The sequence below is a fragment of the Aptenodytes forsteri genome, unplaced genomic scaffold, assembly GCF_000699145.1.
Source record: "Aptenodytes forsteri isolate BGI_AS27 unplaced genomic scaffold, ASM69914v1 Scaffold349, whole genome shotgun sequence".
Classification (NCBI taxonomy): domain Eukaryota; kingdom Metazoa; phylum Chordata; class Aves; order Sphenisciformes; family Spheniscidae; genus Aptenodytes; species Aptenodytes forsteri.
Genome location: NW_008794452.1, coordinates 1476704 through 1548792, shown reverse-complemented (window position 1 = coordinate 1548792; position 72089 = coordinate 1476704). Strand labels below are relative to the sequence as shown.

Here is a 72089-nt window from a genome sequence, read left to right as displayed (position 1 = left end):
ATTGTGATTTTATTTTTTTCTATGGTAATTATATTAATAGATATTTTACAGCGGTTGGTATGTGTTTGGAAATACTGTCCTAGTATTCAGAGTTGATTTCTAATTAATGTAGATTGCCTTAATAAAAAAATGCAGATTTGGACACTACTGTATTGTGAAATGTTAGAACAGAATCTTCTTTTTTTGCTGCTAACTTGTTGTATTTCTGTTAAAATATGCAAGTGAAATTAAAAATGTTTCTAGGGTTTTGGTGTAATTTTCTTCAATCTAGAACTACATTAAGCTTTACTCCAGTTTATAAACCATGGGTGATGGCTGCTGTAAAATCAGAGAACTTACGGGTAGCTACGTTTCCGCTGGGCCTGCTGAATGTGTCCCTGTAGGCTTGTACTGACAATTGCAAACGGTATTGGCCTCAGTTTTCTAAACTGGAGGAAAAGAGAAAAAAACATTTGGCAGCTAGCATGATTGCTCAACTAATTGTCCAATGCATCCAATAGATCTCTGTGTGAATATGTAAAGTTAGAAATGTTATCTGAGATGCACCTTGTCTCCACAAATGTGCTTAAACGTTTTGTTTTAGCTGCTATCTTACTTCTCTCATAGTCTTGCAAGAAAACATGTCCTGAAGCAGATTTACGTCATTCCGTCTGCTTTGTAAGGTGACTTCATAAATGAGCTACTGACACTGCTAATGCCATCCATTAATTTTTTTTTCTTTTGGAGGCAGTCTTGTGCTGAAGGGGAACTCCTGTTCGCCGCACCGGCTAGAGCTCGGTGTGGCCCTGCTAATTTAAAGCTACCTGTGCCACTCAAGTAAAGTGTTCTTTTGGCCCAATTATCGTAAAAGAACTGTAATAAATGTAGAGGCAATTGTTAGACATTTTAATTTTAGAATATTTGACTGATTTAAGAGTCCATGAAAAAAACAAAGTGTGATTGATAATTGCAAGGCAAGCTGATGCAGCTGAGGGATTTACTGAAAATCATGCTGCAGCTAAAGTTGCTGCAGTTTGCTTTAAGGGATCATAGCAAAGTAAGATACGATGATCTCTTCATATAACCATTAGCAAATGGTTATACTGTAATCTTTCCATATATGTATTATATATTCACAGAAAAATCTGTTGGCGAGACATCAAAATAAATTGCTTTTCATGGGGAAAAACAATCTTTCAAGATTTTTATATCAAGATAGCTTTCTAGATGTTCTTTATGTACCTCCCCAAAGGGAGAAAAATTATAGTAACTAGTGAAGTGTCTTTTATTCTGTTAAGGCTTTTCTTCACATTTCTATAAACTTCTTCCAAAATAGTTACAAAAGAACAGAATTTATAATATACATTGTCTCACCTGAGGAGGTTTTTCAGATAGTGTCCAGTGTCACCTGTGTCAGAAGGTGACACAGGAGTACCTGCAGAAGGAAGTTGTGGAGTGGTGTCTCATACACAGACAGCTTCTTCCTAGCCCTTAGGAATTACAGGCTCTTTTATATGCAGACGTGGGAAACCTTTTATGCTGTCAAAGTTTCACTGCGTGTCTGTATCTGCACATGAATTCATAGTGGCAGTTAAAAGTAAAAAAATTGTATTTTTTAATTTACTTAAATTTTGGCATCATCTACTGCCTCGTAAAACTTGCAGTTTGATGATATGCCACAAGAGTTTTCTTTCCAAACTTTAAAATTTGTATATTTTCTTTTGCTAAGAGGGAAAGAGTCAGTAATCGTCCATCACCTTCCTTTTCTTGTCACTGGCTATAAAGGTGGTACCAAAATACAAATATCTTTGCTCAAGTTTTTTTACCCTGAAGACAAGCGGTCTCAGTCTTTTCCATCTTTCTTTGCATTATAGTTTCCATTTTCTAATTAGTGTCTATTTCAATATGCCACATGTATTTTGACGATATCTTTCTTGAGCTGGGTGCCCAGAGCTGAACGCACGCTTCTAGCTCAGGGGTACTCTTGATTTACAAGAACATAATATGTTCATTAGTATTGTCTCCATTTTAGCTGCTCATTCTGCATTAGCGAAAAACAAACAAAAATGTTTCCATCGCTCTATGGTCAGAATGGCCTGTACTTAAATAAAGATGCATCTTAGGAAAGAACAGAAGATCCTAGCGCCGTTACGGTGAGCTTAACATCTGACTTACAAATTTCTCAGTAGCAGGAAAAAAGTTACGGACGCGTAGCTGGCAGAAGTAAGCTGCTTTGTCCACCACACAACATCTGTTTTTCAGATGGCAGCAGCTGCTTTACTTCCTCTGGTTTTGAGCGGTCATTACTCTTCAGTCCCTCATGTCTGTACGCAAGGGTTGAGAGCTTTTAAAAGAAAATGAGAGCAATTTAACTGGCCTTCTCATGATGTGGATGTGTTGGCCGGAGTCACAACTGTCGAAGTACTGAGCTGCCAGATTCTTAGCCTGTGTATTTGGTTTGTGGGAAAATCAAGGGCCCGTGGCAACTGTGCCTTTCATTCTCCTGAATCCAGACTTCCTGACTGAACGCAGAGGAAAAGGCTGCTCTTCTCACCAACGTAGCTTTATCTCACGGCACGGGCCATTTGAAATGACGTGGGGCAGACTAGCTCTTCAGACATGGAAGAAACTTTGCTCAAAGTTAGGAGAGTCTCACTTAAATTTTATTAAGTAAATGAAAAGCTTTTTATTAAGGACAAATCCTAATAATGGTATTCCACACGCAGCTCCAGGTCAAATTGGATTTTACTGTACCATGCCTTTAATATATCAGAATTTTTTCATTATTTTAATAAGAGTTCATTTGTGTGTCTAATAATACATCACATTTTACTTCATGACCTCATTAGAAAGTTTCTTAAATATTTGCTTGATCATTATCCTTCAGTAAAGAATGGTCTGCTGTCTTGGGACTAACTCGGGTTTATCCCAGCTACCTCAATAGCCAGTTAAGCCTACAGACCGATGCACGCTTTTCCATTTATCCATTTAAAGTAATTGTATAATTCCTTGGCAAGTAAAGTTAGTGATTTCCAAGCATTAATGCGTAACCCGCTATTTACATTTTTCGTAAGGATAAACCAGAACATATCAGTCTTCTGCTACTCTACAGCTTGCTAGAGTGATTAATACAAACTTCAGCAACAATTTGTTTACTTGCCTTTTTCTACATGTTTCCTTCGGCAGGGCAAATTCTGTCAACCATACCTGCAAAAAAAAAGGAGAAGATAGAGCCAATTATTTAGTTAGGCTCCATCTGTCTCTTATTGAAGCACTGAAGAGAGCCAAGGGGTTACTGCAGAAACAATGATTTGAATCAGAGTACATAGTTACAAGTGTATAAATTCAGTTCGGGCTCCCGCCTGTATTAAACGAGAGCCAACGCAAGGGCCACGGCTTCTCAGCTCCTCGCCTATGAATAGGGGCAGTAGCGGCAGTAGTTTCCATCACACTTTTTGAGGCATTAGTCCTTAGCGGTGCTGGATTTGGCAAAACAGTGCAACGTTTCATGACTGTGACCTAAATACCGCCATCCTCACAGACTCTTCTGAACTGGGGGCATGCAGGAAAGGGAAAAGCATTCAAGTTCTCCCCCTTTATAGAGAGATGATGCTAACAAAGATAGTTTTAATGTAAGAACCGGGCAGTTTTGAAAAGCTGACTGTGCTAGGAGTTTCATGTGACCCGAAGAAGCTCAATTAGAATGTTTTCTGCAAAGCCACCTGACGTTATCACTACCCTTCAGCTTACTGGCCAACTTTTTCAGCTTTTCATAGTGACATAATATTCAGAGATGATATTGTTTAGTCCTCGTATTTCACTTTTGAAGCCCCTTACAACAGAGGGTTTTGAACCTTTAAGCTTTCCTTCCCTTTCAGTGTCACTGTAGGAACTAGTCTTATCTGGCAGGAACGTATTTCATCTCAGCTGGCTTGCAAAGCATGCGAGGTACAACAGCTGAAGGAAGGAAGCATGGCCTTGTGTTTGGCCAGTGCGTTGCAGGCTGTGACTTGTCCATGGAGCAGAGTTTGGGACTGTCTCATGTGAGACACTGATCCTCCTCGTGCTGTTGAAGGAGCAGCAGTCACGCCAGTGAATGCCCCGCGGAGCTGAAGAGAGATGAGAAACTCCTTTCCAACTGACGTCTTCCGTACCTGCATCAAGCTTCAGCAGTGATCCCACTATTTTCCACAACGCTTTAGTCCCAACGAAGCACCAATATGCACTCGAGATGCAAACTTTCCTGACGCCACCCTGGACACGGGGCAGAGAGTGAACAGTGCCGGCATGGCTGCCTTTCCCCAGCGCCCGGCTCTGAGCACCGCTGCGCACTGAGACACTTTTGCCCAGCCAGGTCCAGAGCCGAGATGCCCACATGCCTTGCTCTGCTTTTTATCCCACCTGAGTGCAATCGCAGCAGCTCCCATCGGGAGAAAGTCTTAAATTGCTTTATAATCATTAAGCCTCACAATACCCTCTGGGTTAATTATTTGTATGGCAGGAGAAGTCAGCCACAGAGGTTACATGTATGAAATATCCATGTGTCAGCCTTTATAGACCTGATCGTGCTCGGGTTTGTTTGCCCTTTTAGCAGCATCCTGATCCTATGATCAAATTATATGTATAAGTTCTGTTTTTGATAAACTAAAGCTTAAAAGAACAAACAAGCAAATGAGCTTTTCCACGGCCGCCTCCGCTGTTGCAGTCCGGCGTTTCAAGGTGCGATCCTCATCGAGTGCTCCCTGGAAGCAGGGCTGCAGCTTACCGAGCTGGAGTCCCTTCTGGCGCTCATTCATGCATTCTGTCAAACAACATTTTCTTTGATTTTTATCAAGATCTTCTTGACTGAGATCTTCAAAGCAATTAATTCAGTGTTCCATGATTGCAGCTGCTGAATAATTGTTTGTTAGAGTATTTTCTTTCCCAGGCAAGAGATGTAAAATAGTTGCTCCCCTCAATAAACAAGTTGTCAAATGTGATTAGTTAATGGACCTGTAATCATGCAATAGCATAAAGGTAAGGATTTGGTAAGTGCGATGTGAAAATGCATATTTAAATTAAAGCTATAGGGGGAGATTTTCCCATAGGAAATCTTGCTATCAATGCTGAAATAGACTATTTACCATTCATAATGATTAACTGTAGATCATTAATTAAAGAAAACAAGAGATTAGTCATCAAGCATTTCAAATTAAAGATGCATTGATTGTTTGAGTTACTTTTAGGTCTGGCTGGGAGATCAGGTTTGTGCCGGGGTCCCCGTGCCTGAGCCAGTCTTCCCATGTAAACTGATATGCAGAAGTAAAAGCCTGTTAAACTTAAGGTAAAAAATTTACTGGCCAACATTAAGCTCCAAGAGCCTGAAATGTGATCCTGTGTGCCTAGTCACCAGCCCTGTAATTCTCCGTACTGTTCTTGGTCAGACGCATGTTAACAAGCAGAAACAGAGCACTCGGGTTCGTCGTTTGTGGCGGGAAGGGAACGTCTCATTTTTGGCAAGTGAATGCTGAATTCCAAGCTAAGTGCAGTTACAGCGAATGTGTATTATAGCTCAAAAAGCTAATTAGCTTGTTCTCATCTCTAAATAATAATTCTACCTTTCTGCCAGCTCTTTAGAAGAAACCTCAAGACAATCCTGCAGTGGAGTCTGTGGAAAGCTGAAGCCCTGTGCAAAGGAATCTTGCAAGGTTGGGGTTCCCCCCCCCACTTGGGAAACGTACATTCGACGGTATAATTTCCTAAAAGAGTTTTCCTTGCTAGAAAAAGAAAATGCCTTTTTTTTTTTTTTTCATTAAAATTGTATCTATTATAGAAATTTAATTCTCCATTTGGGAATTACAAGCAGTAATACAATAATAATAGTTGTTGGTTACCACACGCTAATTTCAAACTATTCCAGGCAGCTGCCTTCTGCTTTCTGTGCGATCTCTTAGCATTAGGCTCCAATATAAAATGAAATTACTCTAAACTGTCTGTCAAATTTGACTATTCTTTTAAAATCATGTAGCTGTTACTTACATTACGTAATAGCAAATGGGGTAATTTAATTACTAAGTCACGTATGAAAAATAAGACTTCAGCTTTCAACCTTCAGATAATTAACCACCTAACTACTATTAAAAAGGAAATAATCAGAGCATGTAATGCTGGGGCAACGGACATGTCAAAGCCACTTCACCGGTGACACACTGCGTGGTCAGGGGCTGCAGGGTCATTGCTGCTTATAGCCCAAAACCGGCTTTTGGTTTTTGTTTGCTTTTTGGAGAGCGGGGGGAGGCAAAGCTTTCATGAGCTCAGCGGTGACCATCTCCCCTGATGCTTCCAGGATGTGACCCCTTCACGCTCCCAGTCCTCACGTCCCTGATGCACACTTGGCCTGAAGGCAGTCATTTAGGAGTAGGCTGACATGCTCCTGGCCCCGAGAGCTGCGGTGGGCAGGGGGTACCAGGGTCCTTGCCCCAGTGGCCGGGAGCCAAGGCTGGCCATGGTCGGTGGGCTCCTTTGCAGCCTTGCTCCCACCCTTGGGGGATGCCCCACTGGCATGAGGGACGATGGCGCTGGGTTTCTGCAGGACTCAAGTTTGATGTGCCTTCCTTGATGTTTTTCACAAAAGACAGGTGTTTGACTGGGCCTACAGGCTACCAGGTATGTGCTAGTAAAGCAGGTTTATAAGTTCAACTCTTTGCTGAGAATATTCCTCTTCGCTAACCGCGGATCCTAACGTTGAGGCAGTTGGCTTTAAAAAAGTCATGGAATATTATTTGTATTGACATTTTGGCTGTTCAGTCCGGTAGGTCACACTGCAGGGGCTTTTCTTTTCTCCTCCAAGGCTATTTTATAATGAAACTTGAGATTCATTAATATGGTGTTTTTAGACACAACCCCACAAATTACCTGTTTAAAGCAAAAGCACCGTGCTTCGCTGTTGGCACACTTACAACTTTACCCCACGGTTTTGCTCCAGCATCCCTCCAGCCCCATCTCCTCTGTAGCTTACTTTGGGGCCTGTCCCACTCGCCATCTCCCTCCTGGCTGGCTCCCAGTGTCCCAACGGGACACTCTGATTCCCCCTTCCTCCCACCCCCACCTCTGCTTTTCCTGGTGTGGTACCTAAGAACAGTGGTTACCTAAGAGAGTGTTTCAAGGTACTGGACCAAAGGGTAGATCATGCACATAAAAATACGGTTAACTGCAGGACTCCAGCAGCCGGAGCATGACATAGATGCCCAAATGTCATGATGCTCACAATGGTATCCCCCAAGCCGGTGAGACCGAGGTTAGCACAGGTTACTCCTTCGGATAGCCGCACTGCTCACAAGGAGCATCCAGGTTTTCCTTGAAGGCTACGTGCTGGATCGAGTGGCTGCATCCCTTCTTTGCCCACTCGTTGCTCGAGAGCCGTCCTCGTCCTCGTTAGTATGCAGCTGGTGCGGTTCACCGACTCTGCCAAGCAGAGCTTTTTAATTCTCCCTCCCTGGAGAGAGGAAACTTCTGAACAAGAGAATGATTAATGGGTGGGGGGGAGGGGGGAAGCAAACAAAATTAAAAAAGGAATAATAAAAACCCTCAATGAAAGTGAAATGATCACGATTTATGAGGAGCCTATGAATTCCTCACGCTCGTTCAAAGCAGGATTGCATAAGTTGCAGCACACCGCACTCGGCACATTTATTAATGAGAATAGCCGTGTTTATGCTTTCATTTACACCATGCCCGGAGGCTCCAAGCGCGAGGCCTGTTCACACACGTAAAGAAAAAAACAGAAAGCCAGGCCTGAGTAACTCAGGACCAGCTGGAAGGTTTTTGGCTGCAAAGGGTGGGTGCCGCCTGCAGCGCAGCTTGGAGGGGCCGTGCAGGACAGCAGCTCCTGGCGCAGGGACAGCCGGGGAGGGGGACACACGTAGCAGGCCACTACAGTGAAATCTGTTTTTTCACAACTCCATGAAGCATAGTATTTGGATAAATCCAAATTTCCCTGGGAAGGCTAACCAGCTCCATTCAGCAGTGTTCACCGTAGCCCTGGAGAGATTTGTCAGGCGCTTGCTTTTCCTTCCATCCTCTTCACAGCTTTGATGGAAGTCAATGAAACGTTGCCGGTCAGGTTTCTCACCATGTCTGTGGACACGCAGTCTTCCCATGCTCCTACAGCAGTAAGCACAAGCCAAACTGCATTAAGGGTGCCTCCAAGCTGCTTGAAATTAGAAATCATTGGAGCACATATACTTTAGCAGGTCTTTTTTTCTGGTGAGAGTCCAGCAGAGGAGAAGTGCCTGGCTCAGCTGTGAGACATTTGCCTTCATACAAAATGCTGAACTTGAATAATATCCCTCCGCTCCCCATGACAGTAGTTGTAGGTCTTTGAGCATTTTTCTTCTAGTAGCTTGGCTTTGCTCTGCACCCCTCATGCTTCCTTTCACCACCAAATTTCCTCTGTCACTGTGGGTGGATAGGGGCGTTAACAGCGGGCTAACCTGGATAGTACAAGCCAGCAGAAGTCAGGCCGTACCAAGCACAACTCTCACATGATTATCTTTGTAGGCAGCACAAGCTCATGTTTGTTCAGGGTGGATCACAGAAGCTCTCCCATGTGACGTGTTGCAGGACAACTGATAGAAGCGTCGGTATAATGGAGATGGGCAGATATGCTACCCGAGCACAGAGATGTCTCAGCCCTTGCAGACAGAGGTCACACCTGAACTCCTCTGAAGACCTGAGGTTTGCAGCATCGTCACTCCTCAGTGCAGTGATCCAAAGCCCAGCCTGCAAACCTTTCTGGACAGATTTGAAAGCCAGATCAAAATGTTGCAGATTAGTACAACCTACACCAGAGTGTTTAAGAAGTGACCGCTCCAGTATACAGAATGTAATTCAGGGGCTGTGAAAAGGAGGGACGGAGGAACAGAGACTGCATCCCTATGTATTCCAGGTAAAAAACCCACACCATTAACTTGAGGTTGAAATTTTAAAGTCTTTGTGCTATCTACTGTGTGCACATACATGTGCATACACACACAGATGCAAACACACACACACGTATGTGTAAGTTTTAGCACTGGCAGCAGCCTATTAAAACGCGCGCACTGGGAGCCTGGACAGCCAGGGCTCGTGGGGCACAGGCTGCCCTGCAGCACAGTCCAGCACTTTCAAAGTGTGACACCCAACTTCTGCATCTGCCTGTTGTTTCTCAGCTAGATTGATCGAAGAAGTGACACATTAATTCTTTCCCCTCTTCTTGTTTTCTCAATTGGAGAAGGAAAATGAAATAAAATAAAATAAAATGGCATGAGAAGAATTTTTCCAATTCTTATGACCATCTACCTAGATTACACCAATGTCAAAACTCAGGGCTGCTCACCTGAAGACAGCCATGTGGATGAAGCAATTGTCACTTGGCTGTGGGCCACTGTTGCTAATTTGCCAGCTGCATTTTCTGTGCTGGTCAAGGTGAGGCTACATCCACACGCTGCAGCAGGGTGCTGTGTGGCGGTGCCCGGTTCAGCTCCGGATGATCTGGCACACGGTGATGGGTACAGCCCTGCAGAGCAACCAGCCTGGGCAGGAGAAGCAACGTAGCCATCACAGCATTGCATATTGCGTTGTTCCAGCAAATACAGCTTGCTTTCAGGATGCCTAATTAGCCAAGCATTAACCAGCACTGCCTAGTTAATGCAGTTGATTCAGAGTTATGCTGCACAGCTCAGTTACCCAAGGGGATCTTACAGAGAGGGCTCAGTGCTGGACCCCAGGCCAGGGGACCGGGTGTGGGTGCGCCCCTGCCCCGCAGGGCAAACGGCACGCAGCCCTCGGCCATGGCTGCTCCCACTGGGCAAAGCTGCTCCGGGCACTCTCAGAGCAACAGGTACCGGTCTGCCTGCTCTGAGGAGAGATGTTCGTCTGCAAAAACTGACAGACTTTCCTTTGACAGGAAATAAGAAGTGAGATTAAAACAGAAAGTGATGTGGCACACAAGAAAAAAAAAATAGAAAAAGGAAGCCCTCAGAAAGGGGAAGATTGGCGAGTACATATTTTTTGGTGGACAGAAAGATCAGCCTCTGATCCCTCAAAAAAAAGACTGGGGGAAGAGTGGCTCCGGCTACAAAACCACTAGGCAGTGCCCATTTCTACTGGGCATTAGACCTGGGGGGGGTAGGGGGGGTGGGGTGCGTATCTGCCTGGGGAAGATGCGGAGGGTACAAGGAATCCATCGCTGCCAATGGCACCTGGCCAAGCTATTTTCCATTGCTGAAGTATTTCACCACAATTTATTACTTTGACTTTTCTGCCTGTACTCTTGGTTTTCCCCCTCTTTCTCATTGTCCGGAGGTTACTGGTGGTTCATTATGCCTGCTGAGGACACGGGTATCTCTGGGGAAGCGTTCGGTCATCCTACCTGCCTCTAGAGCTCACGCATGGCTGTACCGCCCTGCCTAACACAGAGTCACTGTGTAGTGAGACAGCAAAGCAACTGCACATTCAGCAATGCAGTGGAATTTAAAAAAAAGTTGGTTTTGGAAAGAATAATAATAGTGAAAATTAATAACATCCAAACCCTGCTTCGCCAGAGGGAGGAGCAGCGTCGAAGAGCGGGGATGGCACCAAGACGAGGGGTGGCACCAGGAGGGCGCAGCAGGAGCGCAGAGCCCCCAGCCAGCCCACCGGAGGTGGAGGGGCTGCAGGATTTCTAGTCCAAGTAACCTTGTTGCTTTGTTTGAAGTATCCAACGTGCAACTGTAATTCCTTTGCGTCTGATCCATATGGAGATGTAGCCTAATTCTAATAGCGTACAGCTCCTTTGCCCTTTCTGGAATTTTCATTACATAACCTTATAAGGGCCAGTCCAAAAAGCTGAAGCCGGACGGAATTGGGAACCACAGTCCCCTACCATGCTGATTTCAATTCCTCGATCCACGTATTTCCTCTGAATGGAGGAGGACCAATAATCGATAGGTGCTACAGGCAAGCTATTTAGTGGGACTCCCTCTGAACTTGGATAAATCATTTGACCTCCTTCTGCCTCCATCAATCCTGTTGCAAAAGTAGCTTAACGCTGGCTCTAAATGAAGAACAGATGCTCCTCCTGAGCAGAGCTATCATGCACGAGAGGAGGGGGGGGGGGGATAAACAAACACACACACATTCTCCAACTGCAGCCAGTGGAAAATACAACCGGTGGCTCCACTCTGGGAGTTGTTCCTCCATCTCCATTAGCAGCTGAAAGCAGAAGATGCAGGGGAAGACAGAGGGACTGTTGGGGTAACGGCTGCTTTCTCAGAGCTCCCCTGTGACCCTGGAGATCCTGTGGCTCAGGGCATGGCGGATAGAGAGTAAGGGGTTCAGGGTCTGCCTCTGCAAGTGTTGGCGGTACTCTGAGGGGTGAAACCTGAAGGCATTCCATGCCACATTTTAAGTTACTGGAAGAAAAATCCCCTTCCCATTGACATACGTAATGCCTTAATGAATTAACACCCCTGCCTTCCCATTCCTGCTTCAGGGGCCAGTCCCTTCACCGCCACAGTTCAGACCCTTCTCTTCTGCCTTTTATAGATGTTTTGTACAAGTTTGGAAAAGAGTCACAGCAGCAGCAGCCTTATAGGTGATCTGGTTCAGGTCGGAAACCTGTCCACACCAAAATGGATTTGGCTGATCTCACTGAGGTAAACTCATAATGTGGTGGGTTGTTGTCAGGCTTTATTTATTTCAAGTTTATTTTAAATCAGTTATTGGGTAGTGTTTGGTTGGGTCGCAATATAGCTCCAGGTGGGAAAATGTAATCCACTCTCCTCCATCCCTTGATGGAGTAGTGCCGGCTTCTTGCTTTCATATCAGACAAAAAATTGCAGCTGAATGATCTGCTTTGCCTAATTCAAAAGCTACTATAAATGAAAAGAGAACTGTACAGCAGTTTTTACCGTACATGCCGCTCCCCCCATCCTGCTCTTTAGCAGGGAACAGGATTTTATTGTGCAATTATCACGTCCTGAGACAAGACGTCCGTGATGGCAAAGCAGATGGATGCTCAGCCGCAACACGCCTCGGCAGCCTTTTCTAGTTTTGCTGATGGGGGAAACTTTTTGTAAGTAAGTATTAAAAGATGAAGTGTTTGACAAAACACTTCACAAAGTCTTTCTCCAAAGGGCCTCTTGCGCTTGCTGAAGGCAGGCTGCCGGATGGTCTACAAGGCCACCCTGTGCCCACCTGCCTCCCAGGTCACCCGCCGGCCAGGGCCAGTGCTCCAGGCGCTCCCACAGCAGTGTCCGTGCAGCCTTCCAGGGAACCTGCTTGCTTTGGCAGCTGCCTGGAGGCCACTGCCCGCTCTTCGTGGTCCCTGGGGACTGGCGGGTTTCACCCGCTGCTCTGTGCACACATTGCCTCGGCCCGCTGCTGCTTCAGGCACACATTGCACCTGAGTGTTATTTGCCCCTTCGCAGGCACCTTACTCAGCTCAAAAGCCCACGTAGGTTTTTTGCTTTATTTAAGCTTCGTTCCGAGTACTAAATGCTGTAAGATAAAAGAGCACTACATGAGCACAGGAGGTGATCTAAACCAAACTGGGCTCCTAGGAATGGAGATACCCAACATTTACTTATGAAATTAACATCTCCAGTCTAGCTGAGGCAGAAGCTCAGGAACTATCTATCTAGCAAGCTTTGGCAAGGCTCGGGGACACACTGGAAAGCTTCAGCCAGGACGGCTGGCTGCAGCAGGGCGCCTGTCTGCTTACTGCCCTTAGACCAAGGCCTTCACAGACAACGCTAAAACAACTTTTTAGAACAACTGTGGAAAGAGGAGCATACTTTTAACGCGAGGCAATTGAGCCCCGCCTTTTAGGAGCCTATCCAGGCATTAGAAATATCTGGGAGATTCTGATGAAAATCTGGTAATGATGGGATTTAGGAAATTCTGATGAAAACAAACACTAATGGTACGTGAAATGCTCTGCTCACCACAAAGAGGATACTAATGGTACAGACAAACAGGCTACAGTTGGAAATCTGGAGTCATTCTATATTAATAACCTAAAGTCAGGTTATGCAAATGCATTGCATAGAGAAGCTGGTATAAAAACACCTGGCCCCCACATTCCTGCAGGCCCCCCCTAATCCCGGCTACAGATGGGTTACACAGGCAGGACTGGTGCTGCCAAAGACCAAGCACCAGAGCGAGATCCCAGCATGTCCCTGATGGGACAAAGGTGTTCGGTTTGCAGTGACAGAGCAGGACTGACACTGCTCACAGACGGGTGTGTGACTCCCAAGTGTCGGTGTTTGATCCCACGGCCCTGCAAGAGCAGGAGCTGGGCTCTGCTGACAGCTGCCTCACATGGGAACCTGCCTCTCCCCAGCCCTCCTCCCCACTTGCTTTTTCCCAGTCCTAGCCCCGCTAAAATTGTACTGAAAGACCAGGGAAAATAGAGCTGAATTCTTCATTTCTGGATAATATCGCCACAACAAACCATCACCAGCTCCTTGTGGAAAGCCACCCCGGTGCAAAAATACCAGTGGTCCTCTTAACCTCATTGCCCTCGTGGCAAATGCTGAGTCCTTGGTGTTTTGGAGGTTAACAGAAATCTTCTTTTCAGCATTATTTTGTATTGGTCTCACTTCTTTGCTTATGAGACATTTAGAAAATGATTTGTCCCTCACAACCAGCTGGCGTGAGCCAAGGACGGCAGCCCTCGCCACCCTGGCAGGGACTCAGTCTTGGAGATGTACAGCAACTGCACTGAGTGCACACGCACACTCTCTCTCTATGTCGGTGTTTGGAAATCAGTATTTTCCACTCCTTATTGACTGTTTTCTCCATCAGAAATTCAGATTCCCATCTAGCCACAGTTCCTCGAATGCTGCGGGTGGCTGCGGGGGAAGCTGGACAGGACGGTGGCAGCGCCCCGCCAGCCAAGCCCAGCGGCTGCAGGAAAAAGCAAATACATTGCAGCGCTTGGGCATCCTCATTTTGTAAGCTTGATCACCTACGGACACGCTGCTTATGCAGTCGTGGAGTGTTTCTGTGTGTGCCCGTGTATTTCGCTTTGTCCGTCGGTTTCTTCCAAATAAATTTTGAAACCAACCGCAACCAAATAACCTGTTAAACAGTCCCAACCACCAGGGAGGGAGGAGCAGCATTTCATTATATAATGAAAGTATATACATTTTTATCTATATAAATATATATTTAATATATTTCATTATCTATTTTTATAATTATATATTTCACAATGCCCACAGGCATTATGAAACCCTGCAGGTGGCTGGAGGGGCGAGACAGCTGGTACCCCCAGGCCAGGGAGAGCTGAAGCACAGGACCCACCCTCACAGGCACTGGGGAACACCCCAGGGGAAGAGCCACCGTAGGGTAGACGCAGAATAAGCGCTCCACGAGGAGCCACCCATCAGAAGGTAGCCTCCCCAGTCCTCCTGCAACCTGCTCTGCCCATTGCCGCCTTTGCTCACGTGGTTAAACCTCTGGTACCCAGTGAAGTGGAGAGAAAAAAAAAAAAATCTCTCTCCGCTAAAAATTCACCATCTCACTGTTTCAGGTGAGCACTGAGGAAACCATCCATTTTATGCCCTCCAAGGAATTTACCCAGCTAAAACAGAGAACATCAGCCTGGATATTTGCTGTCCCAGCAGAAAGCAATCCTCTTTTCTCCTTCATTAATTTTTGGGGGAGAGGATGCGGAGGGGAAGCAGACAGGGATGATGACAGCAGGACTCGGTGGCAGTTGGGCTGGAGACATTTCACATTCACTTTCTCCTGCATCACAAGAAATCAGAAGAGTGGCACAGGTTATTTTTGTTCCTCTTTTGTAGGGCACCTTTAATAGAAATGTTAATAATGCTTGCTATCTGTATATCTGAAATCTTATATGGTAGCTCTGTAATTCACTATCTTTATCAGCTTTCTTTAATGTATAATTTAATGCTTGTATAACTATTTTGTCTGGGTATGACTCTCAGAACTACTACAAAAAAAAAAGAATCTGTATGCTAGTTAACTACTTTTTATGGAAAGTATTTCTTTCATGTTATTTTAAAACCATGGAGCCGGGGGAAGTATTTTATGGACCACAGACCCTCGCAGGGTAGTTAATTTCTGTTTGAGCTGGTTTCTCTGCTATTTTAAAGGGTGCCATCAAGATCACTGATATTTCTCTTGGTTGGGAGCCAGCTGACTCTTTTGCAGTTGCGACACATCCTTGCGCTGTTATTAAAGCTGGGGAAAATAGTAAACATGGGAGCAGGATGCCGCGTCACCCCGTGCCGATGGGTGGAAGGAAGGAAGGAGGGTCTGCCTCGCTGTCGCAGGCACCCCAAGGCACCCCAGAGAAGCCACTGCTTGAAATTAGGCACCGAGGATGCTGCATCCTTCTTCTCATGGGCAGAGACTATCTCAGCCTGGGAAAATGGGGAAAAAAAAAAAAAGATGACGACAACTCACGTACTCCCTGACACCGGGCCCCGTCCCAGCCGTCCTGCCGGCTGGTGCTGGGGCCAGGTGAGCCAGTGTGGTCCCATGAAAGACGCTTTCTTCCCACAGGCAGCAAATGGGTCTCGGTCATGTGCGCGCCACAGGCTCAACGGAGCATGTGGGCCTTCACTGTGCGCGTGTTAGCTCGGAGTAAGCGCTCTCTGCTTTAAGAGCAGTAATTGGGTGGTTAGCTGAGCCCTAGGCAAGCTTGAGTTATGCACTAAATATTCTGCCTTTTGTTTCATAATGAATTATTTTGTGTATCTAAGCAAAGGGGATTTTTTTGGTCTTTTCTCTGTAGTTTGTTCCTAGCCTACTTGTGTGTGTGTTGAAATCTTTGCCTTTTGCTTATGAGGTCAAGTGCTTTAATCAGGAGCAAAAAATTTGCGTGCTTTAGTCCTAAATTCTCTGAGCGGCTGCCAAATATAATTAGAAACAAATGGCTTTATTCCTCATTTGAGAGCTCCACAGACATTAGGGGGGCAGTGGGGAGGAAAGCTTTGCTTTGCCCAGCTGGTTTTTGGGGAGCTTTCAAACAAAAACACCGCCAGAAAAACCCGAGAAACCCTGCAAGAGGAGGAGAGCGCCTTGTGCTCTCTGCAGAGGACAGAGGGTTTGCACAGCGGTGCGGGAAGCTGTGCATGGGGGGGATGAGGCACCCCCTGTGCCTGATTTGAGAGCGGCTCAATATTTTCCCCCATTGCTACTGGAGAGCAGGGGGGACCAGAGCAAGGCACCGGCCCAGGAAAGCTGCATGGCCATCGCCTGCCCATGCAACCACACACGCTGCTCATGCCAAGGTCCCAGATGCCTCAGTGGGAGTCAGGGTGGGCTTTAGATACCCATGTGCAGGACAGCTGAGGGGTTTAGCGCTCCCTGGGCTCCCCTCCCCAGATCACCAGTAGGTAAACCCCAACTAGATGCACACATAATGTATAAATTACAAGAGCTGAAGTCTGCTCCAAGCAACACCAGTGAGCACCACTCATTGCAGATACCCACTTCAACTCTGCTTAAACGCATCTGGACTGCCTGTAAATTCAGTTAAATTGTATTTAGGTGTATCCACAAACCATCCACAGTCTGAGAGAGGTGCAATAGTTTCGTCCTCCTGGCATGGGATCCCACCGTGTCCATTATGCAGACCTTAGTACTTGGGGTATGTGCTGAGAGCGCAGCAAGGCTGCCCTCCGCCTTTGCCCCCGCTCCCCCCCAGGCGAACCGCTCCCCTCCCCGTGGTACTTACACAGCTCAGCCCAACCACAGTGCCTGGCTCATGGCTTCCTCATGTGAGGGACACAACGTCTGGCCCTGGGGACATGGCATTGCCTGCTGGCACTGCAGCTCCTGAGAGCTGGTATGGTGGGCCCTAAATAAACAGGGGCCATTTTGCCTTCCCCTGGTGCCTCCCAGCGTGAGGGGGCATTTGCTGGGTGCACAAGCGCTTGGAGGTCAAAAAAAACCGCGTGTTTCAACAAACAAACAGTTTTGGTGCCAAAATGGCTAAAGAGCATCTCTTACTGGCTTGTACAAGATGTGAAGTTTTGCAGCATTGCATCACAGCCTGGCATCGCCTCATGGCATGGCATTGCCTCACAGCATCACCTCATGGCTTGGCATCTCCTAACAGCGTGGCACCGCCCCACAGCATTGCCTCATGGCATGGCATCATCTCATGGCATCAAGTCACCTCACGGCACGGCGTTGCCTTGTGGCACAGCCTGCAGCAGAGGAGGGGTGCTGGGGGGAGACGGGGAGCCCACCACCACCCCCCTGCGGCCACGCACGCGCTCCGGGGGACTGGACTGCCTCAGACATTGGCGGGGGATTTTTTTTTCTTTCCTGAGTAAATTTCAGAGCAAACTGAATAAAATTTGCAAGTTCTGTGTTTTTTGCCTCCCTTCCCTCCTTTCTTAAAGAAGCCCCCCATGCACTGGGCACCCTCAGCCGCCTCCTTTCCTGGGAGAGCAGTGCTCCCCCGGTGGGCTTTGTGGGGGGCACCCGGGACACGGGCAGGTGAGGTTTGTACCCTGGCTGTGCGGCAGTGTGGCTGGGTGCTGGTGCCCCCAGCACCCCATGGGACCAGGCTCGGGGCTGGGAGTCGCAGTGATTGCCATGAGATGACTAATTGGCTAATCAGCAATTTGTTAAACACTTTTATGCTCATCACCAAAAAAAAAAGCAACTGTCAAGCAGCTCTGTCTCCAGGAGGAGGAGGAGGAGGAGGAGGGAGCTACCAGGATCTTCGTGTCCCTGTGTTATGGTGGGGGAGATGAGGCACAGGGTGCAGTGCCCAAGGACAAGGCATATATGCCGGCCCCACGGCCACCCCTCCCAGCACCTCCTGCCCACTGGTGAGAATGGGGAGGTCTTTGCAGCTGGACTCTGGGTCTCCTGAATGTGGCATTTGTACCTGAGCTGTTGGTTTTCAGCAGCCGCAAAAATCTTTGTGAATTTGTCTAATCCAGTTTTGAACACATTTGTCCCCAGTGCCCCAGCCTGCCGGCCCTCGCGGTACTGGCGCTGCGGGGAAGGAGGGTCCAGTCCCCGATGCACTGACCCAAGGACAGGGGACAACCCATCCCAGGTTTCTCCCGTGACACTGGGGGCTCATTCCCCAGGTGAGACACTAGATGGAGCATCTAACATCACAAATACTTTTTTTTTTTTTTTTAAATCCCATAAAGGATAAATTGAAAAGCTAAATGAAAACAAAGATTAAGTTGTATCCAGCAGCCCTTGCGTCCCTGTCTGCTTGCTGGACATGCACCACCTCAAAAGCAGGTGCCCGTGCAGGATGGTGGCATTGCCTGGGCCCCAGCCACGGCCACAGCCACAGCTTTCTCCTGAAGAAATGCAAACCTTGAGTGGTCAGAGGTCCGGGTGCACACGAGGGAGACAGGGGATGCTTTGGTGGCCACTCTTTTTGCTTTCCTCGAGGCCATCCAGACTTCCCAGCTTTCTCTTCAGCTGGAGAGGCAATATGCTCTGATAGAACCTCAGTTGTGAGCCTGCCCAAACTGCGGAAGGCAAAGATACAGGCTCTGGTTTTCTTGCTCTGGGAAGAGCCGAAGGTGTCTGATATTCCTGAAAAGCCTGTGGGCGAGCGCTGCGTTTCCCAGAGCAATTACAGTGCCAGTGAGGATTACCGGTGATGTCTGTGTGTGAGCTGCTCCTCCCAGGAACAGAAACTTTCCTAAAAATGTTCCTGAAAACTTCAAGGAGCAGAGACACCCCTGGTGCAGCAGAGGGGGAGAGGAAGGGCCCCATTCCCAACAGGTCGGTGTCACCACGGGGTTAGGTGGTTAGCCCTGCGAGGCTGTCGGGAGATGCAGCTGCTGGCAGAGCATCTGCAACCAGCCACACACCCCGGGATCCACCCAGGGCAGGGGGATCCTGCCCCAGGACCTCCGTCCACTTCCAGCCTCCCATGCCCTGGCTGCTGGTGAAAGGCTTGCGAAGGTACTCAGGAGGCGTGCGCATCAGGCGCACGGGCTGCCGTGACCCAGAAACCAGAGAAAACCAGAAGCACTGCCCCCGGTCCTTCTCACGCGTTGGTCGTGACTGCAAGGAGCGCAGCACAGGGCATTGCTGTGTAATCACAGAAAGGCAAGACAGCAAGACAGAACCAAGAGCCCTCAGCCAGGAGAACTAAACTGCAGTCAGCACCACCACCTTTTGCATCTCTGCTTTGCTTCAGACCCCCAAAACTGTTCATTTCCCGCTGCTGGCAGCTGAACTAAGAAAAATCATGTGACAAGGTGACAAACCCCTCGGTTGCCGCAAGCCAGCGGCACAGTATCCCTCATCCTTGCTCAGACCACAGGAAATTTCACTTTCAAAACCAGAAGTGGTTGCGAGTCACTAATACGGTAACAAACTTTTCCCAGGTGTAGCTCTGACCTCCTGCAGACCTCACCAGCCAGCCCACGGCGGGGTCCACTGAGCCCTGAGGAGGTCCCTGTGTTCCTCTGCAAGCCCTTTGGGTGATGTTAGCAGAGACTCTGCTCCATCGCTTGCAGGTGCGTGGGGGTGCACCAACACCCAAGTGACCCCCAACAAACTCCCTGGGGTGTGCCCAGCCCAGCCAAGGGAGGACGGTGCGACCCCTCAGTGCCACTCACAGGCCAGGCTCATCTGGGCGTGAAAAGCTCCAGCGTGCTGCTTCTGGGGCTCTTCCTCCTGGCCGCGCTCTGTGGCATGGGCAGGGCAGCCTGACACACACACACCAGCACAGCAGGAACACACAGCGTTGGTTTACGTTAATCCACAGACTAGGAAGGGCTAAAAAAAGCAAGGAAGCAAGCATGGTGCTGGAAACCAAGTTGCGTTGGCCACCTCTGTAGCTACTGCAAAGGCCAGCATCCATACGTGTCTACATTTCCCCCCGCCTCCTTCAGGTGTTCACCGGTAGGCAGTATTTTCAATATGAGAAGAATGAAATGCTTCAGCTTGGCAAAGACAGAAGCGGATGAGGGAAGAGGTTTGCTAGAGGGTCCCATCTTCTCCCATAGCTTCACAGCTGGTGTGAGGATGGTGTGATTATTTACTGTTTCTCACAATACAAGAATAAACAAGCACCAAAGGAAATTATCAGACAGCAGGTTAAACCAGAGAAAGGTTTATTCTGTCTGCTCATACACAGTGCATACTGAAACCATGGAAGTCCTTGCACAGCCCACTCTGAAGAGCAAGTGATTGAATCTCAGACATCAAAAGAGAAGAGAGCTTGTCGAGGGCAATTAAGTGCAGTGGTGACCTTCTCGGTGGGTCAGGAAGCGCCTTGCTGGGAGCCACGCCGGTGGGTCCCACCACGGGTGCCCGTCCTGCCCTCACGCCCGCTCCCGGACCGTCCCCACTGGAGAGGCGGCACAGGGCTGCACGGAGCTGCTCTGCACAGCTCTTCGTGGGGCCTGGGCAGGTGTCACCCCGGCTTCCCCCGGGCACACCCAATCTGTGCATCAACACAGCCCCACGGCGCTCAACAGCACTGCGCTGCTTCACGTGTGCCCAACAGCCGCCTCTCCCCCCCCAGCTGGTATTTCCCCTCATTTCCCAGCACACACAAGAAATGCTTTTTTTTGAGACTCTCCCTCAACCGCAGCGCGTATCTGGAAGCCTCATCTAACGGTGACGTCAACCTGGCCTGTGCTCACCTGGCTGCAGCACCGTTAGGGGAGCAGCTTCCCCGCTGCATGCCATGCTCCCGTACTTCCCCATAGGCTGGGGGTTACGTCGCCGACAGCAGCACATACCGTAACCGCACCCCAGCCTCAGCCTGTGGCTTCCGCTGCCCTGGGAGATGCTGAGCGGGAAAGAGCTCCTTGGGTGCCAGCAAACGCTAGCGCTGCAAACAGCCTCAGCCATGCGTTGTGCAGGGTGGATGCATGAAGCAGCAGCAGCCTCGGACCACCGCGGGCTCACGGCTTCAGCTCCTGGGACTCCCACGCATGGGGAAGGTCCCCCCCTACACACACGCCCCAGGACCACATTGTTAAGCCATGATCCGGGACTACAGGGTGGCCCTAGCCACTGGGGCACGCCAGCCCCGCTGCCGGGATGTGCCAGGCGAGGGCGGTACCCAGTCCTGACCTACAGCAAGTAAATGATTTTCTCAGCTACGGAGACGAGGAGCCTAACAGCGCTCTGACAGCGCTCGCTGTGGTAACAGCTTCTCAAAGGGCCACCAAGTTTAGGGGGGCTTTTTGGACCCATGAAGGAACAGAGCACAAATTAATTTTACTTGGTGGTTGTTTACTGTCATCAGCAAAATTACTAGTTAGCATCTGACTCCAAAATCTTACTCATGGTCGAGCTGGGAAGAACAGGGGGCGATTTTCAGATCCCAGCTGGAGCCTGCAGTACTGGCGGAACAAAATCCTGCTCTGAGATGCAAATGAAGCAAATTTGCTACTGGAGCCACTGGCTATGCATGGATGTTATCCCCTCAAAAGCTATTCCTACAGTCGGCCTGACCACAGCCACACTTTAATGCGAGCACACTGCAAAAATAGAGGGGCACTAACTGAAGATCTTGTCTCTTCCTCCTTTAGGAAATTGCAAACTTCCATTTCTTTAATCTAATCATTCGCAGGAGGAGATATTTTCTCTAGAAAAGCCAATATAAAAGGGCTGAAAGGTCGGCTGGGATAATATGTAATCCATTGCGATAAGGGCTGTTTACAGAATTATTAATCAAACACAAAAGGGAACAGATAGTAACATTTTTTATTAAATATTACAGTGGATCAAAAAGTACAAAATATCTTTTGCCTGCTATGTGATTGGGAAACTATTGGCACATAATACAGTATCAAAAGCATTAATAAGTACAATTTGGAAAACATACAAAAATTGAGTGTTTATAGTTGGCTCAGCTTTATTTCTGGTAGTGTTTAAACTAACACAAAGGTTACTCAATAACCTTTTAAATGGGAAACTATATAATATTACTGGGCCATTTATATATATACAAATCATCACCTTACAGAGCATATAGGCTACATAACTTGAATCACAAAAAGTATACAATATTTACAACAAAAGAAAGTTAAAAAAGTATAAACAGCTAGTAGATTATGCTGCCATTATTAGAACATATTTAAAACTGTGGGGTTGGGGGGAGAGGGGAGGAGGAGGAAGAGAACGAGTGAAGTATCAACCACGTGTACAGCAAACACCGCAGGAAGCGCTCATGGCAGCGCTGCCAACGCCGCCCGCCTCACACCAGCGCAAGAAGTCCCGCTGCTCATTAAAATCACGACAATTGCAAAACCAGAACAGATGCGACCTTGCTGACCACCGCAAAGGAAGGGACCAGGCGGGGGGAGCGGCGAGGGGACCCAAGCGGAGTCTCTGGAGGCGGCAGCCCCGCGCCCCCCGAACGGGGCAGAGGTGCCGGCGGAGGCGGGCACAGCACTCGCCTCCTGCGCCAGCTCCAGGGGCTGCCAAGCCAACTTCTCTGCAGCTGGGACAAACCACTTCCTAGGCACCGACACACCGGGCAAACGTCTCACGTCAGGCCGGCAGCGGCCAAGACGGACCTGCTGCAAAACGCTGGCTTGTTCCTGTCCAGCCTTGCTAGGGGTACAGATTTTGCTGGGAGTCATACCCTACTTCCCACGCGTTTCGCGAAGTCCGGCTCAGCGTGCGGCCAGAAGCTACATGCGAGCTGTTTGCTGCCGGGCCTTTTCCTTTGGATCTCACAACCTTTAGCATCCCTAATGAATCCTGGACATACTGCGTTTGAATTGCAACATTTCTTGGAACTGGCTCCTGGTAAATAGATTTATGACTCTATTGCCAATTAGATTCCACAGTTTCCTTTACAAACCTACCAATAACAATGGTTTGATTGCACAAAGAAAGGCTTGTGCAATTTCATTCAATAATAAGGCCCCTTGAACTCAAACAATGCAAACAAAGCCCCATTTAAGACATTAAAAAAAAAAAAAAAAAAAAAAAAAAAAAAAAAAAAAAAAAAAAAAAAAAAAAAAAAAAAAAAAAAAAAAAAAAAAAGACTTTTCAGCCAATGGAGAATTCAAGAGTCTTTTGAAAGATTGCCAAGATTTCTGTTAAGAGTTTTTAAACAAATAATGCACCGCTTCTGTTGGGGGTTTATGCTACCATTTCTTTTCCTTCGCCCTGACGCTTTGCCCAGTATATTACGAGCTTCCCCAGCCAGCAGCAGCCAGCCTCCTCGTGGGGCAAGCAAGGAGCCTTCCTCCCCTCTCCCTGTCCCCAGCCCCACGCTGCCTCAGCACGGCTCCAAAAAGGCTACCATCAAACTCCAACGGGACGTAACCAAAAGGGAAATCAGACACTTCGTGTAAACAAATGCATGACTCCAGGACACACAACTTAACCGAAATCAGAAAGAAAAGCGTTTGCTTCACCAAACACGCGACAAGCCCTGTTTGTGTCCTCTCCCCCCCCATCCCCAAACCCCTGATTCTCACGTGATTCAGATCTAGTGCAACTTTACTAGAGGTGTCCTCCACACTGCGGCTTCTGCCCGGCTGAGCCTGCGGGTCTGTTTCCTGTATGATTTGTGGAGCAGCAGGATGCTCTGCACTGGCACATCCATGTTCTAAGTTCTACTAGTCTGTTTATCGATCAATTAAATATAGTTTTACCACAGGAATATAAAGTATTTAATTGAAGAAGCTGGATCTTTAACAGTAGACGAGTATATTATTCTGGTTTCCACCTTTGGATATTAAGTATGATACATTATATATTGTATTTGGCTTCATATCACGGGAAAATTTAATGACATGCCTAGCATGCAAAGTGTTTCTTAGTAGTTTCCATTTTTCTTTTCGTATCGATTACACTGTCTTTGAACAGTAACTGAGATGGTTTGAATCACAACCAATTTTCACACTGTAAAAAGCCTCCAAGTCACACTTCGCTTTATCAACGTCTGTGCTCAGCTGCGTGGTGGTGATGTCCTTCAAAGGGAATATACATCCATAGGGAAGCTCTTTAGTCAGGAAAAAGCAGCCCCTCCACGCCCAGGCTTTCCCCCTGTGCAAGGATGCCCAGGGAGAGGCTGAGATCCCCGCAGGGGTGTGGAAGGACCGTCCCGACCACTGCATGCAACCCCTTACCCATCCTACCGAGCCCAGCCGCTCGTGTGGCACAGGTCCCGTAAGCCTCTGATCCAAATCAACATTGGCGCCTGTCCTAATTTCTGAAATTCTCGACATTCTCGCAAACCACAAATGTGTTTTCTGGACTCCTTTGTCATCCAGCAGCTTGTGCCAGGGAGGTTTTGTTTTCTAGACCGTTTCTCTGGTAGGCAGGAGGGTTTCACAGCCTAAGTAAGCTTAAGTACAACGCTCGACAAATTCACGGACCACGATACGGAAAAGCAAAGCTTGGTGGGAGGGGAGAAGCGGCGTAGGAGCCATCGCAACAACAGGAGGAGGGCGAGAGGTGCTCAGCACCTCGCAGGGGTGGACTGTGGGGAAAGGAACCTTGTTTGCATCCTTGCACCATAACATCACCTACAGTATGTTTATAACCATTAAGATTAATCTGAACCAGTTGCTTCAGTTTGTAAACAGTAAACGTTACCACAAAAACGAAACAAAAATGCTGCTCAAAAGTATAAGGAAACTGGAAAAATTACAAACACGTAAAAAAAAAATTAGGACAGCCACAGCCTTTAAAAAAAGTTGCAGATAAAATGATATTGTTTAATTTAAAAAAAAAAGAAACCCAAAACAAAAAAACAAACATAAAGAGCACAGAATATACTGGACAAACAAAACTATATAAATTATTGTGACCAAATGTGACACTGGTAGTTTACGAAGTGGATATGTACAGTCAAATTAAACAGTGTTTACCCTTCTGTTCTAATAGTGTTAAAATGAAAAATCTATTGCCGTTTTACTATACATTGCATTGATTGAATCTTTAAAAGTCAGGAAAAGTTACCCAAAAGAGCACATCCACTGATTGTACGGATTCTCGGCCCGCTTCTCCTTTCCATGTTCATCTCGAGTCCTTGACTCATTTGCAACAACGCACGGCCTCTGGTCCTCGGCTCAGTGAAAGGCAAAGGCAGCCCTCACCTGGGATTTCAGTGAGCTCAGGACTGGGCCTGCATTTCCATGGCTCCCTTTGAACATTTGCTCTTACCATACACAAGTCCTTTCAGAAAACACATATGCAAAATCCAATGATTTTTTTTCTTTCCTTTTTTTTTGGGGGTTTTTTTTTTTTTTTTTTTCTTTTTTCAGGGGCAGGGATAAGGGGCAAGGAGGCTGATGTGGGACCCAGAATTAAAGAAGCAGTCCTGTCTCCAAACTCCGAAGCGCTCCGCTGCGCGGGGTACGACTGTGTCCTGGTTGACAAAAATACAGATCACTAAATCTGCGAGACATCATCACAGGGGGAGGAATGTTGCTAACTTATCTTTTCTCCTCAGACCTTTTTTTGTGAGTGAGGGGGTTTACAGTTTTGTGCTGGGATGTACAGAGGACAGCTGGGAAGGTGGGAACGCAGCTTGAGGGTTTATAGCAGCTAAAGGATAAATGCTGTTATGCAAAAGGTCACCGTAGGAACTTCCTACAGGTGTTGCTGCAGCTAAGTGTCTGTACAGTTGCTGAGAGTTTGCAGGGGACGTGAGGAATTGTCTCTGCACCATGAAGGAGTGAAGAGCCAAAGGCTGCATTAGTGGGGAGAGCACGGTCTGATTTTTCAAGTACTGCAGGGGATGAGAATACCCGGGCGGGAGGCGATTGTTCAGCCCTGTGCACAGGCTTCCCGGATACAAGCCTGGGAAGATGGGGGCTGAAAGGGGAAATTTGTGGCTTTCCAGCATGCTGCCAGAATGGAGGCCATGCACCGGCTTGCTGCCTTCCCCCTCTGGGTCGGGAACCTTGTCTTTCGCCAGGGTCTCCTTTGGTAAGTGCAGAGGAGAGACAGCTCGGATTTTTTTTTCAGAAATGACTTTGTCCAAATCCTCCAGGCTCCGTTTCAAAGGCCGGGCAGCCCCCACGTTTTGAGGGCTCGTTCTGCGGCTGATGATAGGATGCACCATCCCCTCCATCTTCCTCAGATTCTCCAGCCTCTGGGCCTGCTGCTTCCCAGACCTGTGGAGCAACTCGCTGTGTTTTTTCGGGGCTGTCATGGCCATGGGGGACACGCGGCAAGCTTTGGGGTTGCAGTCTAGGCTCACCGCCTGGCTGCTCGCAGCCTGGAACGGGGAGATACCTTTGCCTTCTTGCTGGGCCATGGATGAATGAGGGAGGCTGGAGCCCAGAGCCTTTGCAGTCTGTTTGTGTATGCTCTTTGGAAGACTCAAATCTGTTGGCTGATCATCTGAAGAGCCCTCCACTGCTGCCTTTTTTTCTTGCTGATGCAAAGATGGGCGATAATTTAAATTTAGTTTTTCTTGGTGTTTGTGTTGAGTAAAAGTAGAAGTATTTTCAGACTCCCTGAACATGTCCCGGGGGAGGTACTTTGATGTCTGTTCATTATTAAGGTGGTGTTCTGTGTGCCTATAAAGGCTGTGCAGATGAGGTGATGAATAAAAATCTGCCAAGAAAGTGGGCACATGGGAGTGCTGCAGTGCCCTTTTCTCACTCATTTTATCTTTGCAGTCCTGGATATCCGTCTTCGGTACGTACGACTCGGCAAGAGAACTGAGGTGATGTTTTGAAAAATCACAGCGCTGAAGATCTGGTTTGCTTAGCATGTCATGTTTAAAAACGTCATTAATCGATTTCCTTTCTTCCTTGGTTTTAAAACTCTGTACGTGTTGTATCACTGAGGGCCTATTAATTGCTACAGGATCAGAATTAGGGGCGTGGGGACCTTGTGATATGCTTGAGGACAGCTCATCTCTGCCATTCAGTTTCTTTTTGCTGATCAAAGGTGGAGGAGAACCATAAGGATAGCTACACGACAGGGCTGCCCCACTGACCTGCGACAGCAGCTTCTTCTTTGCCAGGGGTGACATGATGCCTGGATTACCCTTTGAGTAGAGCAGCGGCGTGTAACCAAAAGTGGAGTCATCGTTCATGGACCCGGGCAGCTCCTTTTCCTTGAACATGTCGAAGTTCTGGACCACCAGTACTTTCGGCGTTTGCTTTAGTGCGTTGTGGATATCTTCGTTTCCCAGCTGGTCCACTTTCACTGTGCAGTTTGCGATATAGTCGGCCATCTCTGGCAATTTGTCATCTTCCATGTCACTCTGAGTGGGCAGCTGGACCGGGAAAGCCGTGAAGGGCATTTCTGGAGGTTCGCTTTCTAAGCTGTCAGTAAAAGCTTTGTGTAGTCTTTGTTCAGGCTTTGTGTCTTCCAGGGCATCTGCTGGGGGATGCAATCGTTTTGTGACGGTGGCATCCAGCACAGTGTCTTCTTCTGGGGGCATGGATATACTTGAGAAAGAGGACGAGTGCTGAACCTCCTCCTTGGCTTTCTCACTGCCCGTGCTGTTTTCTGTCAGGTCTGTCTTTTCCAGAGGCAGTGGCCGAGCTGTCTCTGGTAAAAGAGATGGAGGGCCTTGCACGGGTTGTTTCATCTCTCCCGCTGTAGGATGTTCAGGGAAATTTTTCTGGTCTGCTGATTCTTGATCCTTCTCTTGTTCTGATGAAATCTAATAAAATGATTCAACAGACAGTAATAAGAATGCGGTGCGTTTCGGCAGACTGTTCATAAGATCATACACAGTACACCGTTGGCTACTTTTAGAGAAGTACTTGTCAATCACCTTGTTGGAACGTGAAGGCTCTAACACCAGGTATCAGACTCAAAGCAATGTACCTCCTGGAAATACTAAGAAATGCACCATCCCTGCCAGGGTCACAATAAGGCATTTCAAAACAGCAGATGTTTGTAACCTGATGAGAGGCACCAGTGGCTTGACCAGATAGCTAAACGCTGAGGTTATACTCTTTTAAAATTAATTAGGCAAATGCAGGAGAGCAGATTTCATAACACAAACGATAAGGCTATAGAAATTTATCCCGCTAGCCAACTTCACCTACGAAAATGATACAACGATTCCCATGTTTTTTCTTACATAAAGTCTCTCCAGCGTAGCTATCTTAAAATTCAGTGATCACAGAGGAGATCATTCACACCCAGTTCTGCATTAAAGTGTGAAAATGGTAGAAATGGCACACTAGGAACCCCTATTGTAGGCAGCAAATCACTGCCACAGCTTAACTAGGACACATATTTTTTTATTAACAGATTAAAATGAAGTTGTCAACATTCAGTAAGTGTGTGTGCCAGCTATTACAAACATGGCTTTTATACATTATCGTCAATGGGACCGCAGCTCTTTCTGCTCCCCCATTAATAAAGCTTGCGTGCACAATTCACACTATTCATCCCATTATGTAGCCGGCTGAACTGTGACCTGCAGAGGTCACCAGAGCGTCCCATCTGCGATCCAGCTGACTGACAGCCCTTTTCAAAACTGCTGTCACTCTCCTCTGACATGTCGTGGTAGAAGACAGTCATAAAACAGCAGCATTGTGTGAGCCCTTTATTATTATTGTTTTCTTTCTTTCTTCGTTGTAAAGATAAGACGCATCAAGAAAGTTATTATCTAAATGCTGCTTTATGGTCTGTCATAGGAGCGGGGGATCGGAGAAGGTCCTAACGAATCTAATCCTCTCAGAGATTTATTTCTTCACAGCTGCTTTTAAATATTCCTGTCTGTTTGGTTGGCCTATTAGTTACAGTGTCTGTTAGTCATCCTAACTTCTTTTTCAACTCATAGCTGCCTTTTGCAGCCAAATACCATCATTAGGTCCTTTACAAAGTACCATCGCTAGTCTCTTGAGCTTATAAAATTACAGGAAAATACCAGACAGATGAGCTAAGCAAGGAGGAGAAAAAAAAGAGAGAAATCATATTTAATAACTGTACATTCTGCTCTTTGTTTCTGTTAAGCAACATTTTGATTGAAGTTTCAGCTATTGTGAGGAAATGTGCAGTCTAAGGCTAATAGCATTTTGTCTGGTATCTCGTTACATTGACAATGGCATTGTGATGGCAGGAAAACAGTGAAGACTACAAAAGCAAATGCAACCCTAATGAATTAAAGTTATATTCTCTCCCTGCATACTTCTCATGGTGTATGAGTTGAACATTCAATTGAGAGGACCACACATTTGTAACTTGATTACACTTTTACAGCTCACAGCTACAGCCAGCTTCTAGGCCACATGCAGAAATGGTTTAAGCAGTGGCTTGGTGGGGGCCATGCCTACACATCTACGTGTGTGGCTATAGAGGCTCCCTGTGAGCAACAGACTACCACTGCTGTGCCTGGATGAGGACTGCACCCAAATGGAGAGCCTGGCACGGGGCTCCACTGCTGGGGGACGGCTGGAGTGAGAGGGACATGCAACCTTCTGCCTGGCTCCAGCAGACTTGGATTTCGCTCCACTCAAAGGAGCTGGACGTCTCCTTTCCGCTGGCCCCGTAAGGGCCACATCCTGGGCACGGAGCCCTCCCTATGGCAGAGCACGGATGAGCTCTGCAGCTCTGCACCCACCCAGGGTGGAAGCGTCCACCCCTGCAGGCCCCTTCGCTGCTTGGGCTTCGTGTGACCGCCCACCCGTACGATGACCTGCATGAAGGCTGAGGTCCTTAATTGCCTACCCTGATTGAACAGGGGCAGGACACGTCTTCCATCCCAGTCAGGGAGGAGACATTAATTCTGCTATAAAAGGTACCATTTTACAATGGGAAACTGCCGTAATTGTACATTTTTATTGTCTTGTCTAGGCTCCCTACATTTCCGATAAGCACAGCTTAAGAACTCTTCCTGCAAACCACACAAAAATAACTGCAGTTTAAGCAGCAGGAAGTTTGAGATAGGGAACAACAAAAGCAAGGAAATTCAAAGTTAAGGCTGACGCTCTGTTGCTGACTTGTTATATTGTGCTTAGTGGTGGCGGTATGGATAGTGTGTAACCTATCTTGCTGATCCAAGACCCCTCAATAAATAACCAGGCACAAAGGAATGACAGGGGAAGGGAGCACAAGCCTTCACTTCGCATCTCCTTGCTTTGGGCAATTTGTGTTGCAACCTTCCAGTGACTGAAGCGGGTTTGTGCGCACTCTCCTCTCTATGTATTTTTCATTAGAAGTGGAGGGATTTTCCCCCAACAGGGTTCCTGGCTTTAAAATTACAGTGCAAGAGAAAACAAAAAAACCTCCCCTCCCTGTGGAGTGCTCTTACATTAGATATTAAAGGTACTGTTGATCAAGGCAATTTAAAACACAAATTCTGGTTTGGATGGGAGATGAAATTGTCCTTGTAAGCACAACTTAAAAATGTAGTGCCACGTGAAAATCAAAATTTTCTGTTCTCAAAACTGGGTACACAAAGTCTCAGAGGCATCCGTGTTTACTGGTCCTGCGTTGTTTTTTTTAAGCAATGAGGAGGAGGATTGTTGGTAGCTGACTCAATACCAATTTCCAAACTGGTTTAGAAACAGGACTTATGTACCTGCCAGACAGCAATGAAGTCAAAGGAGCAGCCGTAGTCTGCCGGGCATGTCATGTGTTTCGACATTCTTTAAATACTTACTTTCACTGCAACGCCTTGAAGGCTGCTGTGATCTGGCAGATGGAGACAGGAAAAACAATGTCTTATGTAGGGGTTGTGTGTGAGGAGCTTCACCGCCTCGTTCATACGGGGCGCAAGCAGGGCACAGGAGAGAGTGGGCAGGATGTGCAAAAGAAAGTGCTTAAGTAACACTGGAGCAAAAACCCCACTGATTTTATATCACTTAACAACATGTGAAACTTACTCTTATTTGCAGGCAAATAAGAATTCTACTGTTCTGCCTTACCCTGGGCTGTGAACATAAAATCTGTTCCACGAGGGCTGTCCTATGACTGCAGGTAACGCAGCTCTACATGGAAACCGGGGCCTGCCCATGTGAAGCAGGTGACAGAATAGGAACATATCTCAGCTGAAAACCATCTGTGGCATGTGAGAGGGAAGTTGGTCTCAGTTAGGGCTTGGAAGGTGTTTCCCTCAAAATCTGACCTTTTAATCCAAAGAGAAATTTAGTATATAACACGATAAAAATCCTGGGGAGTGATCTGTTTTTTGACAGACATGCATACATCTGTGAGCATGGAAGGGCTGATCCAGAGGTTACCATTATAAAAATCAGCTGTGTCCAACAGTTACCACAGTATTATCAACAGTATTAGAGGTTCCCGCACCCTATACTTAGATTAGGAAATAACTGTGGTAGTTGTGTGGTTTCCTTTTGGCAGCTGCTGATCTTTTAGTGGTGACCACTGTATAATACAATGAGCAGAAATGGTACTTGTTACATCCAGCGCTTGGTCTTCTGCCATCACTGCTATGCAATATGGAGCTAACTGGTTGCTGTTTATAGCCCAGCAAAATCCCAACACAGACAGTACCACAACAACTGAATTTCCACTGCCGAGCAAATTAAAGGCCAACTGGTTGGAATTCTCCAGTTTAAATTATGTATTTTATCATTGGATTTCACATGATTAAAGCTGTACATTTTTAATTGAAAAGTTGAAAAGCAGGAAAGCAACCAACCTCAGATGCATCTTGGGGTTTCTGTGCATTATCTCTTTCCTTCTTGCTCTTTTGGTTTTCATTTTTGATGCGTTTTGTTCCAGACATTTTTGTTTTTGCTTCACCCTCCTGGGAACTGTTATCCTGTTTTCGAGGTTTCACTGGAGGCAGTGGCTTATCTTCCTCTCCTTTAATAAATCTTTCATACGGCAGGATTAATCTAGGGGATTAAGGAACAAATAATTGATCAGATTTTGCCATTCTAGCAAAGAACAAAATGTATCTACTATGAGCAGTTTACTTAATAAATCCATTTTCTTCCACGCCATAAAAGCAACAGTGTAAACTCTACATCTACAAATCCAAGTATGATAAATCAATTTATTTTGCAAGATTATCATGTGGCGTAAATTCAGTAGAGTTGGAGTTGGTGTGGATCAGTTGTCAGTAACGCTGCAGTGGTTTGTGCGGCTACACCAATTTGTACCAGATGAGGATATAAGCCACTACGTTTTAGACTGATTTAAAAAAAACCCCACCATTTATTTTTATTTTCCCTCCCTGCCCTTAAAAGCATGCAGCAAACCCTAGGAAAACACCTACAAAGCCACAGCCAACTTGATAACAGCTACACAATTTCCCAATTTCCAGCCTGGTGGTTCCCCTGCGTGCAGGGGCGAGCGCCAGGAACTCGGCAGAAGATGAGCGAGCAGGGCTGCAGGAAACCTACAGCGGTGGGCAGCACCCAGCACGCTGCAATCAGCACCAGCCCACCGCCACCCTTGCAATGACAGCGGTGGGCAGCACCCAGCACGCTGCACTCAGCACCAGCCCACTGCCACCCTTGCAATATACCCATACAGTGACAGTCACCACGCTCCCTGCCTTCGCCAGTGAGTCTTTTCTTTTTTAGGAAAAAAGGAGAGAGGAAGAGAGTTAAAAGCGAAGGAATTTTTCAGTGTGGAACTGTCCTCCACAAAGTGCATGAAATCGCTTTAAAAAAGCATGGCAGACAGACAAACAAAAAATACTCTCCCCTGAAAGCATCAAACACACTGAGTTTTAATCTATCTGTTTTCCCTTTGCAATTCTTGATCTGAAAGGAAAAATAACTGATATAATTAAAAGGGATAGATTGCATTACAATCTCAGTTTCAACTTCAGTGATTAAAGTTTTTATAATGCATTTGGTATGATTAATGACTCACTGTGGGATTAATACAAGACTCAGACTTTAAAAATATGAACTTTAATACAGCAAACATAATTTGTTCAAAAAAAAAAAAAAGACAAGTTGACTCTATGAAGAAAATGTACTTTGCTTATAAACAACATAAATCTGTTCAAATACCAGGAATCCTTAATTATCTTTAATCTAAGACTCCAAGGCAGAAACCTCTTTGGTTCAGATATTCGTTTGTTATCCTAGAATCAGTTTCTAAGCATGCAATTTTGATTTACATACTTAGATGTTCAAACACAGTTTGGGCTTAAGAGAGCAGAAATTAGATTGCTCGTGATCATAATATTTTACATTTTAATAAAATACAACATAAATTATGTTAAAATATAAACCTAATTTATGCTAAATTAGAAACAAAATTCATTAACTGAGCATGCTCTGACATGGTATGTGCAAAGAGGCGTGAATAATACTTTCTAGCCCTGAATTTGGCAGGGCTCCAGTAATGAAGCTAAGCAGAGCCCACAGGGAATATTCATCTTCAGATCCCATTACAAACTGAGTTTAAACATGTTACAGCTGCTAAAACTGGAAACTGCTCCCTCTATGCAAACTTAGCAAAATAATACGTAGTTGCCAAATACCTGCTTCCCACTGTAATATTACAGTTAATGTTTATATAATAAAAAGCATAACTAAGCAGAATAAGAAAAAAATAATCTTGTTCATACTTGAGGCTGCTACATTTTATTCGCCAAGCGCAAATATTGGTGAAAACACCGAATTCCTCCCTGCGCTGCACAAAGCACTTTGGACTTCACTAGAGGCAAGGTTGGGTTTCACACAGGGCAACGTCGAGGCTGCTCCGCCATGTGTTAAATATTTAAAATCGCTTTTAATAAAAACACATTTTATTACAATAATTGTTAGCACTGCGAGGGGAGTGTTTGACTTTGTTTTGTTTCCATGGGAACGCGTCGCCCATTAAAAATCTACATATTCCATCCGTAAAGGTTTCAGACGCTGTCCCGCGCCCCACAGGAGACGGAGACGCTCCCGGCCCACGAGCAGGCCTTTCCATGAAAGATGCCGCACGATTAACCCCGTGGCTACAGCCAGTATGGGAGCAAGGCCCGGGCCGACACGATTAATCACTGCTCGCATGCACTCCGCCGAGCCTTGTAGGGTAACGCGGGACACAAACTCCTCCTCCTCCTGCTGCACCTCACCAGAACTCATTAGCTTTGGCGCTAATTACTAACCGTGGCTTAAATTTCCTTTTCTGATCTTAAGGGTTCATGTAGGAGTACAAGGTTTTCATTTTAGTTATTTTTCACTGAGCTCAGCAGTTGGCAGGCCGACAGCAGTAAAAATACATTTCACATAGCCGGTCAAAGGCCCGGAGCCAGCGGCAGGAAATCTGGAATTAAATGTTTCGTGTATCGGGGAGGCGGCATGACTAAGGTAAAACTGAATCAAAACACAAGGATGGCTTGTTCTAGGATTTTCCCCTCCTCGTTTGAAACGAAGGCTGGCAGGCTGCTGTTGCCCGCCGCTGCCGTGACGGGTTTTGGGGGCCACGGGGGGCAGCTGGAGAGGAGCTGGGCAGGAACGCGGGCTGCGAGACCCCAGGGAGCAGCACCAAGTCGAGCAACGCCAACAATTGCTGCTTCACGTAGAGATTTCCGTCGGTTGCAATTTTCACTGAATGTTTTTTCAGTTATCCTGTCATGGTACAATACAATTACCCACAGGATATGATCTTATCATTTGATTATTAGAAGTTTTTATAGCACAGGAGTAATAAAGCTAATACAGCTCTCGGAACATGTAAGCAGCCGGCTCACATGCCATGAAAGCAGCCGGCTTAGCCAATTTAAGGTCAATATTGCCCAACACAGGAAGAATGCGATCTGCTGTTAGCCAAATAATTTAGCAGAATGTGACATGTCTGAAACCAACACTTTTTTTTTTGGTCAAATATTTGCAGCGCAGGTAAGATTTAATCAATCTTTGCGCAAGGAGAGGTAAAGACGACGTCCAAAAAAATGGAGCTGGATACCTCAAATGTATCGCACTTTGGAAACAACCACCACGTTTTCAGTCGCTTTGAACTGTGGCTGTATTTCACGGCGGGGGGGAAGTATCAAAGTATTCATAAAAAAAGAAAAGAGGGGGAATATTTTGTGGTCTAAAGAATATTTACTTGTAAAGCCTGCGAGGAGACCAAATAAAAGGGTCTTTATCATGATCAAGATTCCAATATTAAGATTAATAAAATGTATTATTTATAAGTCAATCCACATAAATAGAATATGTAAGCACTAGTGTATTAAAAAATCTTTCCACAGGCAGCAGATTTTTAGCAGCATGAGGCTTTTTTTTTTTCCCCTGGAATAATACAAGAATAACATTTTCCAGCCAAGAGCAGAAACAGTAGGGGAGTCTTTGCTATCACAGGGCTTCTTATTAAAAAAAGCCAGTCTTGTTTTTTTTTTTTAAATAAAGACAACTTAAAATCAATACAAGTTAGATTAACAAATCGGTACTATACTAATCCTGATTTATTACAATCGGCAATATTAAGTTTAATCACGTATAAACTCTACTCAAAAAAAAATTTTGCTTTACTAAGTCCTGAATTAAATAATGGTGCAGAGTGTACTGAGTTTTTAGATGCATCATCTCTGATATTACGAAAAATTCAATGTACTTCTCTGCAGCAAATAAAGACAACTTAAAATCAATACAAGTTAGATTAACAAATCAGTACTATACTAATCCTGATTTATTACAATCGGCAATATTAAGTTTAATCACGTATAAACTGCTACTCAAAAAAAAATTTTGCTTTACTAAGTCCTGAATTAAATAATGGTGCAGAGTGTACTGAGTTTTTAGATCTGCATCATCTGATATTACGAAAAATTCAATGTACTTCTCTGCAGCAGATGTCAGAGGTCAGCAAATCTATTACAGTAATGTAAGTAATCTGGCTTTCTGCCAACCTTTTTTTAAAAAACACTGAAGCAGATAATTTTATATTTACAAATTCTAAAATCCTCCAGGGACTGAATCTCTTTCCCAACAAAAAGCAGAAACTTCACATTAGAGAAATGTATTTCACAGTATATCAAACATGTCTTCATCATTAGCATTTCATAAAAAGAAAAAAAAGCCCTTAATCTTTATTAGTCAACATTTTTTTCCCAGCTACAGAACTAACAATACAAGATCTCATCTGAGCCAGCAACCACTACATTTTCATGTATTGATTATGCAGAATGAATATGACTTTTTTGGCCCGACTCTGCTTCACGGGACACATGAGAGCACATCTATTTATAGATATGATAAAAAAAGTAGTTACAATAATGCAAAGGATCTGACCAGCCCAGAAAGAGGAAGGAAATTAAATGTTAAGGCTGCCAGTTTCCTCTTTAATTCTCCCCACTGTGTATGGATGTGACGGGGCTCTCAGGTCGGGGAGGAACCATATGCCCAGGACACACAGGGTGAAGGAGGGAAGGAGGCAGTTCAGCACAACCCCTATAATATTTTTTATATCGCTTGCTTCAGTGTTTATTTTTGTTTTCTTTCTGGCAGAATAAAATATTCCAGCACATCTCCCATTGACATCATCTTGCTTTCTCAAGGGCTCCAAGCCCAACACAAAAGAGTGCGCAATGGAACCTCGCAGCCACAAGAATAATCTTAGAAGGACTTAAAATACCGAAGCCCATTCCTTGGGAGATGCTGCCCCATTCCCATGCTTGGCCAGAAGGTTAAGGAGGTGGATTGCAACGGGAATGGAAAAAGATTTAAATCTGCTCCACCAAATGAATACAGCAACCGGTTAACCCATGGAACTCACTGCCAGTGGATATCTTGGGGCCAAGGGATTAGTGAGATTACGCAAGGATTAGATGTTAATGTAAATCATGAGAACATTAAGCTCTCAGAGTTTCAAAAACACTGAAAAGGGACAGGCAAGAAATCTCTTAACTGGTAGGAGTTTGGAAAACACTTCCCTCCTGGGCACATTATGCCACAGTGGCTTTTGCTCCTTCTGAAGTCACTGCCGGAGCTGGGGGACAAGGTGGCCGGTCTGCCTGGTTCAATAGCGCAACCATCTGGTTCAATAGGTCCTCACAGAAGCCAGGCAGAGCCGCCCGCACCCCCTGCAGCCAGAGGGTCTGAGCGCAGGGCCGGGACAAGCATCCGCAGAGCCAGGGCAGCTCGGGGAGGCTCCAGCGACAGCCCCGCAGTGCAAAGGGGACCCTATGAATAACTTCAGTGAGAGAAACCCGATTCTTGTTCCCTAGAAACCCAGTGGCAAAACATTCAGTTGTTTTAAGGGACCAGCAGGAACGCCCAAGCTCTGATCCCAAGAGAAGTCTTGTCTTTTTTACCCTGATGCTCTTCAAAAGGGATAAATCTTGGAGCAATGCTGTCAGTGTAAGCATGGGAAACAAGCCCCCTTCAACAGCAATCAGCTGGTGGGGATGGCCAGGAGCAGGAGGCAGCTCTCCTGGGCACCAGTGACAAATTCCCAGCAGAGAAGAGGGGAAAGGAATAACCCAAACTCTAAGGTTTCAGCCTGTTTTCCAAAATAGGAATATAAAATACATTGAGGAAATCAAGCAGTGTGTTCCTCAAGCCTGATTTCCCTGGACCGCATTGTACAATCCAGGGGTTACGAAAGCAAACCTCACGTGCTTTTGTGCAGAACACAATAGCAATAGGATTATTTGCATTTGTCTGAAGTACAATACTGGCATGTATTTTATCACCAAAGACAAAATATGTTTGAGTTCAATTTTCTTCCCAAAGAACCTTCCTTCCTTAAAGAAATGGCTCTTTCATCCTTTCATCAACAACTTTCCTCACAGCCCACTGGGAGTGCTGGTGGGTAATGAGAATGGCTCACTGCTGAAAGGTGGGAACTGCGCTGCTGTAAGAGAATTCAAAGACGCTTTGTTTTAAGTAAACTGGAAATTAGTGACATTACAAACACAGCTGTTGATTTAGCTGCACAGCCAGGCGAGGGAAGCTCAGGCACTCTCGATCCTATGGCTCAGCAGGGGGAGATGAACAACCCCAGTCTTTTACCTTTGGTACAGATTTACTGCGTGGGAAAGATTCAAAGGAAGGGTGACGGGGACAGAGCAGCTTCCCCAGGTCACTCTACCAAAATCTCTGCAAGCCTCTGTTTTGGCCACAGTCACCATTTCTGCATCTAAAGGCAGACAAGCATTTTGCTCGGTGGGTCCATATAGTCCCTGCAATGCTTGGTCCCTATGCTCAGGACAAGCCTACAGATGCCATTTTGCATTGCCTGTGGGGTGTAGGTCTCTTGGAGGGACTCCAAAATCCTGCCGACTGTCTCTGGGAGCTCTGAGCCACGCCTCCATGGAACAAAGTTGAACAAAGTAGGGGCAACCCCTGCCATGTTAGCAAAGTCCTACAGTAAAGTACAAAGTGGAGATTCCCAGCGGACCTGGGGAATCTGAGGGGAAAGATCTTAGTCTCCACCCCTCGTGCTGCTCCTGCAAAGGAGAGTGGCAGATCTCCCATCACACAGCACCCTCCTGGGGCAACTCAGCTCCCAGCAAGGAAAAGGGGCTTGTCCCCTTGTGTCGAGCCTGTCCCTACTCCTGGATGTCAAGAAATGAGGTTACCATGCAAGACACACTTTGCCTGATGTTGACCAACCACGGGCACCCAGCTCAGGTGTGAGGAGTGCCGGGACCCCAAGAGCATTGGGCACACTGCACAGCCCCAGCGCCCAGTAAGTGTCGACACACATGTGTACGGTGGGCATGCCTGGGAAGTTCCCTCTGCTTGGGTGACAATCCACCTGGGAACACTGGGTAGGACACAGCATCCTCCAATTCTGCTGGGACAAACTCCCAGGTGGAAAGAAGGATGTGGCTGGGAAAACAATTCCCTGGAAGGAGAGAGATCATCTGTTTCCAGGCACTGGAAGGCAGTGCCCGACTGTCCAGCATTCTTGCACCCAAGGACTCCCGCTGACTCCAGTCCTGGCCAGTAAGTCTCCAAGGCTGTAAACCCAGTCCTGAAGAAATTTTGAAAAAACTGCGTTCTCAGATGTTTTGAATGGACAGCTAAGGATCTGTTTTAATCGTAAACAATTACATTCCTCTGTCATCTGATACTTTTTAAATTTTGGGGAGGGGGGAAGCTTTCTGAATTTTCAATAGTTCCTTTGTTAAAGCATCTGTTACTCACATAATTGAAAAGATGTTTGTTCAGTGGTATGCTTGAGAGTACAGTTATTTAATCTTAATGATAAAGCCCTGAGGGCAGAAAATCATAAGTAGAAACCTCTTGTTATTTATCAGAAAGCATCTGATACTTTTTAAATTTTGGGGAGGGGGGAAGCTTTCTGAATTTTCAATAGTTCCTTTGTTAAAGCATCTGTTACTCACATAATTGAAAAGATGTTTGTTCAGTGGTATGCTTGAGAGTACAGTTATTTAATCTTAATGATAAAGCCCTGAGGGCAGAAAATCATAAGTAGAAACCTCTTGTTATTTATCAGAAAGAAACAAACCAAAAACCCAGGAAAAGAAAGAGAGGACTGAGACACCTCATCTATCTTGGCTTAAATTAGTCTCCAAGGCTGTAAACCCAGTCCTGAAGAAATTTTGAAAAAACTGCGTTCTCAGATGTTTTGAATGGACAGCTAAGGATCTGTTTTAATCGTAAACAATTACATTCCTCTGTCATCTGATACTTTTTAAATTTTGGGGAGGGGGGAAGCTTTCTGAATTTTCAATAGTTCCTTTGTTAAAGCATCTGTTACTCACATAATTGAAAAGATGTTTGTTCAGTGGTATGCTTGAGAGTACAGTTATTTAATCTTAATGATAAAGCCCTGAGGGCAGAAAATCATAAGTAGAAACCTCTTGTTATTTATCAGAAAGAAAAAAAAAACAAACCAAAAACCCAGGAAAAGAAAGAGAGGACTGAGACACCTCATCTATCTTCAGGCTTAAATTTGTGCTTGATGGAAAACTATTGAGACAATTTGCAACTTGCGAAGTTTTCTGGGAGTCTGGGACTAGCTGAAGCGGGAGAGGGGCAGGAAAGAGGGGTGAAGACAAAAATAAAACCACCAAGTTAGTACAACAAGAAAAAACTGCTGCATGGCAAGTTTTTTTGGGTCAAACAAAGAGCTAGCAGTAGTTTACAGCATGACATAACACTTGATTAATTTTGCCTGAGGATGTTTTCACACTTAACAGTGTAAATCAAAACCTTCTATTAATTACAATGTGTATTAAAGAATAATCATAAGCATTTTTATGTAGATGCTATACTAGCCTCCTATTTTTTTCTCTCTAATAAATCAAAACCTTCTATTAATTACAATGTGTATTAAAGAATAATCATAAGCATTTTTATGTAGATGCTATACTAGCCTCCTATTTTTTGTTCTCTCTAAAAGATTGGCTGCTATTTCCTACAAACTCCACTGAAATGCTTACATGTTACTAAAGTTATCCAAACGCTTTAACAAAACCAAACAGCATTTGCATGGAACGCGGGGCTCTCTTGCATATTGAATTACTGCACAATATCCTTAGGGTAGAGAGACTTTACGGCTGTTAAAGGGAAACCACGTAAGGGACTTATTTTGACCCGCCTTGTGTTTCTGATAATATATAATATTTGAGTGATTTAGACAGAAAAATGGCAGAACGGGCTCTGAACTGTACAAAACACTGTATCTCCTGGGGTTTAGTCCCCTGGGAAGGGACAGATGTGCAGGGGCCTCTGCAGGTGCCCAGGGGCCACACTCACAGTCAGAATAAAACCCTCCATGGGTCTGTGTCCAAAGCATGGGCACAGCCACTCTGCTGGATTGTGAAGAACTACTCCCTACTACAGGGACCTATCTGCTCCTCATCAAGTCCCAGGTGGTTGTGGCTCTGCAGAACACTTTCCTACTCAGCTGCCTGAATTTGATGAGAGCATGAAGCCTAATAAATCCCCCTCCAGCAGGGTTGGACCGGGACAGTCTGGTTTTCAAGGCGCTAGTGGCTCATCACGGTCAGGGTACAAGCTACACCGCTGAAGAGCAGGGCACGGCCTGTGGGAGCCCCTGGGTCCATCCCTGCTGGAGACCCCAAGGGAACCAGGCTTCCTGCAGCACCCAAACAGGTCAGGAGGGCTACTGCTCTATGGGACCGTCCAGCTGCCTGCCATGACACCTTCAAACACTGACACATCTGTCCACCAAAGCAGTCGAGGAGTGTTACCGCATGCCATTGCACACCACGATTCCCTGGCCCGTGCGTGTTTGTGTGCAGCTCGTGCACAAGGTTTGCTTTGGAGGAAACCAAGATGAATCACAGACAGACTTGGAGGCAGAAAAAGGCCCCAACAGGCAATTGCTTGTATTTTTGTTTTGTCCAATGCATTTTATTGGAAACTTTATATGCCTTGCAAAATAGAAGGTTGGGGTTTTTGGTTTGGTGGGTTCTTTTTGAGGCGGTCGTGGTGGTGTAATATTTATGAAATATCCCTAACAACCACGTCACCAGCACTGCAGAAACACAGCCTATCGTTCACGCCAGAAAATTAAAGCTGCCAATCATGTGTTTCGTGTAAAAGCGAAAGAAACCTCAAACCCTGCATGTGAAAACCACATCTGCATTATTAGGGGAAGGCAGCATGGAGAAGAGTGCTTCGCAGAAAAGTAGCCGTTTCTGAGGGTTTCTTGATAAGAGAGAGAGATGTAGGGTACTGACAAGGGCTGTTAAAAGAGTTTCACAGGAAAGGTTCAGGCTGAATCAGCTAATACCAACCACACACGCCTCTAGCTTTCTGTGATCATGCAAGGTAAATGCATTAGAGGAGCACAAACGAAGAAAGTAATGACCAAAACAACAACAACTCATAAGCCCTGTACGGTCCGAGTCATGCACAGAGCAACAGCCCCACAATGGGAAAACATTAATGCTTTTTATATTGGTAATCATCTGTAACATGAGCAATTAAGTACAGTACTAATGGACTATAGCCAAGAGCCTGGTACTAATATTAAAAACTGACAGAGATGAATAGGTTTGGAAGGAAAACTAGGCTGACAAAGACATTTTTATGAAGTGCTTGGGCCTATTTGGAATAACCCAATCAGAGGCAGGTTCAGACCAGCCATGCTACAGTGACAATAACGCATTCATTGGCATTATACGATGCCTGCTATGCTTTAAATAAAAACACCCATTGCTTCTACTCAGCAACCTGCACTTTCATTATTATACTCATTAATAAAACAAAAGTTGTCTAACTAATATACAAATAACACTTACTGAAACACTGGCAGCCTCGCCTTGTTTTAAAATGAAACCAGTTACTGGAAACACAAACCGTACTACATGAAAAATGAATCAGTTGATAATGTACACAAAATCTTTCTTTCCCTTTTACCAGGGAAACAAAGCAAACACCGCACCAACCAAAGCACTCTGCCTACCTATAGCACAGGGGCAGCAACCACCACAACCCCTGCTCCAAAACAGGGGCGTGTGGAGAGGGGAGCAAAGCTTTCCCTACAGTCTTTAAATCTGGCTTTGTTTCAGCTTTTGCCATCCTTGGTACCATGGGTCTGCAGCAACATGCTGGCTTTTTAGAGGTTATAAGCACCTTTTGAGAAAAGCAACATTTCTTCATGGGATTTGCTAGACAGAGAGGCAATACTGCCCTTTCCATTGCTTGGTTTTTTTGTTGTTTTTTATTTCCCTCCCCACCCCCCTTTGAAGGAGTGTGTGAAACTCTACCTTGCAGAGGGGAACTTGGAGAGGGCAGGAAGGTAGGACGCAGTACCTGAATGGGACATACGTGCCATTCCACTCCTCAGCATCCTTAGGATGTCACTGAAAGGCCGCTGCCATCTAAGCAGCCTGGATATGTTAAAGCCGGTGCAAACAGCTAGCAGCTTCTCTGTCATCTTGGAAGAAAGCTAGTTAACACAACATGGATGCCCTTGAGATCTAGTTGTAGAGATGAATGGCAAGGCTAAGTCAAACAGCAGCAGGATCAGTGAAGTCAGGGAACTGCCTGTTCTGCCTCCAGTAAGCAAGGAAAAGCCAGTGGGATTCAGAAAGGAAAAATCATGAGGTTTATTCAGCATTTACTTCCCAGCTTAATTCAATTTCCAGTTTAGCTTTACAGCTCACCTTCAAGTTAGAAAATGTATGTGTCCTGAATCATGAATGTGTATTCCTGCATGGCAGTTCTAGTTTTAGATTAAATGTCATCTGAGCACTCTGGCTATAAATGAGCATTACATTTACAGGTGCTGTAGTTAGAATTACCAGCTGAAATAAACCATGACAATTTCATTTACTTTTTGCCAAGTCTGAGGCTTAATACAGCTTTCCTGTGGTGGGAAAAAAGTGTCTAACACTAGAAATCCAGAGATTGGACCAGGCACTGAGGGTTTTTGTATACGTGTTTTGATTTTTCAGACCAGATTTGGTAAAGCATGTTTTAGGTAAGCTTAGGGCTAACCTAAAAATCCTAAAAGATTTTTTCTCCAAATGCCATCTTTTGACAGCCTGCCACAGAGACCTGGATAACAGGTTCTGCCTCGTACCAGGCCTAACCAAGAACTACACAATGGACTCTGGCATCCAAGAACTCAGATATGAGCTCTTCAGTGTGCTAAGACCCATCTTAAGCATAAACTAAAAGACTCCTCCTTCCTCAGACTGGCTCAAGGCAAGCAGAACTGCTTTGGGTAGCCTGGAAAAGCTTCTGAATCTTGAAGGCATCATGAATCTGCTCAGGTTTTCTACTGAGCACAATGGGCTTTGTGACACTTTGCAGCATAACCCTGAGTAATTGCTGAGTAAGTCACACATACAAGTCTCTATGCATTGGAGGAGTGCAATTCAAGGGTTTTGTATGTAAAAAAATAAACCGCTAGCATGAAAGCAGAAGAGACAGGCAGGAGTTCATGGAGTATTTTTGAATGGCTCATTTATTTTTCCACAACTACAAGAGACACGCTTTCTCGGTGACTCTAGGATTTCAACACAGAGCCCAGCAATGCTTGCTCCCTGTGCAACCTAAACCCGCAGAGACCTAACTCTCATGTGTGCCTGGGTCTCCTCTGTCAAATAAATAACATCCTACACAGCACATCTGGCGAGGGAAGACCCAGACTGCCAGTTTGAAACCCATCAGCTGGCTTGGGTGCAAGAGGAAGCCCTGAGCCTCTCAGGGCTTTAATGATGGAGGGGAAGAGCTGAATACCCACAATCTAATGAGTCAGTTACAACAATCTGTAACGTTTGTCTGCAACGCAAAGGCAGGGAAAAGCCCCGTTTGACGTGCACAGCAATTCACTCAATTTGCTCTGCTGCTTGGCTCGATCTCCAGAAAGCTTCTAACTCTAACTTCTATAGTGGCATTACATGCAACTTCTTTGTGCACCCAAGTCCTCATGTTGGAGATGTCTCCTGTAAATGAGGGTGATCAACCTCTCCCTCTGTGAGGAGGGCAGCATCTCACTTGGAGTGGCCAACATATAAGGCACTAAAAGAAGGTGAAACACTGCCCACTGAGCACAGCTCTGCTGTGCTGCCTTGTGCACAGGCAAGTACAATCTCTTCCTGACGCCAGCAAAGTAACTTGTTTATGCCCAGGAACAAGAGATTGGACTTTCCTTATCTGAGCCTGAAATTGCAGAGCTTTTATTAACATTTGCTTGTCTAAGGAAAAACTAAGGAAAAAAAAAAGAAGAAAAAAAAAAAGAAAAAAAAAAGAAAAAAAAAGAAAAAAAAAAGAAAAAAAAAGAAAAAAAAAAAAAGAAAAAAAAAAGAAAAAAAAAGAAAAAAAAAGAAAAAAAAAGAAAAAAAAAAAAAGAAAAAAAAAAGAAAAAAAAAAGAAAAAAAAAGAAAAAAAAAGAAAAAAAAAAGAAAAAAAAAGAAAAAAAAAAAAAGAAAAAAAAAGAAAAAAAAAAGAAAAAAAAAGAAAAAAAAAAAAAGAAAAAAAAAGAAAAAAAAAAGAAAAAAAAAAGAAAAAAAAAAAAAGAAAAAAAAAGAAAAAAAAAGAAAAAAAAAAGAAAAAAAAAGAAAAAGAAAAAAAGGAAAAAAAGAAAAGAAAAGAAAAGAAAAGGAGTTGTTTCTAAAAACCGTACCAAAACAAAACAACATTCCAGCTCCAGTATTTTATTCAATGCGTGCTGGCTTCACAAGCCCTGGAAGTTATTATCTACATGGGAAGAATAAGAAATCAACAGTTCTGACCAGCAACAATGGCTGCAGAGAAAGAGTGTTTGGCAGCAGCTTGCAGGCAGGGAGGAGGGAAGGAATGCAATGAAGAGGAGAAATGCAATGCTCTGCATGACCTACAACATTAACAGCACCCTGCATTGTGGGCCACCCCATTATTTTGATCACAACCACAATTTACTTAATTGGTATTCCTAAAAAATGACAGAAGACAAGTGTTTGCATCAATTAGCTGTCGTTTCTTGTTTTTCCTTGAGTATGTTTTGCTCAATTTTTCAGCTTCTTTAACCGGAAAGCTGTTGTAAAAATTAAGATATGTACCAAAGAAAAATCAGATGCTTGTTTTGTTTATTTAGTCACTGGAGACATACACTCTGGTTTAAATTACAATGGATTATCAGCCTAAACTCTTGGGGGAATATTTACTATATCTTTAAGAAGTGTCTCTCTCTCTTTTTCTCTAATTCTTATAAAACGCTTTGAAGGCTCTCCAAATTAATTTTTTTCATTATTAAACAAGCATTTCAGTTTTGTTATCTTACCTTTCATAATGTCTGCGGGTACATGTAGCAGCACTTGTGCTTCCAGGGTTACCACCTAATTCATCATAAATATGTTTCCATTGTCGACGGGCTGTTATCTGTAAAAATGGCAATGGAAAATTTAATCTTGCATCTTTACAGATTCTACAGCGTTTGAGTTCACAACAACAAATGCATGTGTGACACTTTCAGAACAGCATGTACTACAAGCACTATAAAAGCTCCTACAGAATATATAGAGTGCACAGAGCTTTGGGTGTCTTTTTTTTGTTTTGGTAAGTTAACACTGTCTATTTTCTTTCTCTCTAAAATGGAGTGATCTAACTCATTCATTATCAAGTCACAAGCAATACGGCCTCACAAAAGAGAATCTCAATCAATATAGGGTCATTAACCATCAGAAGTTATGCAGACAAATCCCACGGTGAATTATGAAAATGAAGCTCAAACCATACTCAGCACAAATAATGATTACATAGTTATTTTAACTGAATTAGAGAAAATAAATCTGCTGCAAAACCCAAAATCACCACAGAATTCTGTAAATCCACAAAAGCATAGTCCGTAACTCTGTATGTTACAAGCTGTTTATTTTTATCCATTTATGTCAGTAAAATATATAGATCAAATAGTAATGAAATCTTAACATACTCCAACGTTAATATTTGAGCTATGTACTTTATTGGACCACGCTGATAAAAATAAACATCTTGTAACATATTGAGTTGCATACCATGGTTCTGTTTTTTTGTACAGAAATTAGGATTATACAGAATAACAGATGGAAGACCTGGCAAAAGAATTGTTTCTGAATACCACTTCATTATTTTATATATTCTGCTATGTTTAAAACAGGAAGAAAAACGGGAATAGGACAAGCACAATAGATCACCCTCTTTTGCCTGCAGCTCATAAAGAAGGCCAGTGGAAAATTGTGGGGGCAATTTGGGGAGAATTTTGTCATTTTTTTGTGGAATGCTGTGGATTTTAATATATTCAGCCCCGGAGGCTTCTTCGGAGTTACCCACAGAGCAGTCAATGGCGTTTACTGAGGAGCTAAAGGCAGCAATCAGAAGAAAACAAATATTACAACTTGCAATCTGAGGCCTGTAATTTTAATCTAAACAGAGGAGATAGCTACTGTCATTAAATATTACAGGGTAAGAGGTGTTTCTTTTTCACTCAATATAAAAGGAGAATCCTTCCTTTGCAAAAATTATTCTCCAAAGCCAAAAGCATGGCTGGAGACTTATAATTTGATAATGTTACAATTTCTTCAAGTTTATTGTTTGTACAGTTCTCCTTAGAAAACATCAGCACCTCCAACTCACTTTTAGTACCTGTACATAGTTTGCACTTACAGATACCTGAAAAAAAAAAGGGGGAGTATCTTATCTTAAAACTCATTTAAAGCAAAATGGACTGACTGCATTTGCTAATTTTATTTTCTGTCTTCTGTAACCAACCCAAAGACCACAGGCACAAGAGAGAGACTGCAAGGATAAATTCTGCACAAACGAATTTTTAAAATAAAAATCAAAAACACTCATCTGAGGAATGGTTAGTTTTAAGTCTATTTTGTTTAAGTTCTTATGCCATCTCTTCCACAGGCTATCCACAGTTCTATTATTATTATTTGTCATTATTATTATTACTAAAGGTGTTGAAGAAGTGGAGTCCTAATGAGCCATAAAGAACATCACCTCCCGAGAATATGAATGGATGCTCCTTCTGCAACCTGAAAGGTCAAAAAAGAGTTGGACCAAGTACCCCCTGCTGTGGAGGAATGCCTGGAGGGGAAGCTACCTCTGGTCCTGCCTCCCACACCTATTCCACCAGTCCTTGGGACAGGCAAAAGACAGAGGCATGGCCAGACAGGTCTTGCCTTCTGGTAGCTCCCAAAAATCACAGATCCCCTGAGGACTGCTGCAAATGGCTTTACATTAAATCAAGTCTCTGGCAGCCTCACCGACTAGGGGAATGAAGATGCACAAATCCAACCTGGGGTCTGTGCTCTGGCCCTCTGGCAAGCACAGCCTGGCTGGCTTGCCAGGCGGTGGGCGAGGACCTGATGCTTTGGCTAAGTACAGTGATGGTGTGCAGAAGCTATAAATGAAAGCAAAGGATTAGTCAGCAAGAGGACTACTGCAAGTCCCCTTTTTAAACATCCCGATGTGACTAAGAAGCATGGTCTCCATTTTTAAAAGGAAAATGGTAACCTTAGCGCCCAAGTCTTATTAACTATGAGCTGACTAAAGAGGCGATATGCAGGCTGGAACATCAGTAAACACAACCATCTTTGAGGGGAAAAGGGAATCCCTTTGAAATAATTTTTGGTGTCTCTCTCCTCTAGGCTGTTTAGAATAATAGTATTTACACAAACATTTGCCCAGCTTTATCCAATTCTGCCTCTGCAACGGACCAGAACTCCTTGGCAATTAGTGGAGTTGTGCCCTCCCATGTACAGAGCTAAGTTTAAATTTAACATTCCCTGAAACGACTGTTATTCTAACAAAGCCTGGGGTTGAGTTTGCCCCTGCTCTGGAAAGTTTAGTTTTTATGCTTAATAAACTTCAAAGGACTAAAGTAACTGATAAATTACATCCTTAAACAATCAGAACAAAATGCTGCACTGTGTAAACTTCACAGTTGTCATGCAGGGCAGCACTGCTCAAGCTGGATGCTCATGCTGACCACATCCAAATCGAGGACTGCTTTCTTCTCTCATGCAAGTCCCTCCCAGCCACCGCAGTGACTATGAATTTCCTGAGGAGCCAAGAAAGGGCAGTGCTTGGCAATGCTTTGCTTATGGTTGCTGTTCATACCAAAAATGCCTGCCTTGGCTGCTTTTACACAGCGGTTTTAACCCTGAAAGGGCTCATATGTGCTCCTGGTTAGTAATGTGTCCATGACAGGACACAAGGAACAAAAAGGCAGATAACAAAAGGTATGAAAATGGTAAAATATTTCAGCTGCCCAGGCAGGGAATTTTCCATAAACATTCAGGAGCAAAGTGTTGGGTTTTTTTAAGGGCATGGAGCTATAGTGGCATAAGACAACTAAGACCCTTCAAAAGCTTTAACAAATGTCCTGAGCGCTTTCATTTCACACTTTTGAGTAATTCAGCTTCAGTTCCTGGACATAAGTTGACCTGCTCCAGTAGAAAACATACAGAAGACAACCTTTGCTGCTTTAGTTCTCCAATTTGTTTTTCCCTACTCCTACCAGTATGTACATCCTTCCCAGTGCCTGCCACATTTCTAGAAGTGCAGGATGCTCCAGGCTCACCCATTAATCAAGGCAATTGCACAGGCCAGTCTCATCTCTGACAGCTTCCCATTCCAATGCTGGCTTTAGTTTAAAAGTAGTCTTCTGGTTTGCAGACCCCTCCCACAATTTGCTATAGCTTCACAATCCTAGAGCTGGGCCCATTGGAAGCCAGGAGCTTTGAAAACCTCCGTGACATCTTTCCCAATCAGCAGAATTTGGAGTTAAGCAAGAGACTGGTCTGCCCAGGGACATGAGAGCAGATCTGATCTGGTTCCTATAAGCACAGTATTAGGCAGTGACTGGTACTCAAGAACAACCAAATAAAAGCAATGATCTTATCTATTAAAGTAAAGGACTGTTTATACACATGCTTTTAATGGTGTCTTCTGCTTTGAGAAATCTTACGAACTGCACTGCAATCTCAGCTCCTTTCCTCATGAAAAGGCTTCTTGCTTATTTCCTGCTGCAAATCTAATGGGGAATTTTCTGGTCACGGTATGCGATGTTCACAACGCTCTTCAAAACAGAGCTCTGGGTATTAGCTCTGTATGAAACAAACCCAGGTAGCTTTGCATTCCACTGATATATCAGTTTCATCGGGCCTGCCCAGACGCAGGACTGCTGCATGTGTCAATCATTAATTTTTAAAAACTAAAGCACTTTATTGTTGCTTCCAGGAGGCAGCAGCTAAATGGGATCCCACCGACCTTTGGCAAAATTTAAGCTGCTACACACCGAAGGTTAAGTTCCACCTAATTTTCTTTTTACCCTTTATGTCTCTAAGACATCTCCAGGTAGAGTCCATTCAGCACCACAGCCCTCTGCAAACATGCCAAGGCACTCCTATTCTGTTGGCTCAAAAGGAAAAATGCCACTTCACGACTTGCCAAGGACAACTCTTTAGATAAGTCCTGGAAGTTTCCCATCTATGAACATCTGCACCTTTTACTCACTTGACTTAGGGCAACTGAGAAAATTCCAGGCAATGACTGTTAAATGCCACTGCAGCTGAGCCCCCTAGAAAGTGACATTGTTTTGTATTTCATCCAGGGATTTGGGGACATTTTAAACCATTCATACTGTGAAGGTCTGCTATAGAGAGTGCTTTCCAATGCACTCTCCTATTATTAGTAACAAAGATGCTCATTTCAACTATCTTTGTTTAAGAGAAACATGATCCCACCAATTCCAAAGAGACAGCTTCATCTGTTAAGGACTTAAACCAATTTGTACGGTTGCTATTTTTATTAAGCCTGTATTATGTCCAACAAGAAGTACATGGGAGTGTGGTATTACACAGTTATAGATGACAACTAACTAAGAATTAGTAGTCAAACAGATAATGGACAGATGAGAAATGACCCTCACAAGTACTCTAACTGGAGAGCCCTTAAATATGACATATGACACACAATCATGACTTGGCACTTCTAGATATCCCATATGCATATGCTGTATGTACAGGTAATACTCTCTGTCAAGCCTCACCGGATCCATTCCAGCCCCTGATACATGACAATAAAGGAAAGTCAGACAGATGGCTAAGAAAGTTGTTCTCTGCACCTCGAATCCAGTCCCTGGCTGTTTTCATTCACTTTTAGATCCTTAACCGACAGGACTGGACTCAGAGGTCTTGCACTGTTCTGTGAATCTGGGCAGAAGCTGGAAAACACCGTACATAATCTCTGCTTGTTTCTCAAAGATGTTTTTAAAGCCCCATCGAAGTATCTGTACGTGGACGAGGTGGACAGGGCAGGGGATTAAATTGAAAATGGGCTGACTATCATTGTTCTGCCAAACACAAGGATGTAAAGTTTGCAACTGCTTTAACTGGGAAAGTTTCTACACTTACTAGTAAAAATCTAGTCACGTGACCACTCTAAGTTCCCATATGTGATTTTAACCAATCTTTTATTTGTTTCCTGTTCATAAAATGGCTGTCACATGCTGAAGCCAAATATCTACTTTTAAATATTCTTTTCTTTACAATACTTCCAAGAGAAAAGACACATTTCTATCTCAATGCACAAACCAGAAACTTGTGAAATTTTAAAACAAGTTAAAGATGATGAAGCCCTTATAATGGACAAATGACTCATTCAAGTTAGATGGAAGGGTCCATATAGATAAATGTGTATTAATCAGGGTAGGTTTGAGAAAGCCTTTGCTCTGCACATGACTTCTCATCATCAGTAGATATTGGCACTGTGCATGTGAGTGGTGGATTCTGGTTGTTACTGAATTACAGCACTCACTCAAAATTTCTACATCTAAGCAGACCTGCTTAAGATTCTGGAACTGATACTGAGGTCCATGTCACCCCAGTCATCCACTGCCTTGCTGCAAAATGAAACACGAATCAAACACGAAAGCCTCTCAGCAATGCTCACCATGATAAAATATATACAAACAAATGCAGCTTGGCAAACTCAAGGAGTATCAACTGGCCATAAAATAATAAAAACCAGGGTGTGCACAGGTCAAAGTATTGCAACAGCTATTGGTTTAACATTCACGGAATGTAAAGCAAAGGCAGATCCATATTGAGGATGAGACTGTTAACAGAAGAGAATGAGGTCAGGAAACCTCATGCTCCATGTCCAACTTAAACTGCATCACAACGGTCCTCCCAACTTCAGCTCTTCTGCAGAAAGCACAGACGCCACTCACATCATAAAAACAGGATCAGGCCCATCGCTTCAGCCAGAGTCACTCTCAAACCAAAGCTGGGCTCCCATGTATGTCAGAGGGTGAGCTATGCTTGCCTTGCCATTTACTGACCCGCAAGCAATTGCTTAGTTTCTTCTCTGTGAAGAATAAGCACCACTGGTACATTTTCATCAAAGGTGACAAATGCCCCTAAACAACAGAGAACATCTGTCGCTGAGAAAAGGACAGGAGCTTTGAGACAAGGACTGATGCTACCCTGGATGACGTTCTCACGTACGTGATCCTTCCCTTCTGATCCTCTCACATTTCTGCTACCGTTGGTAGACCTGGTTCTCTGGCCTTGTGTTCACAAACTCACCAACCTATTCCTGCTCTGCCCCAGGCACAGAGGTTCACCTTCTCCAGCATCTCTAAATCCATCCCTCTCCCTCTCATCCTGGCACTAAAACTCAGGTCTCTCCAGCAAGCCACCACTTCGGCATCCCTGCTTCTATCCTCGGTCCCTTCAAGCAGATCTGAAATGTTGCCGTGAAAACCGCCTGCCTCCCTGAGCACTCTGAGCACACCACTCTCCTTTCAATCTCCCTCCCCGCCTTCCCTTGTGCTTGAGATCGAGTTCAAGATTTTAGCCCTCATTTTCATTTTCATTGCACTTTACAACTAACGGCAATTACTGTTGGCTCATAATTGCTGTAATGATCTATCTATGGTAGCTATTCATTCATATATATCCATGAGCACACCTACGCACACCCCTGTACATAAGCATGGTATGTGCTGATTAATGAAAGATATAGGAACAATAAAAGCCAAATCAAGCACATATTTTTGTTGAGAATGTTAGATTTCATGTTTCACAACATCCCAGCCACACCCATGCTAATCAGCCCGGGCTGCTGATTTACAGAACAATATGCTTTATTGTATGGAAGGAAAACAGTGAGTTTTGTATTGTGGTTCAAACAACTTTCAGTTTCTTGATAGTGCATTTCTTCTTGTCATTTCTCTACAGCACAGATATGTCCCAGATTACTTTGTAAACAAAGCAAAAATAATTTCTTTCATCCAACTGCAGCAGGAACTGAACAACTTAATCTGATCATTGTGTGCAAAGAAAATATTTCCAGTGACGACATCTTCCTATGTCAATTGGTTTTTATTACAGATGTCATCTCGATGTGCCATATTAATGCAGCTCTTTCTTCTCATTTCAAGATTTTAATCTAAGTTTGTTGCTCTAATATTTTATTGGTTCAAAATACATGCTGTAAAATCCATGGCCATCAAATTTTCCTGGGAGCTAAAAATAAACTGCTCTTGTCAGATATGGTTAGCTGATAAAAAGTGTCAGAGACTTTTCTGAATTACTTTGATAACTTCCTGTTTATGTGGTACTGACCCTTGTCTAATAAAGATCTTTTACACTTGGAATAAGAGAAGATACTGCAGCATACTATTCCTTAATGGACAATGCTGATTACTTTTGAAAGCCTTTAATACATTTCCCATATTAGACATGAACAGATGTCAGGGATGTTGCCAAGTGAAATTTCTTTTATGCAATCTTGGCTTGTTGTACAATAATAGCCCTTTCTCAACATGGGAAAAAATTACAGACCCAACTAATTTCCTTGACAGGGAAGAGTTACATATGTTTTCCACTTGTAGTTTTTACGACAAGTTTACAATTTTGCCAAACCTGGAACTAATTGGGACTGTTTCCAAAAATGGTCCAATAAACCCACAATGTGTACAGCTAGCCTAAAATGCAGCAAATGATTGTTTGCTTTTACATTTTTTTTCTAACAGGGAAAAGTTAGATTGCACAATTATTTCATTTAAGTTACTTAAACACTTACTGTTTCATATCCTCCCAGTTTTTGAGCAGCTTGAAACATAGTCCAAAGGTTAACTGTTAGAGGGACAATAAGTATTTAGATAAGCATTGCATTAACCAACACATTTCAAAGAAATGTAAATCAAACAGTTTTTAAAAAAGAAAAATAGAGAAAAAAAGCTCACAGCCCTTGAAAAAGCTCCTGTGAAACATTTTCCAAAGAAGTATTTATGTAATCTGAAGAGTAAATATTAGCCCATACTATATATATTTTTAATTACATGTAAGAGAACACACTTAGATTCCTTAACAGGACTGGAAAAATACACTGAGACAAAGGTAATAGGCTCATTTGACTTTGCTGATAAGAGGCACAGTATAATGACTGTAGCACGTTTCCATAACTTTGATAATAAAAATTACTCATTGGGAAGAATGTTGCTTTTAATTATTTGTTTAATACTGATTTCATTAGCAAGCAAGCATGAGCCACACACTGGCTCACAGAGAAAGCCTATTGATTAAACAACAATATCCAATACTTACTGCAGCTCAGATAATGGCCTCCATAATCAATAAACAATAAGCTGCGTACTAACGGGTCCCATGCGAATGAACCCGGGGGGAGCACAAATGAAAATTACCGTAATAATTATGGTATGAGTGGTTGTGCCTTGCCCACGGCTGTGGGGTGGGAGGAACAGAGGCAACTCAATTCAAAAGATGTGTTGGGACGTGCTTGTTACTTCCTGTAGAACTCCTCCCCTCTCACGTGCTTTTCATCCTGGCCCACTGTCCCATGGGGCCACTGCTTGCTGCTGGTGTCTCACTTTATTTTATTTTATTATTTTATTTCCAAAGAAGTATTTATGTAATCTGAAGAGTAAATATTAGCCCATACTATATATATTTTTAATTACATGTAAGAGAACACACTTAGATTCCTTAACAGGACTGGAAAAATACACTGAGACAAAGGTAATAGGCTCATTTGACTTTGCTGATAAGAGGCACAGTATAATGACTGTAGCACGTTTCCATAACTTTGATAATAAAAATTACTCATTGGGAAGAATGTTGCTTTTAATTATTTGTTTAATACTGATTTCATTAGCAAGCAAGCATGAGCCACACACTGGCTCACAGAGAAAGCCTATTGATTAAACAACAATATCCAATACTTACTGCAGCTCAGATAATGGCCTCCATAATCAATAAACAATAAGCTGCGTACTAACGGGTCCCATGCGAATGAACCCGGGGGGAGCACAAATGAAAATTACCGTAATAATTATGGTATGAGTGGTTGTGCCTTGCCCACGGCTGTGGGGTGGGAGGAACAGAGGCAACTCAATTCAAAAGATGTGTTGGGACGTGCTTGTTACTTCCTGTAGAACTCCTCCCCTCTCACGTGCTTTTCGGCCCGGCCCACTGTCCCATGGGGCCACTGCTTGCTGCTGGTGTCTCACTTTATTTTATTTTACTTTATTTTATTTTATTTTAATTGCTAGAAGAAAAATTGATGTCACAGCTCTATGAAAGATGTATGCACTATTCCACCAACAAACAGTGATTCCCCATAGACATACTACAAATACTTCAGGCCAGACTCAGCAACAACGCTGCAGATCACGGAGGACGGGATCTCTTCTTCCGCAGGGGGATGCTCTGTTGTAGTGTACATACTGCTTCTCCCCACTAACCTATTTATATTGGCAATGTTTGCACAAGTCTTGCTGGACAAATAGAGAGCCCCGTCCTGCAAACACTTCTGCTCTTCTCAGCATACTTACTCTTGGCATTTAAGTATTTGCTGGATCAGGCCCCTAATTTATAATGAATGTCAGGCAACTTTCAGTGTATTTCAGCTGAATGTTAGCAGAGGGCCCTATCCCTGGTGGGGAATTTTAGAAATAGTACCTTAGCTTGTCTTTAAGCCCACCCTGTCCCCATGCTTGAGGGAGTGTAGAATAAAACGGGGGAAAAAAAATCCTCTCTTCAACACAAAACGTTCTGAAAGCCTCATTGAACCTTGTACTGTTTCAAAGCTATCAAGAGCTTTGCTTAGGCCTTGATTTAATCTGAATCAATGCATAATGCAACGAAGCTGTTCATAGTACATTAATTTTACTTCCATTTCAAGCAGCCAGTTTTCAGACAAACACTGTAATCATTTGGAGTTATATAAGTTTATAATGGCTGCTGGAGGCCTGTTGCAATCAGTGCCAATTGCTATTAGGTATGTAAATTGTTATGTAAAACATACAGGTTTGACATTCTTCATCAAAATAACACATGGTTTTAATCTGGGAGATAAATTAGAGTAAATAATATTTCAATCCATGGAGTTCTCCCTTTAAGGAAATAAAGTATCATTCAATCTATAGATAAGGAGGAAAAATACCCCCATTTACAGCTTTTGTTGGAAACTCTGACAGATCTACATTGCGCTGCAATATTTATGTAAAATTTAGTTACAACTGTATCTTCTCCACCTACAATTGCTTTGCAGATTGTGGCTCTACAAACTGTACATGCCAAAGCAATTCTAAACATTACATTCTGTATTAAACAGATACAGTCTGGTTTTATATTCTCCAAAGTCAGTAATTTATTAACTATAAACACATTTTGGGGCTTAAAAATATGATCGCTTTTGTGCCTTTCTTGACCACCTTTAAATGTCTTCCTTTAATATTTGTCCTTTCATAAAGAACATCTGGGCACAATAAAGATACGTCATATTATTAACTCAGAAGAAAGGCATTACAGACACTGCAGATTTACAAAACAGAAAACTAGAGAGTTTTCAACATGCCTATTTCTAGTCATAATCAGCGGAATTAAACCTATAAATATCCAGCAGCAACTACCCCAGAAGGAAGAGATGCAAATCTAGGCATAAGACAGTGAAATGCCTGGACTGGAAAATATAGATATAAACATGGTCCCCCCCATCCATAAGGCTTTAAAATTGGCTTTGTGTGCAAATGCTTTCTCCAGAGAAGCCAAACCATTCTAAAATGTCAACAAGAAAGTGAGAAAAAGGATACTTACTCTGCTTAAAACCTAAATAGGGTATTCGTTCAATTGGTGTTTTCCTTTCTTTCATATATTTATAAAGAGCCACAAGGAAAGCCTGCTCATCAGCTCTGCATTCTTCACCTACGGCAATCTTTGATTTATCCTCACTTGAGCCTTTTTTACAGTTGCTGTTGTTATTCTTGGGTTTGGGCAAAGCTGACTTAGCCTCACATTTTACCTGGGAAAAGAAAAGATGTCATATCAGATCTGGGTAACCTTTAATTTTCACTTAAAGAATAAATACCCTCTCCTAGCAGAATGGATTGTTGAAAAACCGAAGGCCAAACCATGCAACTGTGTTTGAGGGGAAACAAAGGAAGCTATTTATAGAGCTAAATGTCTTGTTCTGAATCTTAGTCACAACATTTTTAAATAGCCACATCTTTAAATCATTATAACCCATTGGTAATGCTCTCCAGATCTGCATTTTTATGACTATACATTGCTATGTCACAGACAGCTCCCATCTTTCACATACACTTGCCATTAGCAAGTCTAATAATAACCTTCGTTCCAGGATTGACACTGAGCATTGTCAACTCCCGTAGACAACCCTTGGAGCTGAGGGTGCTCAGCCCCTTCCAGGAATGCTCAGCAGCCAGCTCTGCAACGACACATTTTTCTCTCCTTTGGCCCACCAAAATAGATGCAACCCTTGGCAAGCCTTACCCAGGCAGAGCTCTCAGCACACACGAGTGGAGGTTCTGCTGTAGCACGGGCTTAAGTCAAGTGGGTTTGAGCATCTGCTTAAACTTAAGTACAGGCCTAAGTATTTAGCAGAAGGAAGAAGCCGGTAGCCGGAGCCTTTCCTGGTAGACACTGGCAGCCCCAATGCACATAAGTCTCAGAGCTCCATGTCTCCCACTGGCCTCCCCGGCAGACGTGTGCCAGTCAGGAAGTCAACAAATTGGAACCACTTTACTTCTTATCAGTATTCAAACATGGGAAAAAATATCCAGTGAGACCGGCTTAATCGTGCAGTCCTCCTGAAGATAATCCTCTCATTGAATCAAGCAAATTACAACTCGAGCGTTCCCATAATTTATGTATACAAAAAACAAAAGAAGAGAACCTTGCAAACTGATGTTTAAAAGCTGTCCATGACCAAGACGGGATCGATACATTTCCAGTGAAATACTGGAAGTCCTCTAATACAAGGTAGTGGAGATGGTTACATGTATTTTGGATTTGCACTGTCCCTTCAATGCTTTTGAGTGCCATGAGGAGCCTTCCGGCAGCTCCATACCCCATCCAAGATATGTTCTTTGTCCTCCCAGAGGGAGCAGGGAGACTGTAAAAGCCAGTATTTGGTATTTTGGGAGGACAGCACAGGAGAGCAGGGTATCTTGCTGAACAGGAAGGCAGGAGCTCTTGGTCAAGTAAGCCATTGACTCTCCTTCACTCTCCCTACTTCTAAACCAGGTGCTTCCTGGGTACTTGTTGACATTTTGGAAGTAAGTGCTATGAAGAGCATTACGTAAGTACTTGTAAACAAACAACAAATATATCATTGGAAAGACTATGATATGCTTCTTTTATCTCAATAAAGCTACCCTGTGTTCAGGCTCAGGGAAAGTAAAATCTTTGCTTTTATACTCCTCCAGGGTATTAACTTTGCAGAAAGCACTGACTTAAGATTAGCTGCCTCCATAGTTTTCCACAGATGTTGGGCAAAGCAACACTAGCCCCTAACCAAAGGCGAGAAGTGGCCACAATTTTCCAAGGTAATTGATGCTGCTGAAAAATCTCCCTGTTGGACACTGCAGGGTACAGGCTCACTCCTCCCATGCAACGCAGCAGGGACTGGGAAATGGACTTCCTATGGGATTTTTCTTGATCAGTTACTGCTGAAGTATGTCCGCTGTACTGCTCGATATTCTCTGGTTGCATGGTTCAAAGAGATATTGTCTTCCTATGGCACAAGACACCATGCTTTGCCTTTTAGTAATAGATATGCTTGTTGATTAAACTTCTGTAAAGATCCTGGGTTTCATCCAAAACTCAATGGAGCTAATGGGATTTTTTTCCTCTTAGATGAACTTTGGATTTCCTCATCCACTTTTCAGTTCAGAGCTGTAATCCCTTGACTTTTTTACTTTGGCTCCTCACAAAATTATTTAACAGCTTCCCCTTATAAAGTTTAGATTACATTGTCATAGTTTTCAATGCTATACCAAAGACTGGGTTAGCACTCCCAATATGAACCCATGATTTCAAAAAATTTAGGATTTTTAATTTGAGCTGCAAATTTGTTGCAAGCTAAAACTTGGAACAATGGAACAATTGGGAACACTGGACCTGGGAACAATTTTTGAGTTTTGTCACCCACTTGCTAGGTAAAGTCAATCAATCAATCAATCTTTTAAATGGATTTTCTTTTTCAAACTGGACAATTCAGAACTATATTTGCAAAGACAGCCTGGGCATGAATGCTAAATGAAATCAAAGCTCACTGCTATGCAAGCAAACTAATGGCAAGGGATGTTACTCCCAAGGACACAAAAGGAAACAAAGAAAATAACATTAAAAAAGCCACTGGGAGTGAGAAAACCCCACGTAACACACAACCTCCTTCTCTCCAGTATACCGAGAAGCGTCTGCGGAACTCAAAGGTGCCAAAATGCAACGGACGGACTCCAAGCAGTGTCAGGTTCAACAAAGCTTTGACGAAGGCTGCAATGCTTCATCCGCTCAGCGTTCAAGGCACAAGCCTCACTTCTGCAACCTTCCTACCATCTGACAGGAGATACAGATGAATGCCATTAACGAGAACCAAAAGGGCCAAATGCCATTCTGGGTAACACCAGTGTAAATCCAGCATAAACCTATCGAAGTCAGTGAGAGCGATGCCAGATTTACACCAGGCACCACAAACTGACCTTCTCTCTCAAAACAAGATTTTGAATCTTCCTAGAGGGCAAAGATCTGGAGGAAGGTCCTGAACATGGAGTTTTGCTTGGCTATGCTCTCTTTTCTGGTCTGCTCAGAAAGCCTGAATGACTCTGTTATTAAAGGAGAGTTCAATTTCCGCAGAGGGAGTTAAAGCTCTTTCATTGTAGCCTCGGTGTGAGTAATACCTCCAAAATGAAACTGAGGGCTAAGTCCCAGACGGGCAACCCAGCACCGCAGTACGGATAAGCTGGAGGTGTACTGAGATGGGCTCTGGGAACATCTGACCACCTCCTATTGTGTGTTCCATCAGAGGTGTATGATCCATTACCAAATGGCCGGTGAACACTCATGGGTACACCTGTGTGTTTGTCTTCTCCTGCCAGAGGTCACACACAACACAGACCATTACAGACCTGCATTTTAGAGTTTCAATCAGATAATGTCTGAGGCGCTCAGAATAAATCTCCAGGTCTGAGAGCATGCCAGGCCACCTGTGGCCACAGGAAAAGCATATCCTGGCAACTTTTAAACTAATTTCCCAGATCTTGCTGTACAAATGAAGTGAGAGATTTACTTCAGCATTTGCACTAGGAGATGTAATGAGTAGATTCATTTGGGGACAATTTCCATGTTTAACAAGTTAATCCTTTCAGCTCTTCAAAATGGTCAGATCAGTCAGTTTTAAAAAATCTTACAGTGCATTTCTGCACACTTTGAATGGGAACGCTCTTTGGGAGCATGAAGCAGGTACGATGAGGGTCACGCTGGAGCCTGCAAGTCCCAAAAGCCTGTCCAGCACCGATGACACATGAAGCATGAAAGCCTCCAGAGTCCTGGGAGTGTTTGGAGAGAATAGCTTGATATAAGTCTCTCCAGGAGAGCTGATCCTGCCTCAGTAGATGGCCTCATATTCTTGTGATTTTTACATACCCAACCTGGGAAGGAACTCCCCTGGGATCTTCCCCAGGAGGTACTAAAATGGATGCAGTGACCAGCAAGGAGATCAAAAGCAAGAAGTGGTACACGAAAGACCCACTTCCCCTGGCAGCACCCGCAGGTCCAGGACCACATTGTCCGTCCCGCTATTGCTCTATTTTTAACAAGCCACCTACACTGGAATTTACTCAGAGCTGCTTCTACCCAACCAAACGCTCTTCTGTGTCACGTAACAGTAAAAGCCTACAAAATAATCTGCTGATGGTTCAAGGTAAACATGCCTAATGAGAACTAAGCTGTAAGAAGGTACAAAGCTTTCTAGTCATTGGCAGCTGAGAACATGAAATTCAGCAAGTCGTTGCAATCATGTGGCTTGTGTTGGTCTTGACAGGCTCAAAACCACAGTCTTCAGAATGCCACTTCTTCCATTTCCCAAGCCAAACCGTACAGCCACTGTGTCTCTGTCAGAGCCATCGCCCTGCCACCCAAGAAATGAGGCTGCTGTCAGACACTGGGTGCCATGATCTGAGGATGAAAGCAGCAAGACTTCTGGTCAAAAGGGATTTTAGCTGGAACAGGAATACGGCCAGGACCGCTGCCCAAATGTTTCAGCACCTGACACAAGTGGATTTGTCCCGTTTACACTAGCAGTGTTCAACTCTGCTTTCCATGGACCCATTGCCAGCATTAGTTGGAGATGGAACATGGACAGAGGAGGAAAACCGATGGTGAAGCCCAACACGGTGCCTAAGACGATGACTTAACCTCCCAACTGTTCCCAACAATGAGAAGACAGTAGGTGGATCTCCATTCCCCCCTTCCCCAAATACACTTCCCCTCCTTCCCCAGAAACCCATAGGCAGGGTCTGTATAAGTGCAATACATCTGCTGTAGGGGGTTTCTGATTCACTGTCCCTCTTATTAAAGTATATCCACAGCCCTGAGACACAGATTGATGTAAAGAACTACAGTGAAGTCAGTGCGACTACATACAAGGAGATTATATCATGAGCATGTCTATTATTTATAATGAAATTAAGCTGGCCAAGATAATTAATACTATTAATATCTGCACAATGATGAGCACAGTATGACTAGATAAATAGGTGGAATTACTTCTTATCTGAAATATCCTCCCATTCCACTAGTAGGGTGAACCCAAATATAAACAGAGAGGATAAACAATTTGGTATGAAGTGTTATTGTTGTTTTTTATTATCTAATACCTACATATCAGGTGCTGAAGAGGCAGAACTACTTGTGCTACAGTCCAGGGTGCTTTGACAACACGGTCCATGCTGCAGTTTGCTGGTAGTATTTTAACATGAAAAACAGCTTGGGGGAAGGGGGAATTGAGGCAAATTGAGACATTTTCACACCGCGGATTTTGCACATTCTTCCACAGAGGAAAAACATTCAGGCAAACTCTATAGTATCTGGCAGGACCCCGCAACTCAACACACCAGGCTCCATTGCCTTTTACTATGCCTGTCTAATACGATAGTACAGACTCCAACTGAGCACAATAGGGCACAAAAAGAAGAGAAACAGTGACTTAAGGGCAGAGCTTCATCATGAACTTCAGCCTCTTTACAGTCATCAACAGAAGGCACAATTTTAACTGAACTCCTAGGGAGGAGGAGGAGGTGGAATGTAGTTTGCCTTCCTATGAGAAACTGAGAGCAGAACACTTCCACTTGACCTCTTTAACCTCCTAATCTCCCAGGACATTCACTGCATACAACAATACCAACGTAAATGGATCTATAGATTCACTGTATTTCCTAAAGAGATGGTCACAACAATGGAAGTGTTTTTCAGATACACATCCATCTAATTTATTGAAACAATGGATTTGGGAGGAGTTGGCCTAAAAATTCAGTCTCTGCAAACCTGTTTAGCTGTTTAGCTCAAAAGTATCACAGTGATAAAGTTCTGCCTCAGATAAAAATCTACAAGTATTGCTCTAAGTAATTTTCCGTCTTTGCATCTTACAGTTTCAAATTAAATCATCTTGAAAGGAGCCATTTGTGCTGCTTTTTTTTAAAGAGAAAACCAAATTCCTATTTAAAACCACACTGACAACATAGAAAATAGGATGTAAATTACACTACAGAAACTCCATTTTTAAATATTTTAAGGAAAAGACACAAACCCATAAACATCTAAAAGATTAAGTCTATAAACACAAATCATTGATCCAATTTTTACTTGCAGTATGGGCTAAGCACTGCAGCACATACAGAAGACTCTGTAAAAGCATGCACTATTCAACAAACCCTGCAACATGCAGCTCAGCACTAAGTATTAAAGAAACAGCCCAGATTTTTCTTTTAAGCTTTCATACTGAATTTCTGCCTTTATCTTTTTTTTTCTAACTTAAAAAAAGTCAAGATCTTAACATCAGGGTAATGTCGTTTGTGTGCGCTTCTTAGAAACCATTACTGAAGCGGCTCTTGTATCAAAGTCTGTTTATCTTCAAACTTATATTTAGAAGTACATTGTAACAGGGTGAGCTGCTCCCTGGTTTATTTTTAATTTGAAGATACTGTCACAAACTATGTTTGTGTGTCACAGAATGTGAAAACTAACACTAGGTGCCAAGAAAGCTTAAGCACTACCAGTTACCAACAAGCTGATAGCATTAGGTTGTTAGGTGATTATAGTTGCTGGTAACTTTGAACACAGACATGAATTAAAGTGAAGAATAAAACTATTGAAAAAAAATTACATTTATCTCCCCAAGAAAATAAGTTACATTCTAAATTTGAAACAGCATGCTGGGAAACAAAGGCAGGGCTGTACCTAAAAAAGGAGAGTGTACTGAAAAGAGTATTATTAAGTGATTTACCTTGGCAACAGCTTTGCTTTCAGAATTATTGTTGGAATCCTTAATGCCATTTAATGAATCTCTTCTCTGTGGGCAAGGCTTCTTTTTGCGCGGTCTGCCTTTAAGATTTGGCGCTGAAAATTAATGAAGAATAATTTGAGCACATTGTCTTGTACTGGATTCTTAACAGCTGAAAGCATAATAAGTAGTTCCACTACAATCAGTCACAGAAATGTATACATCTGTCTACTGTAAATGCTTATTACGAGATTCCCATCCTCTGTGGGTTACATCTTGACACACTATACGTTTCTATAGAATATCCCCCAAGGCTAATCTATTCTACTTTCACATAACTAATTAATATAAAGTCAAACACTGGTCTCTGAAGGACTCGGAGAGAATGCACAAATATTTCTCCATGGTACAAAAAAGAACAAACTAGAATATTAATAGGTAACTTTGCATTAATCAGGCTGCTGCATTTATTATTTCTAATCTTCAAGTGAGAGTACTAACTACTATTTCCAACTTTGGGAAACATCTGGTTTTGGAAATGTTCTGAAATATTGAAATTCCTTACAGCTCCAAGAAATGTTTATATTTCCTGTCACTCTTGTCAAAGTTCTTCTAAAAAAGTTAAAAAAAAAAAAAAATTACCCCCGAGTCCTGAAATGGATCAAAAAAACCCGTAACAACTAGTTCTGGAAGTTGACAAGTACTGAAATAAGTGATTGATTGTTTCATAAGGGTTACATACCACACATATAAATTAACATGAATCACTTTCAGTTTTGTCCAATTCTTAAGATAAAACAGCTCTGAAGTAACACAGTGACTAAATCCTAACCGTGCTGAGCCATATGTAGAATGAGATATGGATCATCATAAAAAATATCAGACTCAACTTTCAATAGTGGTATTACAATATAAATTATGATCACATACAGAAATAATAGATGAAGCAGATGTTTGCTCGTTATTACGTGTCCTGCCTGCTTTCAGATTTAAAAATCAGCCTCCGACTACTATGGCAACATTTAAAATGATAAGCAATCATTAACTAATGACTGTACCGAAGAAGATAATTTCCTTTAAACCTTTAATTTCTAGGTAACCATTGTTTTCATTACTTAAAGGGATGATTAGAACAATGTCAGAAATCTAAACACCACAAACCTCTTGAGTGCCTTCTAATTGTTTCTAATCTTACATTTGTCACACAGTAAGCCAGTGGTTTCAGGACATTTTACATTTTAATTAGTTTGCAAACACAATAAAGGGTGCTAATTTGATTTTATAGTTTGAGTAACAGTGTCATATTTGGTCTGTTCAGAGAAAAAGAAAAGCCGTGGGTTTAAAACCAAAAGTCCAAAAGACACATCCTTTTTCTTCCCCCAGCACTGGCACATGGTAAATATATATATATATATATATATGCATATGCGTATGTGTATAAGTCCATATTTGTGTCTATATAAAGATATGTTTATCTCCCTATAGAAATATTTCCATCTATCTCCAGTGAAGCACATTCTGCTTATTGAAAAGTACTGCAGAAAGCAATTCTGAAATTGTCATCTGAGGCTAACATGCAAAAGCAAACAAAGAGAGAAAGAAATTATTACCCATTCCAGTCGACAAACATCTGCCTGATTTATATCTGTACTCATGAATGCTACAGCATGTGACTGCACACTACGTTGCTGGAAGTCTCGACTTGGTGTGGATGTCAGTCTTACACAAAATGAACACTAAGAGTATTTGCTCCGTGCTTACAAATCCCCTCCCCCAGCAGCTCCATTACTCATATAAACAGAGATGAGCGACTCGGCGGGAGCGTGGGATGAGCTCTGAGGACTCCAGCGCCGGCTGTCAGACTGCCAGCCCCGGCCACGCCGCCCTGCCTTATTTATAAACCCCGCTCATCCCTCTGCCTTTGATGTCTTCCCGATGCCCACTTTTTTTTGCACACGACCTGGATGGGATGGACAGATCCTTGACCATGGTTAGCCCCAGCAGTCGCACCTTCTTTAAAAAGGTACTGAAGAAAATAGAAATGTTCCCTCAATTTACTAAACCCTGGCACATGCGTTAAAACGTTAATCTTTGAATGAATGGATCCCCCGACCCGGTCCAACCAACGGCCGGAGAGAGATGTGGTTCAGCTAGGATCAAATACACTTGCATGTGAATTACTTTTTCTTGCTTTCTTTTTTTTTTAAATAAATAAAGAAACTAATTCAAGGCTCCATGTTTTCAAACATACTTGTTATCCTGAGTTTTGGCACTGCACTTTGTATCACACTATAAAGCACTCCTAATGTTTTGCTAAAAGCTTTAAAAGCAAGAAGGCATTTGTTCCTAAATTCCAGGTATATTGAGCTTGCATATAAACGCTGTTTGAATTGGAGCTTTCCACGGCAGAACTGGCACAAACCCACTATGAAATGGGGTATTTGCATTCTCCCCGTGGCTCAGGAGCTGCAGCCGGGAAGGTCTGTCTGCAGCACACACGAGGACCATCCCACACGTGGCACCGTACGACTTTAAATCACTTTAAGCCATTCCAGATCAGACGCACAATTAACAAGAAAGCAGCAATAGGAATTAATACCAGAAGAGAAGGCCCTTGCCTCTAGTATCTACTCTGTAAAAGAAAACATTTGAAATAGTTCCAGTCACACTTGAAACAAAGCCATTAACATTTGCTCCCTAAATCATTATAAATAAATGCATTATTCGAAGATTATTTATATTTCAGCTATATCCATTTTGTTCCCTTGAGCTAGGAAATATGATTAGGACCGAAGGAATAATTTACAAGTCACATACTTGTTTTAATTTTTTTCATCTTTTGTTTCATTTATGACATATTCATGAGCACACTGAAGATATCTTGAATTTGTTATTAATAATTATTTTAAAGGAATTTTACAAATATGTTGTGGCTTAGTCCCAGCCAGTTCAGTATGTACTAGACAGCTAAGTGAATATCCCATGTTTTTTTCTGCTTTCTGGTGGAGAAGGACTTCTGGCATGACTACCTGAGAGTATCTGAAACAATTCAATTTCTTCACGTGTTTGCGCATATGGCTTTCAAATTCATTTTCTGAAAGCATTTGTGGCACTGAGACCTGATATTGCACATTCAATGCATTATTCGAAGATTATTTATATTTCAGCTATATCCATTTTGTTCCCTTGAGCTAGGAAATATGATTAGGACCGAAGGAATAATTTACAAGTCACATACTTGTTTTAATTTTTTTCATCTTTTGTTTCATTTATGACATATTCATGAGCACACTGAAGATATCTTGAATTTGTTATTAATAATTATTTTAAAGGAATTTTACAAATATGTTGTGGCTTAGTCCCAGCCAGTTCAGTATGTACTAGACAGCTAAGTGAATATCCCATGTTTTTTTCTGCTTTCTGGTGGAGAAGGACTTCTGGCATGACTACCTGAGAGTATCTGAAACAATTCAATTTCTTCACGTGTTTGCGCATATGGCTTTCAAATTCATTTTCTGAAAGCATTTGTGGCACTGAGACCTGATAACTTGCACATTCCCAGAAGGTGAGAACATAAGCAAAGCAAATTAAAGTAAAAAATTGAATAAATAAGTACAGAAAAAAGTTTGCATTTATTTACCACCTCTTTAGTCTAAGTACCTGAAAACAGGAGCATGAGAGATATGACATACTACCAGTTTACATACTTTCTTTCCTGTGCATTTGACAACATGTTTGCTTTTGCCAATTTGTGGGGGTTTTCCCTTCCTTTCTTTCTTTTTGCTTCCTGATGTATCTGAAAGATGGAAAAATTCAGCTACTGAAATGTCCACTGGGACCCTTGGTGGGCTGCTGGGAACTTTTTTTGCCTCTGCTTAGATGGGATTCAAAGGATCAATATTAGGATAGCATAGGTGCCCTGTACGCGCAAGGTTTGGGATACAAACCAGAACACGCCCATGCCTGCAATCAGCAGCTGACAACACCCCGGGAGAGCAGAGCTACTGCTGTTCAAGGCAGGCAGGCATGGAAGGGCTGTCAGCAGAGACGTACACCCAGTACAACACAAATGGCCCAAACCTCTGAGTTCGGACCTCCGGAAGCGAAAGGGCGTTCATCCACTTGAAGCCCACACACGCCTGTGCCTTGCTGACTCAAGGAGCCTCTTCTTGAGATTATAGCTCATCCCAAGTTTGCTAGTCATCACAAAGGGCAAGTTCATTTAGAAAATGGCAACGCACAAGAAATTATCTTCCCTGCAAAATCTGCAGGTGCAATAGCAATCTAGAGCCCAGCAGGGAAAGCCACTTCACCAGATGAGTCCTGGCAAACATTTCAGGTATGACCACGTAAAACACACCAGCTGCAAAACGCACACAGTACGAGCTAACACTCCTCGTGTTAGGAGAGCTGGAGGAGCATGAGGGCATGCTTCCCACCTTGGGCTGATTATCTTTTCCATACACGTCACCATTGTGTCTGCTAACTTTACCCATGAACAGGAGTTCAGAGGGACCATTTCAGCACTCCTTGGATGCCAGTTTTATATCAGCATGTTGCTTCCTTGTTTCCCTGAGCAGCAGATCCAGCTGGTGTCATTTAAACAAACCTGTCCCTGAGAGCCCACCAACCCGGCTGGCCCCGCAATGCAACCACCACCGCCTGCAATGCTGCCTACTGCTGCAGAGGATGCTAAGGCTGTAACATGGGATTTCACAAGGAATCAACCAAGAATCCAAGATGAACAAAGATCTAATTCAAGCGCAAGCATTTGTAACCATAAAGAACAAAAGGTGTGATTATTAACTTGTATGCATGTGGTATGGACATTGTTTTTCAGCTGACTACTACTTGGTGGTAAAAGTCCTGTGCTCCTGATTAAGTGAAAGTGTGTGAAATGGACATGTCATGAATATCAACAGTTACACAAGCCATGATGATAACTGTATCTTAACAACTCTTCCCATTCTGGAATACGTCTTAGTGTCATCTCGGTTGTGAATTCTCAGGGAAAAGAAAATTATTTATAGGAATCTGCCCAGAGACAGGAATGTTTTCTTCCCCTCCATGTTTGAAAGGGTCCCTGGGTGTTGTCTGGAAACAGGTAGTCACCGCAAATCACACAGAGATTGCTGCTTGCCGTTCGACATGAGGGATCAGTATTTCTCAGAAGACCATGAAACATTAACTCATGATTGAGCAGGACACAAGGAGACTGGGCAGGAGAAAAAAAAAGAGGGAACAGCTTGTGCCTGTGCCAGTGGAGTGAGAGAGGGAGACGGGGAGCCAGAGAGGGGAGAGGCAGGAGGTGTGTCACCAGCCCCTCCTCCTGTGCTGCATGGCCGGAGAGGTCTCCTTTCGAATCACACACTTCCCACACCTGCCTGGGCCACGGCCAGCTGCCCCACGCTGTGCCAGCCTCCGTCATGCTATGGCAGTAGGGTGCAGGAGGAGGCAGCCACAATCATCCTGCCGAGCTGTTCCTTCCCTTGCATGTGGCTCTCTGGGACAAGAAGGAGGGGAGGAGTAATGCCCTTGGCTTTTTCGGTTTGGGTAGGGGAAACAACTTTTGCTGGCCACAGCCATGCTGAGCTCCTTCCCAACACCCCTTGGGCTGTCTAGAAACTCCTTCTCCTCCTGCAGGAGAGCAAAAGGAGGAGCACACAGCCATGGTCTTCATGAGTGAGGAACGAAAGGGAAGGTGAGGTGCACAAGCTGCCACTGCCACCTCCTCTGTGCAAATCCTCACTCACATGCACACCTGCCTTTAAAAAAACCAAAAGCATTTAGTCCCTGATGTAATGTAACTGCCCTCAGTAATCTGAAATTAAGATTTAATCACTCTTTTCTTCTTCCTAGATGGAAACTTGTACCTTGCCTCCTCCCCAAACTGCGGCTAAGCTTTGCAGTGCCAAAACACCAGCAATACCCTAAGTGTTTTTATTACAAAGCGACACACCTGAGAGGTTAAATGCAAACCCTGTGTTATGCATGGCACAGGGAGTTAGATTATCTGTAGATGTAGACTGGCAAATCTTTGCTGACTAAAATGTACCCCAGGAAGAAGCTGACCTGGTGATCCTGAAGCCCAAAGCCTGTTCTTGTGAGCTGACCACCATAATCAAACAAGGCCAATCCAGAGGCACCTGCAGCAGTGAATTAAAGACCAGGTGTTGGAGATAAGCTCAGTAGCAGGCTCTGACCCACAAAGCAAGAGATGCACACAGAAAAGAAAGGAGCTCAGGGTCAATGCTGCTCAGACCAGCTAGATGTTTCCTTGAAGCTAGAGATCTCTGTTCATGAAGCCATGAAACAGCATTATTGCTGAAAAATTACATCTTCCCCTCCAGCACTCTCATCAGCCTGTGCAAGCATCAGGATATCATAGGTAATTGGGAGAGGGCCAGAAGGTGAGGAAGAAGATGGCTACACTGCGCACCCACTCAAAAAATTCACAAGGTTGTGGCCACTGCTCTCCTGCCACTACCACCCTCAGCTGCTCAACTTTCAGGGACACTGTCTGCTCAGCAGAACATGGGGAACAGGAGTGTTTCCAAGCCTCATCGCCTAGTACAACTCCCAGCTCTGGGTTAAACCCAAGGATTAAACCCGATTTCTACGCAGGGGAAAGAAAAGTACCCAAGAATGGGAGCTGCTGAGGTCAGCCATGATTAAACACTACATATGGTGGAAAAGTGTAGGCTGCCACAAGAAGACAGCACCTCCACCAGCCACCTTCTTTACTTGCATCCCCAGGAAGGGGAAGTGATTGCTGGACTTACCATCTTCCTGTTATCAAGTCAGCCTCACTTGAGCCATGTCCATGCTGAGAATGCATCGTACTATGTACACATGGCCACCCCTAGATGCACAAGTAAGTCAAGAGACAATGGCTGTGGTTTTGGGGTACCTGACTTTAGCAGGTTAGTTACAGTAGAACTATCTCTTTTTTTTTTAGGAGTCTGATTATCATCGGAAGTCCAATGAGTTCCACCCTCCCTGTAACCCTGTTTTCCAGATGCACATATTTTGGCTGATGTAAAAGATGTGTTGTTATAGGGAGGGTGTTAAAAAAAATAGTGGCTTTCACACAGCTGAGGTCAAGCTATGTTGGCATTTTGTCAAAATCAGTGGTGTAGCCAAGAGTTTTTAATGAGCCTGGAATGCATTACCTCATTTGTCATACCTGGATCACTTACTCATGCTGAGTCCAAAATAACCTTGGACCTTGTTGGCTGCTCAACAAACCATGTAAGTAAACAGTACTGTACTCATGCCTCAAACATGTACCTTTTTCTTCCTCGCTCCACATCACTTACTCTAGAGAACATCTAAGCAATTGTAATGCCCATGATCAAAGTTCTTGCCTTTTCCAGGCCTCTCTGATCTGCATTAACTATTTCCTGATATGACTTTTGATTCTGGCTTGCTGGTATTCCAGTTTCTCAGAAACACTTCAAAAGTGGGAGAAAAAAACAAAAAGGAAAAGAAAAGGGAAGGACGGCCATTGCCGTATTTCACTGAGAAATGTACTGGGGTAGCTGCTCAGCATTGCTAACGCACTTACAACTTACACTGCCAACCAGATTCTGGCTGCCTGCTGTTTTTGTGACCATGTTTCTGTCCTGTGGAAAGATGAAAGAAAAGGAAGGAACAACAGCATTTTTGCCAAAAGCAAGAGTATGATAACACAAAAAACCCAACTGAGCTTGTAAAAATGTTGAGGGCCATCAGCAAAGAAGGGCCAGTGGAAGATCTGGGTCTACATTTAGGGTAGGCTTAAACAGTCAGATGAGCTCTAAACATGAGACGTGGGAATGCACGAGAGGGAGGTAATCACAAAGCCAGGATTAAGGTGGAGCACCGGAAGGTGCAAGAAGTTAGTAAACAGGAATGCACTGTGGTGCTGGGTTCAGAATAGAAGTGTGCTTGCACGAGGCAAGCTGCAGCACACCTGCTAAATGCACCAACAGTCTCTCCTCCCTATAGGACACCTTGCAGAATGTCACCTTGCAGAACGTCTCCTCACAGAATCCTTTTGCACTGTGCCAGTCCTTCGTACATCTTCCAGTTTTCACACACGTGCACAAAAGCTGTGGTACCAGAATGCTTGGCCCTAAGCTGCAAAACCATCAGTAGATACAGAACAGACTAGGGGATTTTCCCTCTTAGGCAGGTGGAAACGGCAGGATGTGTCAGATCACAGAGCTATTCGTGATTCAGGTGCCAAACAGAAGCTGGAGGTGGCATACGGAGGTGCCTGGCCATCCAAGTCAAGGTGAGAGGAATGGTCCCAGATCTCCAGAAAATCCATGAACCGACCATGCCTGCTGGCAGGTGGCAAATAGCTGGTTGCTGAGGACATCCCTAAAGCAGCCTGGCAAAAGTTAGCTCTTGGCTGAAAAACATGCTTACATGTTGCACCTTTTAAAATGTAATGAATAGAAAGTTAACAGTTTTAATGGTTTTAACACTTACCCCTCTAGGGGGCTTCTGGCATTCTGCAATATCTCAAAGTTAAGAAAAGCATATTGCTATATTTAAGCATGGTCTCAAAAACTGTTCAAAGGTTAGTTAATCTCACATACTGTTCTGGAGTCCCAGCTGCTTCCTTGATTTCCTTGTTGCCTCCATCTCTGTTTTCTCTCCTTCACCTCATTCCCTTTTCTGCATCCTGAGTTCAGGATCTTAGATTCCATTTATTTTCCTTTCACCCCTCAAAGTTTATTTAAAAGCTTCTGCCTCCTGGAAACAGGGTCTGAGAAGGAGGGCCTGGGGCATTTATTGCCCAGGCACACTGAGCAGAGCTGGTGAAGAGAAGCAAGTTGCAACCAACCTAGTATTGCATCAAAGGGTCAGAAATTGAAGTGGCCGGAAAATAAAGCAAAAGATCAGACTACACTAAAAAAACCAGACCTTTGTTTAGGAAACAACAGTATCAACTGAATTTGGGGGAAACTCTCTATAGGATCCTAAGTACAAATATGGAAGTCAGTGATGAGCACCTACCAACAACTAAAGCTCTCATTGAGCTCTGGTGGTCACGCAGCCTCTCCA

At 43.9% G+C, this 72089-nt stretch overlaps 1 protein-coding gene across 1 annotated transcript; it reads right to left on the bottom strand.

Moving 5' to 3' along the window:
* Nucleotides 1-24629: 24629 nt before the first annotated feature.
* ARID5B (AT-rich interaction domain 5B) lies at nucleotides 24630-64764 on the bottom strand. The gene is made up of 7 exons (XM_009290512.1): nucleotides 64643-64764; nucleotides 63036-63148; nucleotides 56330-56534; nucleotides 53295-53347; nucleotides 45496-45593; nucleotides 31520-31718; nucleotides 24630-27562 (listed from the first exon to the last, which is right to left on the bottom strand). The coding sequence occupies exons 1-7, from the start codon at nucleotides 64644-64646 to the stop codon at nucleotides 25412-25414; spliced, it is 2823 nt and encodes a 940-aa protein (XP_009288787.1). The 5' UTR covers nucleotides 64647-64764; the 3' UTR covers nucleotides 24630-25411.
* Nucleotides 64765-72089: the final 7325 nt, after the last annotated feature.

What these genes read in the sequence shown, in the direction of transcription:
- ARID5B (XM_009290512.1), bottom strand. An exon ending in ACCCGCAGACATTATGAAAG is followed by an intron (nt 31,719 to 45,495) that starts GTAAGATAACAA and finishes TTAATCCCCTAG; the next exon opens with ATTAATCCTGCCGTATGAAA. An exon ending in AACCCCAAGATGCATCTGAG is followed by an intron (nt 27,563 to 31,519) that starts GTTGGTTGCTTT and finishes TCATTTTATTAG; the next exon opens with ATTTCATCAGAACAAGAGAA.